Source organism: Lactuca virosa, chromosome 8 (genome assembly GCF_052849685.1).
Source record: "Lactuca virosa cultivar CGN04683 chromosome 8, Lactuca_virosa_CGN04683_v6, whole genome shotgun sequence".
In the NCBI taxonomy this organism is placed as follows: Eukaryota; Viridiplantae; Streptophyta; class Magnoliopsida; order Asterales; family Asteraceae; genus Lactuca; species Lactuca virosa.
In genome coordinates, this window is record NC_136433.1 from 145,678,677 (window position 1) to 145,750,765 (window position 72,089).

Below are 72,089 nucleotides of genomic sequence, written 5' to 3' on the forward strand. Positions count from 1 at the left end.
GCATACGAGCTCCGTTTTTGACGTTCTTTATATGCACGCGTAGGTAAAATTACGCTCTACAACTTTCGTTTAGACTTCGTCGGCTAATTTTTATTTTAATTTTTATATTATTATTTTTAATAGACCGGGACAGGAAATCCGTTAAAAATTCATAACTTCTTCATCCGACGTCCGTTTTCGTCAGACTTTTTACCGTTGTGCTACAAATGACGAGACATTCGATTCTCGTTTAGGTTGTGTCGGCTAAAAATCACTCGATCTAAAATTCGAGTTTTCAGCTGTCTACTGCTAAGTTGAAACTTCGAAAAATCATAACTTCCTCATACGAAGTCAGATTTGGGCGTTCTTTTTATACATACTCTCGGTTTAACGAGCACTACGAGTTTCGTTTAGATCACTAAGGCTAAAAAGTAGTTTATCAAAAACTCACTTTTTACGACATTCGGCACCGTGCCGGTTTATCGCGAAACTTCGACAGGTCATAAATTCTTCGTTATAACTCGGATTTCGGCATTCTTTATATATCCAGAAACCTTGAGACATATACTACAACTAGGTTAATATTAATCCTTCTAAATAATCTTCCATAAAAAAGTCATTTTTGATGCTTATCGTCTCTAAATTGACTAGCCCGGATCTACGGGCGTTACAGAATCATTCTAAGGTGGAGAGAATTGTAACGCCCGTGTTTCTGGGCTAGGCATTAATGTCGTTGTAATAGTATAGGTTAACCTTTGTAACCCATCTTGAAATAATAGAAATGTATTATTTGAGTATTATGTGTTTTATGCTTAATTGCTTAATTGTGTGGCTTAAATAAATTAAGAATAAAAAAATAAGCGTGAAAATGAAATGTTAGATAAACCCAATATCGATGCATGAAGACGTAGTGGTCGTGACAAGGTTTCCGAATATATAAAGAATGCTGAAATCCGAGTTATAACGAAGAAGTAAGACCTGTCGAAGTTTCGCGACAGAACCGGCGCGACACTACGTGACGTAAATAGTGAATTTACGATAAAGCGATATTTAGCCTTAGTGATCTAAACGAAAGTCGTAGAATACGTTAAACCGAGAGCGAGCATAAAAATAATGCCCAAATCTGACTTCGTATGAGGAAGTTATAATTTTTCTAAGTTTCAGCTTAGCAGTATGCAGCCCGAATACTCGAATTTGAGATCGAGTGGTTTCTAGCCGAAACTTTCTAAATGAGAATTGAAGATCTCATCGATAGTAGTCCAACGGTAAAAAGACAGACGAAAACGGACGTCGGATGAAGAAGTTATGATTTTATAACGGAGTTTTCCTGTCCCGGCCTACTAAAAATAATATAATAAAAATAAATTCAAAATTAGTCAACGAAGTCTAAATGAAAGTTGTAGAGCTTAGTCTCACCTACGCGTGGATATAAAGAACGTCGAAAACGGAGTTCGTATGAGGAAGATACGAATTTCGGAAGTTTTATAAATAATTAAAAATATATTAATTTTAATATTAATTCAGATATTATCCGAAGGAGGGGGGGGGAGTCATCGATCTGACCCGAACTACGCCCAGCGTACGAGATGGGTACGTGCAGCGTACTGCTGCTTTCCTCGGTCCAGAAGAGGCCACGTTCCTCCACCGAGACTTCGCCACGTGGAAGCCTTATCCGGAGTACGCCCATCGTAGGGCCTCGGTACGCCCAGCGTAGTCCGAGGTCTCGCTGCTATAAAAGGGCATGCGAGGCTGCCGACTTCTTTTGCCAAAATTCTTTCTTTCTCTCCCCAATTTTCCTCGTTTTGCGTGCAAGAAATACCCCGAAGCCCTGGTATTATTCCCGAGACCCGAGGCAAGTTCCGAAGCCCCGAAGATCCCGAGAAGTGAAGTTTCCAAGCCGAAACTCTGCCCGCAAGAAGCCCGGTTTTCAAGAAAAACATCCCGGTTTTTATCGGAAAAGATTATTTTAAGAGACGAGGTGTTGTCCGATCATCGTCTTATCAAGTGAGTGTATATTCGTTTTCTTCTAACACATAGATACGAAGTATTCTCTACAAAATACGTGTTATGTGTTTGTATATTATTTGCTTATTTGAATAATTTATTGAATGAATGATTTGTACAGGTTTTAAGTTGTATATAAATGTATATATATATTTATCTACTAATATGTTGGGTAGAACATGGGTAGACAGTTGTTGTGTGATGAAATAAAATGATGAGATGACTCGATGTGATTGTGATCTAGTCATTCAGCAGAATATGGATGACGACCACAAACTTTTCTAGACAGTTTTGTGGAATGCTGGCAGGCTCATAACCTGTAGGTATTGGTGAACTTGGGTGTTCATTTGTTGTATTTTATCCCCCTCATGGTTGCCTTAGGACATTCATTGTTGAGGAAACCCCTCTGCAGTAGTGTCCGTCCCGATGAAAATCCTAGATTAGGTCCCTTGTAATAGTTTTTGTCATATGGACGTAAAGTGAGGATAACGGGAATGGGTAATCGGGTTATTGTTGGTTGGTGAAATTAAATATAATTACTTATTGTGGGATGAAAACCCTATATGTTCACCAGGCTCCCAAGCCTGACCCACTCAGTTTCTTTGTATTACAGGTAGTGGCGCGAGAGCATAAGTTGGAGAATTTGTGAAGATGTTTTTGTTTATAGACCAGTAGTTTTATAAACTGTGTAAGGTCTATGTTTTATTGTTTATGCTTTTGTGTCTGTATCGGAACATGACATCCCGCGTTTTGATATATAATGAAAATACATTTCTTTAAGAAATGCTTTGATAAACCTTATTTTATCATGTATTGTTTTGGGGACAAATTCCGCAACTCTTTTAAATCAATGGATTTACTCTGAAATTATTTTAAAAGCATAAATGAAACCGGTCTTTTCTGGCCGTGATTTTGGGGATGTCACATTAGCTCTACGGGGTCTGTTGTACCATTTACACGGACCACAAGAGTTTGAGGTACCTCATGGATCAGCCGAATCTGAACATGAGGCAACGTCGGTGGTTAGATGTGGTAAAGAATTATGACTGTGAGATTCTTTACCACCCGGTCAAGGCCAATGTGGTAGCCGACGCTTTGAGCCGCAAGGCGGTAGCGGCTCCGATTAGAGATTTATGTTTGAGGATGACAGTGATCACTCCACTGTTGGATGTGTATCTTCCGTTAGCTGAATTTTCGTATAACAAGAGTTACCATGCTAGCATAGACCGACCTCCCTTCGAGATGCTTTACGGGAGGAAGTGTAGGACCCCAATTTGTTGGGGTGAGGTCAGTCAGAGAGTTATGGGGAGTAGCGAATTAGTACTCAAGACTACAGAGCGGATCCAGCAAGTTCGGAGCAAGCTTTAGACTGCTCAGAGTGGGCATAAGAGCTACACCGACAAGAGGTGTTCAAATTTAGAGTTTCAGGTGGGCGACATGGTCCTCTTGAAGGTGTCACCCTGGAAGGGTGTCATTCGGTTCCAGAAACGGGGCAAGTTAGGCCCCAGATACATCGGCCCGTTTAGGGTTTTGGCCCGGGTGGGTCGGGTTGCGTACTGGTTAGACCTCCCAGCAGAGCTCATCCATATCCACAGCACTTTCGATGTTTCTCAGTTACGGAAGTGCTTAGTGGATGATTCAGCAGTAGTACCCTTTGAGGATATTCAAGTTGATGACAGCCTAAACTACATTGAGCGACCTTTAGCTATCCTGGATAGGAAGTCGAAGAATTTGAGGAACAAGAGGGTGGAGTTGGTAAAGATGCAATGGTAGCACCGCAAGGGCTCGGAGTGGACTTAGGAACCCAAGGAGGAAATGAGGGAGTACTACCCCGAGTTGTTTTCAGATGCAGCAGACTTCGATGACGAAGTCTAAGACAAGTGGGAGAGAATTGTAACGCGTGGTTCCCTGGTACGCAATTAAGTTAGCTATTTATTTATTTTAAAGGAAGGACTCGACAAGTTGGTTGCCCTAACTCGTCGAGTGGAGGGCAGTGTATGCGCGGGGTTTGAGCTACCTACTCGACGAGTCGAAGTCCTGACTCGACGAGTAGGACAGTTTGGATGAAACCCTAATCTTCAGGGCTTGCACCCTATTTAAGCATCATATTTGGCCTCCACCCCATCCTCCATCACCTCCAAACCCTAATCTCGAAACCCTAATCAACCTTGAGTGATTTTGAGTTATTTCCTTGCCATTTTGTGATTTAAAGCTAGAAGAAGGAAGTAAAGACTTGAAGTTGCAAAAGGAAGGTTGAAGATCCAGAGCTAAGGACTCATTTCTGTATTGATAAAGGTATAAAGCTTATACCTTGGCTTTTATTCACTTAGATCTTCATTTGAGCTTGTATATTGTCACTTTTGGGCCATTTCCAAGGTTATTCCGAGATTTGAACTCTTTGGGATGAAAGGACTTCAGACCTGGGCACTCCTGAGCTTTAGAAGCTCAAAGTTGCCACCTTTATTCAGCCATGGCCCTATTCCATGACTTATACCTCCATTTTAGCTTGTAATGGGTGTTTTAGCTTCATGACACCATGCATGCACGTAAAGTTAGCAACTTTACGTGTAATGCTAGTCTAAGGAGTCCAGATCTACGAGTTGGAAGCATTGGAATGGATGACAATCGACTGAATGGATTTGTCATATAGAGGACTCAACGAGTTGTTCTTGGACTCGGCAATTCGGGTCGCGAACCCCTAACCCTTTTCTGGTTTTGAGTGAAACCATTGAGTCTAGGAGATGACTCAGTGAGTTGGGCAAGATTAGGACTCGGAAGCTGAAGAAATCGACGAGTCCAAGGAGGGACTCGACGAGTTAAAGTCGTTGTGTCCTGATTATATGACAGGAAGAACTCGACGAGTCTGGAAAGGGACTCGACGAGTTGACTCGGTTAACCACGAGTCTGAGTAGTACATGAACTCGCCGAGTTGGGAGATAACTCGATGAGTTGGGGTTGACTGGGAGTTGACCTTGACTTTGACCTGGATGTTGAATTTGACCAAGGGTAAAATGGTCATTGTACCCTGAGAAGGATTATCAAATTTCTGATTAAGTGTATTATGTAGTTGATAGTCGGGGAGTCACCGGAGCAGTAGTCAGAGATTCTTCACTCGAGTTTCAGCAGTCAGCCTTACGAGGTGAGTTTTCTCCTGTAGGAACGGGTCTACGGCCTTAATGACGGCCCGTTTAGATGTTAGTAGTTCCGTACTACGGTCCGATGTCGGGGCGGTCCCGAGAAGCGGTTATATATGTTTGATGTCTTTGTGATTCTTGCATGTTATGTGTTATGTGTTCCGGGCTTCGGTCCGATGTTGGGGCGAGCCCGATGTATGTTAGTGTATATGTTATTTGTTATGTGTTTCGGGCTTCGGTACGATGCCGGGGAAAGCCCGATGTATATTAGCTTATATGTTATGTGTTATGCGTGTCGGGATTCGGTCTGATGCCGGTGTAAGCCCGATGAATGTCTATATGCTTAAGTTATGTGTTATGATATATGATATGTTGTATGTATGTCGGGGCAAGCCCGATGTCGGACGGGGTACGATGCCAGACGCGGGCTAATGTTGGGCGGGGCCCGATGCCGGGTTCGTCCCGATGTAGCTGGGCGGAGTCCCAAAGTTATGTATATGTTATGTGTATGGTATGTGGTAGTTTGGGGAGCTCACTAAGCTTCGTGCTTACAGTTTTCAGTTTTGGTTTCAGGTATTTCAAATAGCAAGGGGAAGGGCTTGGGATGATCGCATGGCACACACCACAGTTTTTGCCTGGGATTGTTTAGACTGATATTTTTCTCATATGATTTTGATATAGCATTTGACAAGATGTTTTGAGATACATGATTTCTGATTTTCTTTATGATGATGGATGACTTATGGTTTTATTATAGGTTTTTAAAACGAAATTTTTGGACTGTATTTTTGGGATGTTTCACGTTTTCCATCAAATTTCAGGTTCAACAATGCTTTGTTGATTATCATTCTCAACTAACGGTTGTGTCTTTCGAATTTATTTGAGATCAATGGGGCTCCCACTTTCTTTATTCAAAATAAAGTCATTTTCAAGAAACACTACTTTCCAGAATATGAACACTTGGTTCTCTTCTTTTTGGAAGAAGTAATAGCCCATGGTTACTTTTGGGTATCCCACAAAGATACACTTTTGAGATCTTGGTTCAAGCTTGTTAGAAGTTTCTCTTATAACATATGTTTCACAAACTCAAATCTTTAAGTAAGACATTGATGGAATCATTCCATGCCATAACTCATAGGGAGTCTTACTAACCTTTTTAGTTGGGACCATGTTTACAATTCAGGTTATGGTATCATGGGCATATCCCCATAACGAATGAGGAACAGAAGGATGATTCATCATCTATCATAACTTATCAAGTAGATCATGATTTCTCCTTTTCGAAACACCATTATGGTGTTGTGTTCCCGGTGGAGTAAGTTGTAACACTATATCATAACTCTTAAGATGTTGATCAAAGTCACAGCTTAGATATTCACCACCACGATCTAATCGTATGGATTTAATCTTTTTACCTAGTTTATTTTGTACTTTATTTTGGAATACCTTGAAGATATCAAAACCTTCATGTTTGTACTTTATTTTGGCTCCAACTGATTGTACACATCGTATTATTTCTGTCAGTCTTTTTTAGAGTTAATTTTTGAACAAACATTTTTCAAATCCTTAGTTTGAGTCTGGAATCCAATAAGTGTCCATCCAATTCTCCCAAACCAGTGCTTTGATACCAACTTGTAACATCCCAAAAATCATAGTAAAAATTTTCATTTTCAAAACCATTTAATTATCCATAAACCATTCAAAACATTGTTTTCAAAAAAAACCAAATCATAAATCAGAGTATCCCAAAATCATCTATCAGGGCTCTGATGTACACAATCACGCCTTCGCCTTGCCCCGATCATCTGATGTACCAGAAACTATGAAATCAAATTCTAATCCAAAGCTTAGTGAGTTCCCCAAAAATACCCCATACAACAGAATATATACAAGCATGCATGTTGGGTCCACAGTAATCAGACTGGATTTCCCCCGAGCCCACAACATAAGTCTGGATTTCCGTCTCAGCCCCCAACTTATGTTTGGATTGCTCCCGAGCCCACAACATAAGTCTGGATTTCCCTTCGGGGCCTCAAATTATGTTTGGATTGCTCCCGAGTTTGTTGGCTTCCGCACAAAGTAGTATCGCATCAACCCAACCACACTATGTCGACATATGTAACAGATAAACATATAACCAGCAAGTACAAGTAATCATACAGATCTACCAATCTAACAGGTCACTACAACACAACAACATCATATATACGAGGATACATAACATAACCTAGTAGGCCGAGATTGGTGCCTTCAACCTATGAGTACAGTGAGGAAAACTCACCTCAAAGCCCAAAAGATAGCTGAACAGATCACTCCTACAAATACCTACTCTAAAGGTCACCTATACAACAAATAGGGACCAAGCCTCAATTTACTACTCAAATTACTCTATTTGACCTAAATTCAAACTTAGTCAACGGTCAAAGTCAACGATCAATGGTCAATGTTCAAAATTCACTCTCAAAGTCACTCAGCCACCCGTCACGTCGTGACCATCTAGTGGTCACGTCGTGACCTAGTAAAACAAAATAGCCGCGGATTATCATTCTCACGTCGTGACGACGTTCTGAACCAACTTGAGCTTTAAGCTCTTAATCCATTAAGCCTTGCAACCAAAACTTCCAGAAGTCCTTCTCTATCCTATAACACCATAAAAATCATAGCTTTTTGACATGCATGTCCAATGCATGTCCCAAACACAAGCTAGGGCAAAACAAGGAAGGAATAGGATTAGGAGTTCATGCAAGAGTCCCAAAACCAAAATATACTTCAGATCCAACACTTATCTCATCAAAAGGAAACTGGAGATCCATAAATTTGACAACTTTATGGACCCACGACACTACATCAAGCCTAGACATGAAAGATGGTGCATAAAAACCTAGATCTAAGCTTATAGACTCATAAAGCATTGAACTTGGAAACTCAAAAGGGTCCAGAAGGTGTGAGAATGGATGCTGGTGAAGCTTGAACGTTGAGTTAATGCACCAATATCTATATCTCATTCTTCTTGGCTAGAAAACACCCAAATGGAGCTCAAAATCAACTATGGAGGATTAGGGTTTCAAGGGGATGTGTTAGGAGGTTATGGAGGTTGAGGGTGGGATAGCCCTAGCCCTCACTTCCTTTAAATACGGGAAAATTCCCCGAGATCAGGGTTTGGCTCATAGCAGATTTCACGTCGTGACCCATAAGTGGTCACGTCGTGAGCCCTAAAGTCATGTCTGTTTTCAAGCGGTCACGTCATGATGTTACATGCAAGCTCTTATGTCATGACCTAGTTTTAAGCCCAAAATTAGTTTAATGAATTAACAAAATGATTAACTGAACCGGGTGTTACAATTCTCCCCCACTTGAACTAGATTTCGTCCTCGAAATCCTCAGGTGCAAATAGGTCCGGATAATGCTCACACATCTCTGACTTGGGATTTTATGTCTACTCGGAACCCTTCTTATGTTGCCACTGGACCTTGACCAAAGGTACCACCCTGTTGCACAAGGTATTTGTCTTCTTATCCAGAATAGCCACTAGTCTCTCCACTTAATTCAGGTGCCCATCAACCTGAATGTCATCCAAAGGCACCACTACTTAATCGTTAACCACACACTTCCGAAGCTGAGAAACATGGAAGGTGTTGTGAATCTAACTAAGCTCCTCAGGAAGATCCAATCGGTAGGCCACATTGCCTACCCTGGCTACTACTCAAAACGTTCTGATAAATCACGGACCCAACTTGCCCCTCTTCCTGAAGCGTATAACACCCTTCTGGGGTGATACCTTCAGTAACACCATGTCTCCGACCTGGAACTCCAACTCTAATTTTTTCCTATCAGCATAACTCTTTTGTCAACTCTGGGCCGTCTGTAATCTCTGTCTGATCTATTGGATGAGCTCCGTCATCTGGAGGACTACATCAGTCTTTGCCACGACCCTGTGGCCGACCTCTCCCCAACAAACTGGTGTATGACCCTTCCTTACATAGAGAAGCTCGGAAGGTGGTGCTCCAATACTAGAATAATAGTTGTTGTAAGAAAACTCAACTAGGGAAGGAAGGACTCCCAACTCCCACCGAAATTGATGACACAAGCCCTCAGTATATCCTTGAGTGTCTGAATGGTCCGCTCACTCTGTCCATCAGTCTGAGGGTGATAAGCAGTGTTGAAATGCAGTCTCGTACCTAGATCCTTATGATACTTCTGCAAAAATCAAGATGTAAACCGTACATCACAATCGAAGACGATAGAAACCAGTATACTGTGGCGAGCAACGATTTCTCATACATACATATCGGCCAATTTCTCGGCCGAAGAACTCTCTCGAATGGCGAGAAAATGGGCACTCTTGGTCAAACGATCGACAATGACCCAAATAGCATCGAATCCCTTTTCCATCCTTGGCAACTTGGTGATTTGTTCCTATTTCCACCTGGGAACCTCTAAGGGTTGCAAATGGCCATGCGGCCTCTGATACTCAACCTTGACCATTTGACAGGTCAAGCTTCTCTCCACATAGCATGCTATATCTTATTTCATGCATGGCCACCAATAACTAAGTCTCAAGTCTCGATACATCTTTGTGGCTCCATGGTCAATCGAGAACTTAGACTTATGTGCCTCCTCCACTACTATCTGTTGGACCCTTCCAGAAAATGGGACCCAAACCCGACTGCACCGGGTGAAAGTCCGCGACTATCGGTAGAAAATCTTGTGTGATTAAAGTGTCTAAGGTCCTAACTAAATTGATATAATGTTGATGAATAAAAGTAAAGTCCTTTTTGGGCTGCCCTCATAACCAATAAATTACTTAGATTGATTTTAGGAGAGAGATAAATGATTTATTAATATATTATATGACTAATATATTAATTAGAAACAGTTATAATTAATTTAGAACTAATTAGAATCAATTTAGATTTAATTATGGGTTAATTAGAATTAACTAAAAGTTGAAGGACTATAGTTGTAATTGTTCAAAAGTTGAGCAGATGACAGGTTCCAGAACCTTCATGTGATTGACGGTTTGGAGGCTCCTCTTGGAGCCTTCTGGAAGCCTTCATGAAGATAATTAAGGAACACGATAATTACCTTATTTGAAATAATATTATTTTATGTTCAAATTAGGGTTTCTATGTGTTTCCTAATCAACTATAAATAAGGCCTTGGACTTGGAATTTTCGGTCAATGCAATCAGACATACCATAGCCGAAAATTTGCCTATTCTCCCCTCTCTCGTAAATCTTCTAGGGTTCTTGTGTTGTGGGTGTGAACCATTAAAGGCTTGCACACAATTGAAGCTAGTTTTCAAGAGACTATTGGATTGATCTGGTTGGATCAAAGGGGTTGTTTACAATAACAAAGCAGAGGTATGTTATTCCTTTTGTGAATTTTGATTTTAATTAGGGTTTAAAAGTTTTGTTGTTTAATAGTATGTTGCTTCAATAGAGTTATGACCTAGATCAAATTAGGTTGCATGTACCCTTAAGATTTAAGGTATTTTCTACATTATTACATGTAAAACCCATCAGTGGTATCAGAGCATTATGTTATCTAACAATTGAATGTGCATAAATTGAACTTGAACAATTGAAGGATAGCATAATCGTCATTATGTTTCGTCGCCACGTCGTAGGGTCTTCTGCCATGTCGTGGCCAATGTATGATCCATGTATTTTTCTTCTTCTGCCATGATGTTGAGATTTATCTGCCACCTTGTGGGGGACCTCCTGTTCAGCGAAATTTTGAGATAATTAAGATTTTTTATTAGGATAATTACATTTATAGATATTGTCTTCATTGGATAAAATCTGAATATTTAAATTGGTAATTTGATATCCTAATATCTAGAATCTTTGAATTATCCTCATGATTTAACTAAATTTAAATATTTGATTAATTAAAAAGATTAATTTTGAAATCATTAATATAAATTTCTGAATTTTATTTTAAATGTTTAAAATACACCCTTATACTTATATATATATATATATATATATATATATATATATATATATATATATATATATATGTCACAACTAGCATTTTAGCTAGGAAATTCTATTCCTGTGTAACCATTCAACTATTGTAAATCACATGCTCTAGGTAAATCTCACTCAATGCTCATATAGATTCATCAATGATGTTCATCAAAGAGTCTGAAAACTCTAGGAATCCCGGTTTAAGTCCATATTGGACTAGAATTTTCTTATTGGGCCTAATGGACCAATAAGCACCCAATTCAACTTTATTGGACTTAGAAGCCCTAATTGGATCCTAATTGGACCCAATTCATAAATCTAAAACATTTTGGACCATTTGGGTCTAGAATGATTCATTCTAACCCTAATGTGCCTTATTGGGCCATAACTAATCCAATTAACCTTAGTGAGCCATAAGCCCATTCTTTTATTCTAATTGGGCCGTGAATGCTTCCAAGAGCCCAATGGGCCGAAAAATTTTATGTTTAGGATCCAAATATCCTAGCTAAAGTTAATGGGCCCAATCTACTCCACCCTTTCTTCTTGGCCCAAAATCTCGGCCCATGTATGAACAAAAAAAAGGGAATAGAGGAGAATTAAGGGGGTTAACTTTGGAGGTGCCACCTCCATAATATCCAACATGCATCAAAGTTTAAACCACCATGCAACCAAGCTAGTCACCTCACCCCTCTCTCTCCCCTCTCCTCTTCTACGCTCGGCCAAAGACAACAAACACACACACACATTACACCAATTCCTCTCCATTTCTCTCAAGAATCATCCATCTTCTTCCTCCAAAATTCTCAAGATTTTGCTTAGGTTTCAAGAGGATTTTCACAAGATAATCATCATTCTTGGTAAGCCTTTACACATTCAAGTTTTATAACTCCATCTTCATGATAGATCACTCTTTTAAACAAAGTTTTTGGTGATCATACTCCTAGAAATCTTCTTAAGTTCGAGATCTACTCAAGGGAGTTGCTAGGGCCGAAAATCACTTCATCTTTTCCACTTCTTCTTCAAAAACCGAAACATCAAGCAAAAGGTGAGTTCATACCCCCTTGTTTTCGGTTTTCATAAGATTTTTGGGGGAGAATGCAAGTAAAATGTGTAGATCTATGTGTTATATGCATGTTTTGTGTGAATTCTTAGTTTGTTTGGTAATAATGGGTTAGATCTTAGCAAATCTCGAAATTTTAAGTATTATTTAACAAAGATCTATGAACTATGACATGATATACATTACATTATTAAGCCAAAAGTGAATACATGTTTAAGATGCAAAAGAATTCAACAAAAACCTTATTAAAGGTCAAAATTGTCAAGAAAACAAAAGATAAGGGTAAAAAGTGAAAATTATGTTTTTAAAGGGGCCAAACAGGTCCTACATGTATAAAAAGGTATTTTTATGCTGAACATACTTTTAAAAGGGACAAAAATGCAAATTTTAGCTTAATGGGCCAAAACTTTTGGGCCTCACGGTTTTGGGCCCAATTTGCGAAAAAAATGAGTTTGGGGTTAAAAATGTTATTTGGCCAAAGTTTGAGTCATAAATGTAAATAAACCAAATTTAGAGGTGAAAATATCATTTATTTTCAAATTGGACCAAAAATGTAAAGTTTTCCAAAAATCGGGCCGAAAGTGTAAACTTTTACAAACAAGGGGCTGAAAATGTATTTTCTGCAAAACAGGGTTCTAAATGTGAAAATATAACATTTTGGGTTAAAATCGTAAATTTATAGACATTTGGGACAAAATTGCAAACTTTTATAAATTATGGACTAAAGTGTCATTTTTACAAAACTTTGGGCCTAATTTAAAATTTTGAGGATGATTGGCCAAAAACGTCGTTTTTACAAAAAATAGAGGACTTTTATCACCAATCTAATGAACTTCGAGCCAAAACAAACAACGGAATAAAACAAAGCGAACGAAATACAACAATAACTATTTATTGGGCCTAATATACACGTTACTTGGCCATTGGACCCTAAGGGCCCAATTAAGTGCATATTGAGTCCAATGTTTTTCCGTGACGTGTTTATTGGGTCTTATGACCCACTTACATGTTAATTTGGGCCTAAGTTATGGATTACATGTTTATTGGGCTTTTATGGTCCATTTACATGCCTATTGGGCCTAAATTACCCTCTTACATGTTATTGGGCCTTTGTGGTCTAACTACATGCTAATAGGGCTTGGAATGGAAATTTCACATGTTAATAGGCCGTAACTATACCTTTGCGAAATCATTAAATGTCGTATACTTATATATGTACCTTTTGAATACAAAAGCATACCACAAATATGTAAACGTTAAACAAAGTAAAAAGGGGTTAAGAATCTAGTGAGACATGTCGGTTGGCACCTCTGAGTGTACAATCATAGCTTGTAGTTATAATCAGAGTTTCCTGGTAGGAAAGCGGGAGTTTGTGTATAGATCTATACGGGGTGACCCCCCACGCCTTAGTTGTTCGCTACAGCTAGACTAGGCCAGTCTAGGGCGACAACATCCTTAGCAAGACCGACATTTGGAAAAATACCAAGACGGGCGACCTAGTCATTATCATGCATGGTTATAACGGCTTATATAGGGATTCAATACCAAAAGATAACCTTTTGAAGATAAATTCTTTAATTGTGTCAATGCGAAACGACTTATTTAACGATACAAGAATCTAAACGATGTTATAAAACAGAAAATATCAGATTTTCTGGGGAAATTATTCATATACAATTATCATTTATCCAAAATACAATGAACCTAAACTACACTCATCCAAGTTTTAACGATGAAATTCACACATGCATTTATACTCGATTTTCACATCATTTTCAAAACATTTTACAGAAAATATCGGATTTTCTGAGTTTTTATGAAAGATACAAAGACTTTTACTCAAATATACTTATGAACTCACCAACATTATATATGTTGACCGTTTTCAAAATAACTTGTATTCTCAGGTAATCGTTAAGCTGGAAGATATACAAGTGTGTATGGTTTTGTTTATGTAACATCACTTATCGTACTTTGAACAATTTGAACTTATGTATTTTAACAATGTACTTGATGTGAACAATGCTAGTTGTAATATGTAATGTTGGTGATGAATGCGTTATGTTTCATGTATATTCATTGTGATGATTATTCAATTGTTAGTCACACGAGCCCCCAGACGTTTCCGCCGTCTGGTGCGGGGGTGTGACAATATATATATGTATGTATGTATATTAAAAGTTTAATACTATAGTCAGTTGAATCGCTAGTATACCTTATTCATGAAGCCATGATATAAAGAGGGTATAAGGAAGCAGCCTAAAATAACCGTTGAATGGGTATCTATTCTCACCCATCTTTCTCCTGTATGGTGGAGGGTCGTTAGTAGAACGGGTTCAATAGGACAGAACCTCATTAAAAGCATAATGTTATAAAGTAGTAGAACCTTTTTTTTATTAAATTTCCCACTCTAGTTACTTTAAGAAAAATATGAAAGTGTATGCTAATCCAAGAAAACGCAGATCAATCTTTATGAGTCGTTAGTGGAGCGTGTGTGGTTAACCAACACACTAATTAGGGACTATGAAGTTGAAATGATGGCACAACTAAAAAATTATCATTAATTAATGGAGTGTGTGTGGTTTACCAACACGTTAATTCGAGATGATTAAAGACATTGAGGTTGTCAAGCGGGTTTGCATGATTATTCACATCTTGTTTGTGATCCTCGGCATCCCAGTCACAAATTGAAGAGCATAATCGAGATTTAACATGCCATTGGTAAGATTCAATGAATATAAAATGATCTAGGAATTTCATATATATTGAAATTGGTAAACTGCATTACCTACCTTAAATCAATTCGTGATTAGATTACGACATCCCTTTTTTAAATTTCGAATTGCATTGTTGAATCCTAGCCTTAAATATTAATTTGGGTTACCATATCAAGGATTGAGTAAACTAACTAAAATCTTGTCTTTATTTTCACAGAAATGTCTTCAAGTGGTGAACTTCCACATCCTCCTCCTCCTCCTTCATTGTAACATCTTGATTTCCAGGTATTTCCTTTTTGACCCTTGGTTGGTGATTGTATTGCAAAGTTGGTACCTATTGGCAAATTTGTAGGCATGGCTTGACGTGGCCAGTGTGTAAACCCTAAATTTTAGGGTTTGGACCACATTTAAGCATCATTATAGCCCCATACCCTTCCTTAACTCCAGCTTCCATTCCTCCTTGACCTCATTTTGAAAACCTAAAGTGTGTGAGTGTATTTTAAAGCTTGGAGAGTCATTTTGGTACTCTTAGTGGTGAAGGAAGAACCTAGAAGTGGTGGTGTTTCACTCAAGGCCTTAGAAAGTGATTGAACATCCAACTTTCTCAAGACTTTGAAACCCAACTCTCCCGGCTTGTCAATATGTGACTTCATCTCTAAGATGTGATCACACATAGACCTTGCTTGCCATTAGGGCTTGAGTGACCTTGAACTTGTGGGTTAGGGAGAATAATTGGAGGAGGTGGAGGAAGAGAAGTATGACTTCCATGAGCCAAACTCGGGAAGTCATATTCATTAGGAAAGCTTGGTTTGGGAAGATCATTGTTGTCTAAACCAGACATCAACAATGGGAGAAATTCACGTAAAGTTGATTTAAGTCCTTAATATAACACCCAATATAACATATTAAGGCTAGGACCCAACAAACTATTTTATAACTTGGAAGAGGGATGTCGTAATCCAAGCTATAAAATATTTGAAGGTAGGTGAATGACGATTCACCAATTTCCACCAAGATAAACAAAATGTATTATTAGGTTTTAATTGGTTTTGAAACTCCTAGATTCTTTTGAGATTCATTGAACTTTTCAATGGCATGTTTCAATCTCGTGTGTGCCCTTCAGGTTTTGTGACTGGGATGCCGACGATCACAAAACAAGGTGTGAAGTAACCATGCAAATATACTTGGTACCCTTAATATTTACCCCTCAATCGATGTGCCGGTTAACCACACACGCTCCAACGATACTATGATAAACATTAAGTTACCCTTTGCCTACCTTGTTAAGTCCAGGTTAGTGTGTCGGTTGACCACACACGCTCCACTAACAGCTTAAACAAAGTGCAAAGTGTAATTTCATGGATTAGCACCTATTCACATTTTCCTAAGTAACTAAGATTGGGAATTTATAAGTGTTTACTTACTTAGTATTTATCATTATACTTATAATGAAGGGAGAATTATAGTCCTTGTCCTACCTGTTCGGCTAACGACCCTCCACTGGTCAAGGAAGCGGTGATTTAATGTCCTACCTGTTCGGCTAAAGACATTAAATCATTTAATGATGACATTAAAAATAGTGACTCTTCTATTTTCATAACCTATGAGACTTAATGACACTTTAAAAAGAAAAACTCTTCACTTTCCATAACTTGAGGACAAGTTATGGAGTTCATCAAAACCATTAAGATCAAATATTCCAATTAACACAATAATCAAATAATTTTTCTATGATCTAGATTAAACTCATAAGTAAAGATAATTCACATCAACAATTTTCAAGAAATTAGATAATCATATAAACTAATACAAATCTTGAAACTTTGACAATTATCCTTTGAAGACTCTTGGAATTCATAACCTAAAGAGTTAATAAATGAGACATTTCACATTCATAACTTATGGAAGTTTCAAAACTCTTAAGATCATAACTTTAAAAAAAAACTTTTGAGTTCCAAAATTTTATGACAAAATTTGTAACTCCTTAAAACCATTTAGATCAAACTTTTAAAACAAATAAAATAGTCATATCATTCTATCTTTTAATAAATTGACCTAATTCAACTCTTGTAGTAAAGTGACTCAAATTTTATAAATAATTAGTTTTTCATAAAATCAAGTAATTATCATAAAATTTGACAAACTTCATGTTTTTTTTTTCTTTTTTTTCCTTCAACTTGAAAAAAATACATTTGCATCAATATAACAGAAAACAACCCATGTCTTTGATACCACTGTTGGGTTTTGAGCATTCTAACACTCCTATGGTGTACATGCAACCCTATAAACGTTGGATCTATGTTTTCTCTATTATACATGCAAATATTAACTATTCCAAGGTTTCATCCTAACTAGCATATTATGAAGCACCTATACTACAAAGTTCTAGTTAGATGACATACCTTTTGATGTAGCTTGATGTCTTCAAGCTTTAAGAGCTTAGCCCCAATAGTGTGGAAGCCTCAAATGGAATCACAAATCACCAAAACACCTTGGAAGAACTTGAGAGAATATGTATGCACACTAAAATCGATCCACTCTTATTTTCACACACTTGTGCCAATTTTGTGAGCCAATGACCCCTTTATATATTATGGAGGATTAGGGTTACATCCATGTAAACCCTAATACCCATGACCTTTCATTTACACAGGATCCATGGGTTAAAAGCTCCATGGACCATCCATGAAAGCTTAGCCCAACCTAAATGAACTTGGCCCATTCCATATATATAAGAGTCCATATTTAATTAGTTCTATTTGATCACTTAATTAATTCTAAATTAATTCTTGATCAATACTAATTAAATAATATGATTCCATATTAATATATTAGAACTTATAATATATTAATATAAATCATAAATATACTATTCTCAAAAGACTATCCATATAAATTGTGCCGGTGAAGTGCAACCCAAATGGACCATGCCGGGTCGGGTCAAGTACATACCAAATATAGTTATGGACTTAGACATTAATCCAACAGGGCCCATATATGTATATCGGGTTGGTTATACCCCAGGTTTAAGCCCAGTTGTATGTTTTGGTATGTGGTACTTTGGGGAACTCACTAAGCTTAGTGCTTACAATTTATGCTTATGGTTTCAAATACTTCTGATTCGAAAGGGAAGGTCCCGACGTGATGGCGCAACATCCTCCCCTCACGATTTCTGCATTTTGAATAATTTTACTCTGATTTTTTGGATATTATGATTTGGTGTTGGATTTTGAAACAATTAATGAATGAATTGATAATCGTTTAATGAAAAATTTTATCACTGTTTTTGGGTTGTTACAAGTTGGTATCAGAGCCTTGGCTTGAGAGATCCGGGCACACTTTCGGGTGTGTCAGAACTCAAACTGAGGAAATGATAATCTTTTTAGAGAAAAACGAAATTAAACTTCTAAAAAGATTTTTACTGAGTAAAAGAGGTGCAATGTGTGCAATAAGCCAAGCTCAAGTAAGTGGTTCCCAAGATTACCCATACCTATGTATTATGAGTAGTATGCTTGATATGAGTATTGAATGCTATATTAGGGCTAAGGATACCTCCAGGAATCATATGATAGAATTGCCTGATTTGTGTGATGCATTATAGCCTAGGAGGATTGGATGTTGTGTATTACTTGGGATTGATATCGGCTCAGTTAATTGCTAAGTGTATGCTTTCAAAATTATATACGATTAGCATTATATAGCCCTAAAATGATCGATTTTGCCACATTTCCTGTTCCTTGTTATTGGATTAATGTCTAAGTCCATAACTATATTTGGTATGTACTTGACCCGACCCGGCATGGTCCATTTGGGTTGCACTTCACCGACACAATTTATATGGATAGTCTTTTGAGAATAGTATATTTATGATTTATATTAATATATTATAAGTTCTAATATATTAATATGTAATCATATTATTTAATTAGTATTGATCAAGAATTAATTTATAATTAATTAAGTGATTAAAAGGAACTAATTAAATATGGACTCTTAGATATATGTGTGTAGTGGGCCAAGTTCATTTAGGTTGGGCTAAGTCTTCATGGATAGTCCATGGAGCTTTAACCCATGGATCCTAGGAAATGAAATGTCACGGGTATTAGGGTTTAACCCTAATCCTCCACACTATATAAAGGGTCTTATGGTTCATGAAATTAGGCTAGTGGCTAGTGTGGATACACTAAAGAGGACAATAACCGATTTCATAAGTGTGAGCCAAGTATCCATATTCTCTAAAGTCTTCCAAGGTGTTTTGGTGATTTGTGATTCCACTTGAGGCTTCCACACTATTGGGGCTAAGCTCTTAAAGTTTGAAGACATCAAGCTACATCAAAAGGTATGTCATCTATCTAGAACTTTGTAGTATAGGTGCTTCATTATATGCTAGTTAGGATTAAAGCCTTGGAAAGTTCTTATTTGCATGTATGATAGAGAAAACATAGATCCAAGGTTTATAGGGTTGCATGTACACCATAGGAGTGTTAGAATGCTCAAAAACCCAACAGTGGTATCAGAGCCATGGGTTGTTTTCTTTTATATTCATGCAAATGTTTGATTTTCAAAGTTGAAAAAAAAGGAAAAAAAAACATGAAGTTTGTCAAATTTTAAGATAATTACTTGTTTTGTGAAAAACTAATTATTTGTAAAATTTGAATCATTTGCTATATGAGTTGAATTAGGTCAAATTTAGTAAAAGATAAAATGATATGATTATTTTATTAGTTTTAAAAGTTTGATCTAAATGTTTTAAGGAGTTACAAATTTTGTCATAAAATTTTGGAGCTCAAAAGTTTTTTTTTTTAAGTTGTGATCTTAAGTGTTTTGAAACCTCCATAAGTTATCGATATGAAAAGGTTTTAAAAAAAATTGATTCAAAGTTTTTATGGAGTTACAAAATTTGGTGTTAATGTTTTAAAGAATTCCTTAACTTATTCTTAAGTTATGGAACATGAAAAGTTTCATCATAACACAGGAATTTAACTCCATAAGTTATGGATTACCAAAAGTTTTATGTTTCCTTGATTTATGAGTTAGTTTAGATTAATGGAAAAAAATTGTGTTTTAGTTGTTTTCAATCCTAATTAATCTAGAGGTAGTTCATAAAATGTGTTTTTGTAACTTGTCCTCAAGTTACATAAAAGGTCACATTTATGAATCTTAAAACTCATAAAAGTATCATAGGTTACATAAAAAAAATGAAGAGTCTTTTTCATTAAATAGTATTATGACTCCATAACTTGTCCTCAAGTTATGGATGTTTAAGAGTCACTTCTTTAAAAGTGTTATTAAACAATAAGAGGTTACATAAAAAATGAAGAGTCTTCATTTTAATGAACCATTAAACTCATAAGTTATGAAATGAAAAGTTTTGAATAGTTTCTAAAACTTGCCCTCAAGTTTTGGAATTTATAAAGTTTTCACTTATGAATACTTTAATTCCAAGTTAAGCCCTTAGAATTTTAAAAGTTAAAATTCAACCCTTATACTTTATAATATTATAAGTTAATAATATTTATATATATGTATAAGAGTAAAGTCGTCTTACCATTAGTAGGCCTCATTCACGAAGCCGGTCTATAAGGGGGGTATAAGGTTGCTGCCTATAAAATGGCAGTTTAATGGGTGTCCACTCTCACCCACCGCTTCCTTGATCGGTGGAGGGTCGTTAGCCGAACGGGTAGGACAAGGACTATAATTCTCCCTTCATTAAAAGTATTAATGATAAATACTAAGTAACTAAACTCTTAATAATACCCAATCTTAGTTACTTAGGAAAATGTGAATTTGGTGCTAACCCATGAAATTACACTTTGCACTTTGTTTAAACCGTTAGTGGAGCGTGTGTGGTTAACCGGCACACTAACCTGGATTTAACAAAGTAGGCAAAGGGTAACTTAATATTTATCATAGTATCGGTGAAGCTCGTGTGGTTAACCGGCACATCGATTGAGGGGTAAATATTAAGGGTACCAAGTATATTTGCATGGTTACTTCACACCTTGTTTTGTGATCCTCGGCATCCCATTCACAAAACCTGAAGGGCACACTCGAGATTGAAACATGCCATTGAAAAGTTCAATGAATCTCAAAGATCTAGGAGTTTCAAATCCAATTAAAACTTAATTATATTTCGTTTTTCATGGTGGGAATTGGTAAATCGTCATTTACCTACCTTCAACTATTTTATAACTCGGATTACGACATCCCTCTTCCAGTTATAAATAGGTTGTTGGATCCTAGCCTTAATATTTCATGTTGGGTGTTATATTAAGGACTTTAAATCAACTATCTTGAATATCTCCCAAAAGGTGTCTAGCTCAGACATCTATGATCTTCCCAAATCTCTTGGAACTTTACTTCCTCCACCTCCTCTAATTATTCTCCCTAACCCACAAGTTCAAAGGTCACTCAATCCCTATTGGCAAGCAAGGTCTACGTGTGATCGCATCTTGGAGATGAAGTCACATATTGACAAGCCGGGAGAGTTGGGTGTCAAAGTCTTAAGAAGGTTGGATGTTCAATCACTTTCTAAGTCACTTAGTGAGTTCCTTTTGGGACTACTATGAAACAGACTATGTCATGACCCTTAATGATCTTATCTATTTTCTTGGTCATCAATGATTTGAGGACTAGTAAAGCAAATTGATTAGGAGATCAACTTCCCAATGGACATTGACAATGGTAACATTGGATATCTAGAAAAGCCTTCTCATCCCAAAGAAAGGGTTTGACCATAGTCAACTAGGTTGACCAAATGGTAAAGAGAAAGGCTAAGTCTGCGATAGTCTCATGTACCATTCCCAGTGAGTCCATATGTTTCTCTTGCCAAAGGAAGGGGCATTGATTGCGAAGCTGCCTATTTACCTGAAAGATCATAAGGTTGATCAAGTCAAGAAGTTTGACTCTGCTTCAGGTAAAGTTCACTATCTAACTCTGTTAAGTTTCTATTCTGAGATTCTTATTACATGATGTGACTTGGTCACATGTTGATGTTTTAAGAATCAAAGAAAAGTGAAGAAACTTAAAGGAAGTATATGCTGATTCTGATCACGAAGATGGTTTTCGATCGCATGGTTCGGTGATCAAAATTTTGAGCTGTTGCTTAGGAGTTATGATATATTGCTTAGGAATAGATAACAACAAGTTTTTCATATGCATTTGCATTGTAAGGATAAGTTTTTCCGGAAGTTTTAAAATAAAAAAAAACGTTTTGATTTATTTATTTTAAGTATCCTTACAATGGCATTTGTGAAAAATTGTTGTTTACATGTTTCCATTGATAGCAATATTGGAAAATGGATTTGATTCTTTCATTTGTGGTAGTGTCTAAATTTACCAAATAAGGAAAGTTTCTCATCACCCAAGTTTCAATTGGACCGAAACTTGGAATCATGCAAGTTGTATAGTATGATGAATGAGAACTTTCAAGCATTGGAAAATTAAGACTAATTACTTGTTCACATGGATGTGTGAGTCAAGTAAAGGACTAAGGGATCGAGTACACATTCTTGTGCACTGATCAAGCCCACCACAAATAATCGTTAAGACTAATCTTCATGATTTACTAAAGTTTAGTAAATATGGTTATACTTACAGGCTTAAGTGTAATTCTGATACATTGGAAAATTTTTGATGTATAGCAGAACGAATGAGAAGAATCAAATTAGGCAGAAGGATAAAAGTTTCTCAAATCTGAAAAGATGGGAGAGTACTTTAGTATCATGTTATATGATCATCTTAATGATTAAGAGACCTTATCACAGTTCATCCTCTCAGTGCATTCTGATAGCTAAGAAGAGGAGTTATGAATTGTTGAAGTGGTCAAATCAAGAAGATGAGTCATCCTTCGTTCCAAAACAAGTCTTAGAGTCATACTCCAAGACTGTAAGTTGAGTGACATATCCTAAAGAAAGGTTTAAAACACTTGTAAAATGTAAGAGTAAAAGTGTCCTACTCTTGTACATTTGAAATTGGCAAGTTGTGATGTTTTGGATAAAACAAAGACCAACTTAGGCCAATTGGGTGAAGCGTTTGTCTTGATAAAGAATCCGCACTATCTCTTGAATATTTGACAAGATAGTCTTATATGTCAAGAGGACAGTGGGAGTCTTAAAGATCCTGAAAAGTATTTCAAGATCTAATCAAGAATAAAAAAACCTGTAGTTTAACACTAGCACACAACTTGAGGTTTGTAACCTATTGTGTTGACATATTCTTGTGATTAAGGTTATGACAAATTCACATGGATAAGAACACATACACCATAAAATCTAAGGGTCATAAGTTTTCTCTCTGATTCATGAAAATGATGGTGAGGAAACACTTCCACCAAGTAGATTTGAAGCAGATGGCAAAAGGTCTAAACAATTGAGACTATGATTACGACATCCCTTTTCATAGTTCTGAAATTGTTTAGACACACATGCATGCTATCTAAGGAAAGGTGTATGATTTTGATAAAGTTTTATCAAAGCATCTCGTATCAGAAATCTGAACTCTGGTAAGAAAGTTAATAAAGTATTGATTTCTAGAAGTCCAATTGATTTCTGAGTACATGTCAAAGCTAGTGGGAGCATAAGTGTTATGCTAATAATCATCATGTTAGTGGGAGCATGATAATTATTGTTAGTGTTGCAAGTTAGCAATGTTAATTATAGAAAACAAAAGTTTCAATTCGTGAGGCTGCGGGGATTGAAAAAGTTGTTTTGCTGAGGATATACTTCATTTCAGTTCTAAAGGCTTAGATTGAGACCTTAATCATCTTTAGTCAAGAATATATATATATATATATATATATATATATATATATATATATATATATATATATATATATGAATTTCATGTTGGATTGGTTCAAATTAAGGAAATTCTATATATTGCGTTCTTCTATATATTGCGTTCTCAAAATTCGATTATGATTACGGCATCCCTCTTCATAGTCAAATTTTGAAAACATGGCAAATAAAAATATTGTAGCAAAAGACTGGTCTAGAATCATGTCTTTATGTGAGACATCATGAATCGTGTACCATTTGCTTTGGGTACAGGATCGATTGCATGTGCTATAATATTTGTCATTTCTAAATTTTTCCAAATGCCCAGAGGCATTAAGAAGGGAAAAGGTCTAGAATTGGATATGACTAAAATGATTAAGCAATTGTCGAGGACAATCTAAGGTTTACCAAAGATTGGTTGCTCAAGGACAGTTGGAAGTATACTGTTAATATTGGAAGGACCATATTGACATAGTCTGAAAAGAGGCAACTCTTGTTCAGAAGTGGTAGTAAAAATGGGAATATAGAGTTGTCTTCATAGGTGGAAGCAATCTGTGTAAGGTTAAAGAAACTTAATGCAAAAAGCATGTTCAAAGCAATGCGCTTTGAATTTGAAACATCGGTTCCATGGAATTGCTCTCCATTGGAATACTCTGTAATGATTGTTGCCAAGTCTTTGTGGCTTTGTGCATAATCATTACAAGAGGAACAGTGCATATAAGTTTAAAATCTAAACAGATTTCGATAAATGATAGGAATTTGGAATTCTTACATTTAAAACAAGGATTTGGGAGTGTGAAAAGAGAATCATTGAAATTATGTTCAATTGATCTAGTTCAAAAAGAAAAGGATCATAGACAAACATAGAGTGCATACTTGGTGTATGGCAAAGCTATTGTTTAGAAAAACATAGTGTACATGCTTGGAGCATGGGACAACTAGTGTTTTTAATTCAGGTATAAAGTTGATAAAAACGAAACAATGAATAATGAGTAATCAGTATGGTGATAAATAAAAGTGGTCTATTTATATTCATAAGGTTTGATACCATATTTTATTCATTTATTCTTGTGTTTCATTTTGCATGTTTTGACTTCCAGAATAAACTAGGTCATTCTTCCTGAATGACTAAGTTATTCAAACTATCCACAGTCGGTCATATGTTGGAAGTAGATATGAATCAAGATTGTCATGGGTTGGCTTGTAGAGGTCTAAGATGTTGGACAAAGCGGTGCTACAACACTCATGAGTGCTCATAAGTCCTGAGTATTGGATTCAACCCACGCTCATTTGAATCACTTCATGGATTTTATCACGAGTGATCATGAGACGATAATATCTTACATTCTTAAAACCTAGAGATGTGAGTAGTTACTATGAGTTGGTTATACATTGATTGCACGAAAACGCATTGGTAACTCGATGTTATAAAACGTGCCTTTGTGTATGATTCAACAAGTAGTAGAACAAGCCATATGAGTCGATGTTTATCCATTCCTTTTACCTTCGGGATAAAAGCGATATCTGTGGGCCCCTCGATGATTTAGCGATGACACATGTGAGTGCTTGGCCAAGCCAGGACTGATTTGATTTGTTCAATCAGTCAGTCATCATAAATCAGAAATCGGGAAACAACAAATGGACAGAGAGAATGATTATAATCCATGTCTCAGTCCATATGATATCTAGAATGGAGGAATATATGATCCCTTATCTAATGGACAAGTCATTGACAAAGGTCAGAGTTCGTTGACAGGATCAGAGTTTGACAGCGCCTTTAAGAGCTACGATTGCCAGTTGGTTTTTGAAGTCATACTCAATAATAGTTTTAGACTTATCCAAGTGGGAGACTGTTGGATTAATGTCTAAGTCCATAACTATATTTGGTATGTACTTGACCCGACCCGGCATGGTCCATTTGGGTTGCACTTCACCGACACAATTTATATGGATAGTCTTTTGAGAATAGTATATTTATGATTTATATTAATATATTATAAGTTCTAATATATTAATATATAATCATATTATTTAATTAGTATTGATCAAGAATTAATTTATAATTAATTAAGTGATCAAAAGGAACTAATTAAATATGGACTCTTAGATATATGTGTGTAGTGGGCCAAGTTCATTTATGTTGGGCTAAGTCTTCATGGATAGTCCATGGAGCTTTAACCCATGGATCCTAGGAAATGAAAGGTCATGGGTATTAGGGTTTAACCCTAATCCTCCACACTATATAAAGGGTCTTATGGTTCATGAAATTAGGCTAGTGGCTAGTGTGGATACACTAAAGAGGGCAATAACCGATTTCATAAGTGTGAGCCAAGTATCCATATTCTCTAAAGTCTTCCAAGGTGTTTTGGTGATTTGTGATTCCACTTGAGGCTTCCACACTATTGGGGCTAAGCTCTTAATGTTTGAAGACATCAAGCTACATCAAAAGGTATGTCATCTATCTAGAAATTTGTAGTATAGGTGCTTCATAATATGCTAGTTAGGATTAAAGCCTTGGAAAGTTCTTATTTGAATGTATGATAGAGAAAACATAGATCCAAGTTTTATAGGGTTGCATGTACACCATAGGAGTGTTAGAATGCTCAAAAACCCAACACTTGTTTGGTTGTGGACTTAGGGTAGAATCATCATTTGACAGTCTATATGATCCTTTTTGCATATAATTTGCATGCATAAGGCAACCAACAGTGTTGGTTGAGGTTCTCGGTATTGCAAGATGTGGGATTTGAGAATTCACAGGAGATCCTAGGATATGTATGTTGTTTAGCATAGGCTTAGTATATGGTTTTAGTGTGGTGACTTAGAGGAATCAGTATGACTCTTGAGGAAGGTACATGTAGGTGTGAAAGGTATTGGGCCTGTACTACTTGAAGCATAAGATATGTACCTGAGACAAGAGAAGATCTGGAGACTCTAAGGAGGCATGTATAGTGCGGATTTCCTCGAGATATATATTGATTATTTATATGTTGTGTTTCAGTATGGCGATGACTACTCAAGGAGGTTATGTCTCTGGTTCTGGTTCAGGTTCTGGTCAGGCATAGAATCGATTGATGAGAGTCTATGCGAGTTCATTGCACCAAAGGTTACTCGCGGTATCTTGAATGCCACTCCTGTGATGTTCGGTACCATCGAGGAGGGGATTATGGAGCTGATGGATGAGAGGCTCAGGTCTTATTGAGCTGATATTTCTTCGGGTAAGATAGGAGCTCGAACTCCCTCATTTCGGTAGTTCAAGGCCTGTGGACCTCCTGAGTTATTTAGGGCTAAGGACCCCATCGCTAGCCGACGCTGGATCGTTGACATGGAGAATGCTCAACGGACGAGTTTTTGCCCTGAAGGGGCAAATGTAGGATTTGCATCCTGCCTGCTGAGGGACTATGCACGAGACTGGTGGGAGAAGGTTAGCTGAGCTGTAGGGTCAGCGACAACGGTAGTCATGACCTGGGAGGATTTTGTTTCAAGGTTCCAAAGGGAGTTTTCACCAGCTATCGAGGTGCAGTGGCTGGCGAGGGAGTACGAGGACCTTCGCCAGACTACTCAGCCTGTGGCGAAGATTGCCGCCAAATTCAGGGAGAGGGCTCTATTGGTTCTGCAGTACGTTGCGGATGAGAAGATGAAGAAGACGAGATATCAGGACATGTTGAGAGAGGATATCGGAGAGTTTGTAAGCTTTTCGGGGTGTAAGACCATGAATGATATGATTGAGAAGGCCCGTGAGCGGGAGATTAAGTTAGAGCTTTGGACGAAGCGGAAGCCGGAGCAGGTTCAAACAGCAGTGGGCCAGGCTAAGAGGCCCAATACTTCCGATTCACGCGTTAGAAGCTCGTTGGGCCTGAGCCGCTACGATAAGTACGACAAGCTGCATGGTGGGGTGTGTTGAGTGTCAGGTTCAATATGTTTTGGTTGTGGTCAGCCGGGCCACATGAGTAGGGACTTCCCTAAGAGTGCTCTGATTTGCTTTCATTGTAATCAGACCGGCCATAAAAAGGCCGATTGTCCGAGATTGTCTGGAGGAGCAGTGGAGGCGCCTGCGCCAACCACCTTGAGGATTATTGATGGCCGCCAGGGCAAGGCGGAGGCACCTGTTGTGAAGAGCGGGATATTTCAGCTAACCACCAATGAGGCCCGTGAAGCGCCGGATGTGGGTGCTGGTGTGTGAATTGTTTCTATCATTATTTTTCTTTCTTTGTTTATACTTATGATTGTATTTGATCTTGTATAGGGACCTTTTTTGTCAATGTTATGACTTATCATGTTCTGTTTGATTCGGGTGCTACCCGATCCTTTGTATCTCTTGCACTTAGCAAGAAGTTTTGTGATGCTCCCGGGACTCTGGATTTCCCACTGGAGGTTGAGATTGCGGGTGACCGTACTGTGAGTGCTTCGAGGATTCATCGTGGGTGTGTCGTAAATCTATTTAGTGAGAGATATTCTATTGATTGGTGACGATTCCTCTGCGAGGATCGAAGGTTATCATCAGGATGGATGGGTTGGGACCCAATGGGGCCATAATTGACTATGAGAGCCAATTATTGAGAGTTCGAACCCCAAGTGGGGGAGAACTGGTTATTCCTGGTGAGGGAGCTTTGCATGGGCCAACTTTATGTTTAGCTGCGAGGGCCATGAGATATCTTCAGCAGGGTTGTTCATGGGTTGAGACCCAATGGGGCCATAATTGACTGTGAGCGCCAATTAGTGAGAGTTTAAACCCCAAGTGGGGGAGAACTGGTTATTCCTGGTGATGGAGCTTTGCATGGGTCGGCTCTATGTTCAGCTGCGAGGGCCGGGAGATATCTTCAGCAGGGTTGTTCCGGATTTTTGGGTTATGTGACGGAGACTCGAGTTGAGGGGGCGTCGACGCTGAGTGAGGTGCCCATTGTTCAGGATTTCCCTGACGTGTTTCCTGAGAAGTTACCTGGAGTGCCCATCGAAAGGCAAGTCGAGTTCTGGATTGATTGGATTCCTGAAGCGCATCACATAGCCAAGGCACCGTATTTCCTGGAACCACTAGAGGTGCAGGAGTTGTCTATGTAGCTTCAGGAGCTGCTAGACAAGGGATTTACTCGACCGAGCAGTTCCCCGTGGGGAGCACTGATTCTATTCGTAAAGAAGAAGGTCGGTTTTTCACAGGACGTGTATTGATTATCGGGAATTGAATAAGCTAACGGTGAAGAACCGTTACCCGCTTCCGAGGATTGATGATCTATTTGACTAACTCCAGGGTGCATCTTGGTTTTCCAAGATTGATTGGCGGTCAGGGTACCATCAGTTGAGGGTCCGGGATGATGATGTGCAGAAGACAACTTTCAGGACTCGTTATGGTCATTACGAGTTCGTGGTGATGTCATTCGGACTTACCAATGCACCGGCAGCGTTCATGGATCTCATGAACTGGGTTTGCAGGCTGATGCTGGATCGATCGGTGATAATGTTCATAGATGATATCCTGGTCTAATCCAAGACCAAGAAGCAACATAAGGAGTACCTATGAGAGGTGTTGGAGATCTTAAGGAGGGAGAGGTTGTATGCCAAATTCTCCAAATGTGAGTTCTTGTCACGGGAGGAGCAGTTCTTGGGGCACATCGTCAATCAGAATGGTATATTGGTCGACCCGGCCAAGATTGGGGTCGTGATGCGATGGGATGTCCCAAGAACTCCATCTAAGATTCAAAGTTTCCCTGGGTCTTGCAGGGTGTTATCGGAGATTTATCCAAGATTTCTACAAGTTTGCAGTGCCTTTGACCTGCTTGACGAAGAAGAATATGACTTTTCGGTGGGGTCTGATCAGCAGTTGCCTTTTGAGACTCTGAGGCAGAGATTGTGCGAGGCCAAGATTCTCCCACTTCCCGAGGGTTTGGATGATTTCGTGATCTATTGTCACACCTCTATTTCGGTTTTGGGAGTTATCCTTATGCAGAGGGGTCATGTGATTGCTTACACTTCGAGGCAGTTGAAGCCTCATGAGGCGAATTACCCTACACACGATTTGGAGTTGGGGGCTATGGTTTTTGTTCTTAATATTTGGAGGCACTATCTGTATGGGGTTAGGTGTACTATTTACACTGGCCATAAGAGTTTGAGGTACTTGATGGATCAACCGAGTTTGAATATGCGGTAGAGGAGATGGTTGTATGTGGTAAAGGATTATGATTGTGAGATCCTGTACCACCCTGGGAAGTCTAATGTGGTGGTTGATGCTTTGAGTCGTAAGGCTGTGAGTTCTTCTATCAAGGATATTTGTTTGAGGATGGTTGTTACTTCGCCTTTGTTGGATTTGATAAAAAAAAGGCTTAGGTGGAGGGACTGAAAAAGAGAATTGAAAGGCTGAGCGAATCAGAGGGTAAATTCCTTTATTTGTCAGAGACAGTTGGGGGTTGTTGACTCAGTGTGGTAGAGTTTGGGTTCTGATAACTGGTGGGGTGAGACAGATAGTTCTGAAAGAAGCACAAGTTCTTGTCTGATTGTTCGCTCTCAGGTGGATCATCAGTTTAACTGTCTATCTGATCCATGACTACATATGACTTTATGAATTATATGGAAGACCGGTATCTGGCCCCTGACATTTGTATGGAAGACCAAGATGTAGCTCCTGCCTGTGGAGGTTGGGATGGGCCCGTTATGTATGGTTGGGCGGGGCCAGTTATGTATGTTTGGACGTGCCATGTTATATGATTTGGGTTGGCCCGTATATTCTTGGGTTGGGCCCGAAGTGTGGATAGGAGATTTGGTTTCTCGACGCTAGAGTCGAGGATTGTATGTGGATGTGTTGTATGTATGGTGGAATATATGGTAGAGAATGCACTAAGCTTTATGCTTACAATTGAGGATTAAACATTTTGCAGGTCGTTCGTGAGAAGAACTTAGTGGGACTGTACACACGCATCGAAGATATTCGTTTTCGCGGTTTCTAAACTTAACTATGATAACTAGCAGGAATTACCCGCGCCGTTGGCGTCGGGTTGGATCGGGTTTGGTCAAATGTTGATAAATTTTTATTTTTGTGTACAATTCAATGAATTTTTTTTCTTTGTAAGCACAAAATAAACAACATAAGTCATGCTCGAGTTATAAAACATGTGTTGTTAAGAAGCAAACTAATTACATGATTGAACGGGAGTCGTTAGAGCAGATGATGGAATGGAATGTGTCATCAATGGAGTTGGGATTGAGGTGTATGGTCCAGTGAGGGGGAAGATGCAACACGGGAATATGATCAAATTGATGTAGACGTATGGTATAGTGGAATGGAATTGACTGAGTTCGATGATCGATGGTCCTAGATTCATAGCAGCCTGCAAAATAAAAATTAGTTAATAACTTTTAAAAAAAAGGGGAAATTACACAAAAACCGCTATATTTTGGGCAAATTTGTGGTTTAACTTTTTATACTTTATGTTTTTTTCCAAACAAACTATAAAAGTTTCAAACAGTTTTCCTTTTTAACCTTTTTTATTATATCATAAGGATATAAATTTCATGGATAAAGGCAACAAAAGCGGTCAAGTAACTAAGAACAGACCGTGCTCTAATTCAGGTCCAAGAAACAATCATATACAAACTAAGCCAAATCCTTTCCCAGAAAGTGAATATCAAACCATGTGATATAAGATCATTGAAGCAATTAAGTATAAAACACAGAAATTGTCATTTACTCTCCTTCACAAGATTTGACCAGTTTAAGAAAGAAACAAACTTTATGTATATAAGAGTTTAATCGGACATACATCATTATTCATTCAGCTAAACCATTATACTTTTATTTTTTACCATTTTGGAAAATAAATAAGTCAAAGGACCAACTTACCCTCCATCTATACTTATATACGAGATATGCTCTACCTCCAGCCGTTGCTAACCTCAAGAAAATAATCCACATGGCAGCCCATGAAGATTTACCTTTGCCAACTGTCTTACCTGCCATCATTTATAATAAATAAATAGTCAAATAAAAAAATAAGAAATAGAAAACATATTAATGCAAGTATCATGGTATCTCATATAAGGAAGATCACCAGTACAACTACACTCATACCTTCCTCATGTATGCTTCCAACTGCATTCTAGACATTTACATGCTTTCTTCTCTTTACATTCATTAACATCTGTGTTCAATAACTCATCTTATTTACCAAATTACCTTTCTAAAACCCTTCCATCATTTTAAAAAATTTATTTACCTTCACGATTTTTAACACCATCAGCTTTAAATCCCGAAGGACAGGCACATTTTCCATTTTCATTATCATCTTATAAACCCTACATTAGAATGAAATTACCAAAATGCCTATGAATAAATTGCAAGAGAGAACAAAACCAGACAAGGTGAGAGTGAACTACAATCTCGGCTTTCATGCCAACATCCTCCATTATTGATCTTACAATGCCTGGGGCCACTTGCTACAAAAATACTTAATTACCAAAATACCCTTCGAAAACTAATTTATGTTCTTGACTAAAATGAATGAAAGTATACCTACACATGAGGTGTACCCATCTTCTTCGAATTGTACTCCATCAAACTCTCGTATGAAATGTATCTTGTGTAAAAACTGTAAAAGTATACGGAAAATTTTATAAATTTGTGAGCTTGAGATATAAAAATAAAAAAGGATACAGATGTATATAAAATCAGATCAAAAATACATATATATATATATATATATATATATATATATATATATATATATATATATATATATATATATACAACACAATAAATTAATTAACCCGCACTTTGACAACTGTACCCAATTATAGCATTAATTGTTTTAAAAAATCTTATTATAACAGTAAATATGGTTTGTATTTGGATCATATTCCTATAAATTGGTACATTTTTTCAAAGTATATTGCTATTTTGCTCCATTAAAACCTAAAAATCCAAGTAACCTCTTGTTTGTATAATTTTTCAACCTTTGTTGAAACTGTTTGTATCGAGGGAATGTACTTGGGTTTGTTCTCAGTATGCTATTCGTAAATTTTCCCAAACCTGCCAAAAGATCACATGTTTTATTTCCATTTGAAAAGTCAATTTACAAAAAATAAAGAAAATGGATGGAAGTTTTATAAAATGTGTCGATTTAAAAAGCACGAACCTTTGTGGGTCCCAACGCAGTACTGTTGTACATGTGGTTTTTTCTTTTTCATCTTTTGACTTTTCATCACCTGTAATAAAACATAAATTAATATAATATTACAATTGCAAATCTTTTAAATTAATATAATTTTCATAAATATATGTATACCATATTTTCATAAATATAATTTTTTCTTTTTCATCTTTTGACTTTTCTCTCAACAGATACATGACGAAGGTGTTGTAATTGAGGAATTCCTTCTTCAAAAGCTTGATTAGTCAAATAGTAGGTTCTATAACATGTACAACAGAGTTAACATAAAGTACAACTGGCCAGCAGTTAAAATATTGTAGCAAAGTAATTCAACCAACAATAGATCATTTAAATTGGTAAAAAATAATTCCAACAAAGCAACAATATATACTGTCAAGGTTAATCCAAAATTCTATGTTAAAATATAAAAAAATGCCAAATTAGGCCAAAATGATGAAGTTGTTGACTACATGCGGTTGTGATCGATTCCTAATTGTGTATAAGAAGATGACAAAGTCTTGGAAGGTTGGACCCCCTCAAGTCTTTTAGGTACACGGTAAGTCATGTTTTTCTGTCAGGTCACACTTTACCTTGTTTTACCTGAAAACCTCAGCCACTTGCACAAAAAAATGTTAAATTGATGAGTTTAGTATCGTGTTGATTCAACAGCTTCTTCTTGGCAGTGAGAACATCATTCGCATCCCCTGTTTTCATTAGTATTGAAAAACAACCCAGAGTGAGACAATAAAGTTGAAAGAAATGCTTTAATTGGAAACCCAATCACGTGAGCTTAAGAGTTACTCGAATCATAGCAATCATATTCTGTTCTAACTCAAACAATTGAGGTAATTCCAAATCGCGGAAGAAAAGTAAGTCGAAAATTTAAGGCTTATATACCTGGTTGAGGTGTACCATCGCCACCGAAGGTGATGAAGCCCTATCCATCGCTGCAATTCCAGTTAGAAGACCTGTAACGGAAAGAGGGCAGCAAGTAAAAAAAATTCAGATGGAAAAGTAATACATATCAGTGAAGTGTAAAATTAGGGCTCAGATTGGTCATGATTTCCGCCAAAAATTAGGACTCAGATTTGGTTATGGTTAGAAATTCAGAGAAAGCTAAGAAAATAGAAAAAGGCCGAGCAGCGACGTCGCTAAAGGAGACTTTATCGGTCTGTTCGGTTCTCCACAAAGGCAACCGCCGGCACCGATATTACTTCTCCGTCCTTCAGCGTCTCGAAAGTGATGTCTGGTTGGATTCTTCTCCAATATCCCTTCTGTATGGTTGGATGTAGAAGAAACGGGCCTTGAAAAGGAGAATGGATTTAATCATGGGATAAAGATAAGAAATGGTAATGGTAAGTGATTGGATGCGAGAGACGGTGGCGGTAGCAACACATTATTGGATGGGAGAGGCGGTGGGTGAGTGACGAAGCCTCAATCTGTGAAAGAATATGTTAAGGGACGTAAGTGTAAAGGTCCTAAATTAGCGTGACAATCGTCTTAAACAGGCAGAAATCTGTGGTGAAATTCGAATTTGCAAAACATTCTTGTTCACCAACCGGATGAGAATTAATATGTATATAATGTATGTGGAATCGAAGATTATCATTTAAAAAAAAAAGTCTTTTCATAAGAAAAACTTCAACACATATAACGGCATTAACGCCCATGTCACACGGATGTATCATATAACAAGATTAACAATATTGCTAAAAATAAATTTGGATCAAAGGTATATGATTTGTTGGCATAACTAACAACTAGTCAACCCAATGTTTTAAAAACCGGTTGGACCGGGAACCGGGAGAGGGAGCGGTTCGACTATCACCGATTTTATATTGATTTCTGAACCGGATTGAACCGGCCGGTTTTTAGAAAAATCCGGTTGAACCGGTCAAAATAACCGGTTGAACCGGTTAAACCTAATAAAACCACATGAAAAAGAACCATTTACATAATAAACTTTGGTGATTTTTTTCAAATCTATTTAGTTTTCTCTAAATAAAAACATATGATAAACTTTATAATTTTTTTTGATATGTTTGTATTCATCTAAAACTATATTTTGTTTCGGTATTATACTTTATTTTCATTTTGACGTATATGAATTGATGTAAAACACTAAACTTATGGTTTTGTGGTATTTTAATGTATTTGGATTCATCTACAACTTATTTTTATGTGTATTTTTAATGTTTGAACTTTTAAACATCAAATTCATAATTTATATATGTATGTATGTGTAGGAAAATAGACAAAAAAACATGAAAAGTATAGAAACCGGTTCACCCAGCAGTCGAACCGGTTAAACCGGAAACCGGTCACCATACCGGTTCAACTAAAAAACCGATTTTTAAAACATTGAGTCAACCATATCTTGGGGTGATAGAAAACATTTTTTCAAAGAAAACAGCTTATTAAATATAATAAAATAATTCCCTTACTAAAAATAATAAATTGTTTTGAATAAAACAATTATCTACGATAAAATTATATCTTAGACAATCTCGGACTACCCGTTTTAATTTATATAAAATGTTAATTTTACGTATTTCATGTATTATATCCGGCTCAATCCATTTATAAGTAAAATGGATTACTTAATTGATATGACAATTTAACTTTGATATCAAATAGAAGACGATCACTATACACCAGCAATTAATTATGTTTATCAAATAGAAGACAATCACTATAAACCATCAATTAAGGTTGTTTTTTCTAACATTAACTATTTTATTATTTCGTTTCAAAAAAAACTATTTTATTATTTAGTTTATTGTAGTTTAATATTTTTATGAGAGTATAAAATTAGTTTATAAACTAAATTATAAATTAAACTTTTGATTAATAAAAATTATTTGAAACAACAAATCTAATATGTTCTTAAATTAATCTTGATTTCATCTAAGTCGCAGATGTAACTTGAACCCTTGATTTCAAGGAAGGATGACAACACTTGATATTATTTGGCTAAATCCATTTGGTAGCTGAAAAGTTAATAATTAACTTTTCAGTTAGCACGGCAAATACAACCTAAATCAATTATATATATATATATATATATATATATATATATATATATATATATAACCAGATTAATCAAAAGTAGGATGATCCATAAGAAAATTTTTTCTCAAAAAACACATTTATTATTCATTTTTAAGTGATCAAGAAAAAAAAAATCATTTTTATGATAATTTTTCTGAATAAAAAAAATCATCGTAAAAATAAATCATCGAAATGCTTTTTCGGGATTTTTTTGTGAATCGTGTTATTTTTTATTCATATAGGAATTCATTTGTTTTGTTCGCCAATAAAAATATACAGAAAAAAAATATTACCTTCCTACAAAAAAAAATCTTACTGAATCTCTCTCTCTCTCTCTCTCTCTCTCTCTCTCTCTATATATATATATATATATATATATATATATATATATATATATATATATATATATATATATATATATATATATATATATATTCTACGATCATCGAGATCTTTATGGTAAGATCCTACGATTCTACCTATGAAAACATTGTCGGATCGCAATAGGATTCTTTTATATGTAAGATCGTAGACAGGAACAGGATCATAAGATTGGGATCCAATCCGATCCTGCCATTTAATGAAAATTACCAAACTTTAATCTGATTTTTTTTTATCTTTACTCATTTACTGATTGACCTAGTCTCCTTACCCAATGAGCAATCGGTAATAACCCCTTTCTTGTACTGTTTTTTGAACCGTAAATGACCAAAATCCTAGAATTCTTTTTTCCCTTTTACACTTTACCCTCGTCGATGATAGAATTTGAGATTTGAGTTTTGGATTGTTATTAATTTCTTTCTTAAAGAGTTCAAGCTTATCAATAAAAGTGAGTCTTTTTTCAAGATTCATTTCTTATATTGTTCAAGCCATTTTCCTTAAGAGCTTGAAAAATTACGATTTTTAATTGAGTTTCAAAAGATGAAATTGTTATCGATTTCTTCCTTATAGTTAAATAACATGAAAGTTGTGAAATGTTACTGATAAATTATTAGTATTAATACTATTTTTAGCTATTTAACCATGCATTGACCACTACAAGATCAATTATCTTTTTGAGTTATTTAACAATGATATACTTTAAAAAAGTTTATATATGACCAGTTACGTTTTTATGTCATTTTTTGGGATGTTAGGATCCCGATTGTGATCTTTCGATTTCGATTTTACAAACCTGAAAACGATTATATGTATGATCCCGATCTTAACAAAACATTTGCTTCTAACATCAACAAAATGATAAAAAAAATATATTAATAACAATTAAAGTGCGGGGAAAAAAAATCTAAACCGCCCTTTGCCTTCAATAGATACTTGACTTGTATGTTACGAACTTGTCAAGATTTTGATTTCAACAATTTGAAACCATTAAACTGAATATAAAAATAATAACTAAATTGAAGGCACCCAAGAAAAAGACTAATAAATATCCAAAAGTCAAACACCACATGTAGATCTAGGGTCCCCGTAGATCTATGGCCAACCAAGTCCCAACTGCCATCATCAACTTTTGATATGAGAAATTGAATATGTACATTTATTATAAATCTCGGGCATAGTTTAAAAATTGATATTTTAGGCTTCTATTTTTATTTTTTCGAATATCTTAGTCCCTAGAGTTGTATTTCCATGTGCAACACCTCGGAATTTCTATATATATATATATATATATATATATATATATATATATATATATATATATATATATATATATATATATATATATATATATATATATATATATATATATTAATAAAAGTAGTTTTTTTTTTCCTAAAACCGTAAAGTCATACAAAAATTAAAAAAAAACATCAATGGGAAGCAAAAGTAGAAGCACAAAGCTGGTCGATATACATCAAATAACAAAAAATAATACACAGATCAACACCAAATATCAATGAAGGAAAGCTATTATAGTGGACTCAAGTGAACTTGATTGCTTCGTGTCAACTACAAACTGGTCAAGAGAAATGGACGTGCTTGTTAATGCCAGAAGACGGGAGATACACTATGGAAGCAATCAGAGGAAAAATGGACCTAACTGCACAACACTCCTCTAACCTTCCACTGATGTGTTGGTGTAAGATTATCCCAATAAAGGTGTTGTGCTTTGTCTGGAGGGATGCACAAGGACGCATCCCATTTGCTACAACATTACAACTTTGTGGCACGAATATCAACTCGACAAAATGTGGATCCTGTATTGGAGAAGTTGAATGTGCATCCTCATTAGGTGTTCATACGCAAAGCTTATAAATGACAAGATCTTCGAGTGGTATGAAATAGAATTCAATAATGTTGGTGAACTACTAAATTTTGCAGCCTCGTGGGGACGATGACCTAAAAAGCGCATTAAACTATTATGTATGTGTTATGGTTTGCTATGGAGCCTTTGGAAGATCAGGCATGAGAGATTATTTCGAGGAGTATTTACCATAACATCCATGGGTATTGATAACATCAAATCGTTGGCATACTTATGGCTCAAATGCATGGGTAATGGTATTGTTGATAATTGGATAGATTGGAATTCCTCCCTCTTTTCCTTATGTAATAACTTTAAAACTGTATTTTTTTCTCTTTTGCTCTTGCCTAGTTACTTGCTAAGATTTTGAATCTTTTAATATCTTTTGGCCGTTTCTAAAAAAAAAAAAAAAAGCGAACTTGAGCCCTCGCTATACTACTCCCATAATTTCCTATTATCTTTACAATTTTAAATCAATAACAAGCTCGATCTAACACTTTCTTACTTTGTTCTTTATTAATAACTAGTAAAAATTGTCATGCTTCGCTGCTGCTGAAAATCGGAAATACATAAACACTTCTATAGAAAAAATGTTGTTTTGAAAAGTTTAAATTTATTGAATTTTTATGGATGTTGGAAGTTGGTATCAGAGCCTTGGTTTGAGTGAATTTGAGGAACACTCGTGTGAATCCAGTCTCAAACTAAGGAAAAAGATTTTCAAAATGATTTTCAAAATACTTAAGGAGGATGTGATGTGTACGATCGCCAGTAAGTAGACCCCAAAATACCATACTGTTTTTTGATATTGTGATATGTTAGAACAACATGCTAGTGATAGACTAGGGATCTCCAGGAATTGCATGATAGAATTGTTTGATTATGTGATGCCTTAGTTCCAGGGCCGGTCCTATGATATTTGATGCCCAGGGCAAAACAAAAAAAAGGCCCCCTTCAAATTACCAAAATTTATACAATAATTAAATCTAACTTAATTTTTTTCGCAGAATCTTGGTGATAGACAAATTAAGGATGATAAATAAAAATGTTTAGTGATTTATTACAAAAGATTGTTATTATACATAATTATATGTAAATAACTTCAAATGAATTTTAAATAAAACAATTAAAAAAATTCTAAATCAATACTAATACATAACATTCTAATAAAATCAAACATATAAACCATCTAGCCTACTATGTTTTATTATCTTTTTATTGTTTATTGGACTTTAATATACATTATAAAAGAATGCAAAGTAAAAATAGAAAAAAAAACATTTGAAAAAAAGGATAATTGAACATATTTAAAAAAAAAAGAATCAATTAAGTGGTAAAAAAACACTACTACTCCTAAGAATCGAACTAGGGTGCCACATCAAATGTGAAAATCATCCTACCAAGTCTGCTGAAGCCTATTTCACTTCATATGCTAACAGAATTTATTATTACTAAATACCTAATGATATAAAATTGGGGCCCCCAAGTTCATATGGGCCCTGGGCAGTGGCCCAGCTTGCCCCCCTCTTAAACCGGGCCTGCTTAGTTCCTATATAGCTCCTTTATTTGGCTGTTGTATGACTCTTTCGCGTGTGAACTGACTATTGAGTGGATATGCTAAGTCACATGCTATATGGTTTAAAGAATATTAGGCTGAGGGGTTTGGTCCTGCTGCGCAGATCTTGTCTGATTCCAACCGTTGTAGGATTGAATCTTTTAGCCTAAGATTGTTTAAATTGTAGGGCATTTAATTGTATTCATGCGATAGTCACCTGGCACCAATGGAGAGTCGTGTGGCAATTAGTGGTATGGTGAGTCGTATGAGGTCAGTCGGCCAGTCGTGTTATTGGATGAGGTAGCGGTGGTTTCCATGGATTGGGCGCGGTTCATAGCGAGTCGGTGTGAGGAAGGATTAGCCACTCTTGAGAGAGTGAGGGCAGGGCGAAGGTGCATTCGAGATGCTGGGAGTCGGAGATCGAGGATTTCATAGGAGGATCTGTCAGATTTTATTACATTTTAGTGTCAGTCGGCTCCTCTGCACGAATGTTTCTTGATTTGTGCTTTGTGGAAGTCATGAGTGATGTGACTTAGCCATTAAGTTTATATTTCAAGTCACATGTGAAAAAGGTTGGATAATCTTAGAGTGACGGATTTGACCCTGTTGCGCAACTCTTGTCTGAGTCCAACCGTTGTAGGGATGAGTCTGTTACTCGAAGGATTATCTGAGCTTTGTTGCATGTGATTGTATTCATGGAATGGCTAATTGACATTGTGAGGAGTTCTTCAACAGCTGATGGGAGAGAAGTGTGGAACCCTAGGATAGCCTAGGGAGTAATTTAGTGCAATTGTTTCGCTGTTGAGCAGGTTTCAGGTATATTTTGTGACTAGGTCGTAGAGGACCCGAGATAATTCTTGAGGAAAGTATGGATAGGTGTGGAAGGTAGTATTGGGCCCGTACTACTGGAAGTACAGGATCCATACTCGATTCAAGGAAGGTTTTGGGGATTCTAAGAACTGTTCAGGAAAGATAGCATGGTAGGATACCATGGTTCGAGGCAGTGGTTCAGTATTTGTCGATCTTTTGGCTTGGGCTACTCAGGCGAGGATAGGTTTTGTGGTTGTTCAGGCCCCTATGGTGATATTGATATGGGTCGAGTGGTTCAGACCCAGATGAGTATGTCGGTTGGAAGTCTCGAGGGTTTTTTTAGAGATGGTGTCATAGGCCTCGAGACACGGGGAAGAAGTGGTCGATATGATTAGCTTGGAAATTGCATCTGGGATTTAACTGGTAGATTGTCGGATTAGATTGTCGTTATCTGTGGCAAGGATCTTGCCCTTCAGTTTTTCTGAGCTAGAAGGAGTGGGCAGAGTTGTGACCTCCCGAGTTAGGTTGGATTATCAGCTTGGGGTATGTTGGTCGCAGTGGTTGGCGACAGTATGGCAGCACCGGTGTGCGCAAATTGATTGATGTGGTATGAGTACCTTAGCGATGCGAGCAAGGGCCCGTATTCTTGGGAGATGGGAAAGCCCAGTGTCAGATTGTCGTTTGGGATTGCAAGCATGGGGGTGTATGTTTGGATCGTTAATATGTAGTTGCATGTGCTTTGTAAGTGGTTATAAATGGAAATGCAGAGGTCTTCAGCTGAAATTCAGGTTCTCTTGGAATTCGGTGATCAGTATCCGGAGGACCATTTTGCGTATGTTATTCATTCCATGGTCAGGTATGGTTGTACCTGTTTGAGCCGGTTGGGTTATGTTTTGGTTTCACCACCAGTGGGTAGTGGTTCGAGTTCTAAGTGGGGGAGAGCTGGGATTCTCAGGTTGAGCGTCAGTCATGGAGGTTTTGTCAGTTCGCTGTTCGGATTGTTGCTTTCAGATTTGTTGGACGGATGGTGATCAGTGAACCCTATCCAGAAGCGGGTATGTTCAGCTCCAGGTGAGTTTGTGGTTCTTTGGTTTAGGTGTCAAGGTGTCCTAGATCATTGATCGTCGAGCTCGTTTTTCAGCGGGAGTTCTCTGAAGGATTCAGGTGGCAACAGTTTAAGAGCAGGGAATGCGTCACCTCTGGTAATTCTTCTCCCTTTGGATGAGATTATGTGTGCCCTAAGGATGTGCATGGTGGTTTTTCATGAGAGATGGGCAAGATAGCTTTGGAGCCCTTGGTTTAAATTATTATGCATGGTTCTTTTAGGCTTATAGCCTTCGAATTAGACCAAGATTGCAGTCGTTATCCGATTCTCGGGTCATGTGCGACCACGTTTTCGAAAGGTTTTGCTTTGGTGGCAGCATTTTTGTGCTCATTGGTCGATTGTGAGGGATGTTGATGAGATGGGTATCTTCAGGCCCGTAGTGTTGGGCGAATGATGCGATGACAACAAGGTCGGTGTGATATCGGGAGCATTCCAGACATGGGTTGCGGGCCAGGGAGGGCATTTCAAACTCATGTTGTGGGATTGGAGGCAATCTAGACCTATGTTGAGGACCTTTCAAAGGTATTCCAGTCATAGGTTGTGGGCATAGTAAACATGATTGTTCATTTCTTCTGCTCGTGGTACTTTCGGTATTAACGCGTTGATGGGGATCGGAAGACCCATAAATCAGTTGGTTTGGATAGGGAGCGGTTAAGGGTTGTTGGGAGTATCAGTCAGGTATCATAAAGTCTTTGTGGAAGGCATGCATTATAATTTCGGTCGTTCGCAAGTTGTTGCTAGGGTTTTGGGTTTCAAGTTGGGAATTGGTTGGAAAGTTACAAGTCATAAAGTCCTTTATGAATGTCTCGAGTGGATGCTCAGGTGGGGGTACACCTGGACCGATAAGGGGTTGGATGAAATGCGGAAATTCTTGGTTTGATCATCTTTTCTCATCAGGTCGGAGGTTGGTAATGGCATGGCAGAGAGTCAAAGGTTATTTTAAGGTTTTGGTACATCATATGGATTTGTATTGGGAGAGGTTCGCTATCGAATTGTTTTTAAGGATCTGTTCTGCATGATTGTGGTGACTCCAGTCAGGGACTGGGGGTGGATTCATGGACGGATGCTCATCAACCTTAGGGAAGAACTTATGAGAAATTGTACGGATGGCCATTTCGAGATGGCTTATGGTGGGAAATCGCGTTGAGAATCGTGAGTGCATCTGTGAAAGGATTGTAAATCAGGGAGACGTGACTTAAGAAATTGGTATATCAAAGGTATCAGCTAGAAGGTCAGGACTTAGTTCATGTGTTTGTGCTCTGGGTTGGTTCTATCGGTGAAGGTCGGGCAGATCATGGGGTTTTCAGAATTATAGCAGCCGCGTATCGTTCCGACAATTAACGAAATTCATGTCCTGTATCTCATTGTGTTCATGGAACTGTTATCATCGGGAGTTGAATAGATAGTTTGATGGATAAGTGTCATGGATTTAGCATTTGTTCAGTAAAGGTGGTCTGTCAGGGAGTCGGACCCATTTCGAGCCTTGAGTTTCAGATAAGGTAGGGTTGGTTTGCTGCATGGGATTATGGATTCGTCTTCTTCGGGTTGAAAAGATTTCTTTTAGGTTTAGTCGCCTTTGGAAGTTTGTTGTATGTTCATGGTCGTGGTTGTCCCCCTCAGGATATCGGGCTTGCCAGGGATGGTAAGGAATGATTTCGAGGACGAAATTGAATTTAAGTGGGGGAGAGTTGTAACACCCCATCTTTCAAGTAACTTCAAATTCATCCCTTGGGTTTTAATTATGTCATTTTGGTCCTTGGATTTGGTAAGAAGTGGTCATGGGAAGCCCTAGTGGCAAAATGGTAATTTGGGAGCATAAGAAGTACGTTGGGCGTACATGTGAGTACGCTGGGCGTACACATATGTACGCTGGGCGTACTAGTGTTTGGATGAAACACTAATTTTTAGGGTTTTAAGGGTATTTAATCACCTTTATGAACCATTTAGCCCCACTCTCTTAGCCTCCAAGTTCTTGAGCCATTCTTAGCAAACCCTAACCCCATATGAAAGTGTTTTGGGCTTAAAGTGTGTTATTAGTGTGCTTAAAGGAGAAGGAAGTGCATCAAGGAGCCAAGGAAGGAAGCAAGCTTGTAGATCTTGAATCATCATCTCCATTGGAAGCTCCAGAAGGTAAAAAGCTACCACCTTTATGCTTGGTTTGCTTAGATCTCATCTTGGTAGCTTTATGGCATTCTTTTGTCCCCAAAAGTCCCATTTTGTGCATGCTTTGTTTTGGAAGATTTGAGTTGTCCTTTCAGACCCTAGGAAGGGTCCTTAGTCATAAAAATGAGGTCCCAATGGCCAGAAGTGTATCATGCATTTGGTAGAAGGGACTTAATGGATTAAGTCCTTGTATTAAGAACTTTTGGACGTGTAAAGTCATAAAGTTGGAGAATTTATAACTCTAGGGTTCATTTGGGCCATGGATATGTAATTTGGGCTTAAGTGCTTAAGTCATTAAGCATATTTTGGACTTTTTGATCTGCGAGGGTACGCCCCGCGTACTTGGTCAGCCTCCTCGTAACTTGGTCAATGCGAGGTCTCGTGTACGCTGAGCGTACCTCCGGCGTACGCCCCGCGTACGCGACTGTTTTGGGCTCCTTTGCTTTGGGTTTAGGGTATTGGGCCATCTGTTGGGCTTTGATACTTGGGCCCTAATAGACTATCTGGATAAGTGTGTTTTGGGCTAATTAGAGGATCAGACCTTTGGATAAGGCCCAATAAGAAGTTGGGTCCAATTTGGAAAATTGGGCCAAGTGTGGGCCTTGAAGTAATTTGGGCCTTTTTGGATCAAGATTCGGGTTTGGTTTGCATTGGGCTGTGTTGGGCCGTCTGGGATTTTTCAGTTTCGGTTTTTGGTTTGCTGGATCTTCTTGAGTGAAGGCCATGAAATGAATTAGGCCCAATTTGGAAAATTGGGCCATAATTGGACTTAAGGAGTTTATTTTGATTTTGGGCCTTTTGTCATCTAGTTTGGGCCTTGGCCTTGGCCTAAGCTTGAGGAAGGGTAGAAAGGTCTTTTACCCTGAATTGGACTCATAATATAAGTCAGTGACTAGATCTTGATGGATTGTCATTTTGGTATCTGTTAGCGCGCGTGTGATAGCGGATCTACAGTCAGAGCTTATTCATGGAATCAGCTTTTGACGGGGTGTTGTCTTGATGTTGGCAGTTTGGGGATCTGGCAGCCAGCAGCCAGGGATCGTCTGTGTGTTTCGGAAGTACGAGGTGAGTTTTCCTCACTGTACTTTCGGGTCGAAGGCACCAGGGCCGGCCCTTTGGTTGATAGCCTGATATTGTTGATATGTCGAGTATAAATAGATATGCATGCTAGTCTTGTTAAGATGGTCTTGATATGCTAGTCTGGTAAATTTGTAGGATTACCTGTGATATTGTCTGTTTATCTGTATATGATATTATCTGTTATATGTCGACATGTTATGTGGGTTGGGTTGAGATTGTACTGCTTTGTGTTGTAGCCAACAAACCCTGGAGTATGTCATATATGAGCTGAGGGCCAGGGAGGGCATGCCAGACTCATAATGAGGACTCATTAGCATTCCAGATACGAGCTGAGGGCCAGGGAGGGCATGCCAGAATCATATTGAGCGCTCATTAGCATTCCAAATATGAGCTGGGGACCGGGTGGTATGCCAGACTCGTACTGAGGGCTACTCATCGGTATTCCAATCCTCCCGGGCCCAAGGGCAATCCAGACTTATGCTATGGGCTCGAGAGCAAGCCAGATATGAGCTGTGGGCCTGATAGGCAAGCCAGACTCATACTGTGGGCTCAAGGGGTAATCCAGTCTTTTACATGTGGACTGCATACATGTTGTTATTTGTATATTCTATCTGTTTTGGTGTTGGTATTTTGGAGGAAACTCACTAAGCTTCGTGCTTACAGTTTTGGTTTATGGTTTCAGGTTCTTCAGTGGATCGTGGCAAGGTGAAGGTGTGACCGTACACATCCTCGTGTTTTGGACTTATGATTTCTGGGAAACTCTGATAATGTAAATGTTTTGAAAACTATGTTGAAAGAGATTCTGATTTTTAAATAATGTTTTGGGAGCAACGGTTTTTGTAAACGTTTCTATAGAAAAAGGGTTGTTTTGAAAAGTTTAAATTTATTGAATTTTTATGGATGTTACACAATGTCATTAACTATTAGTAATATTTCTAATAATAACAAGGTCCTTTTAGGTTGCCCTCAAGACCCAAATTGAGTAGAATAAATAAAGAAAAAATTGGTTTATTAATTATTATGATTAATAATTAATAAGAAACTAATTGGAAATGTATTTGGAGAAATAATTAACAGTTTAATTAGTTAAAGGGTTGAATATTCAATTAATCAATAGTTGGTTGATCCGGAATATTCCAGAACCCTTATGGAATTAGGGTTGGACAAAAATCACTCCATCCCACATGGAAAAATGAGTGAATTTAGTTCTAGGCATTTCATCCCACATGGGAAGGAATACAAAACTAGGAATGGATTCAAGGCTATAGATAAGACTTTAGGGATTTCATTCTTAAATTTTATGAGACTATTGAAAGATATAAAACAAAAAATATATGTACGTTTTTAACATAATAAATTAATTAAAACTTGTTCAAATGCTATTGAAAATGGAGTGGTGTTAACAATCCAATTAAATTGTTTCGATGCCTACCCATTATAACTTTGTAACTACAAATAATATCTATAAAATCACCATTTAATTATAATAAAAAATAATCTAACGAATAGATAATGAGGCTAGTCATAATAATTACATTTTACTTTCTCACTTTAATATATCTTTTAATAACATAAAAGAAAGACAAAACTTCAAAAATGGTCCATGTGGTTTTCAAAAATCTGAAGTTTAGTCCCTAATTTTTAAAAACCTCACAGATAGTCTTTATGGTTTCAAAACTTTTAACAAATGGTCCTTTTCGCTAACTCTGTTAGCTTTTAGCCGTTAAGTGAAGGGCATTTTTGTCTTTTCACTACCACAGAGACCATTTATGAAGTTTTGCCCTTATTAAAAAAAAATTATTATTTAATATTAAAGGTCCCACACTCACTCACTCACTCACTCACTCACTCACACACACACACACTCTCTCTCTCTCTCTCTCTCTCTCTCTCTCTCTCTCTCTCGAAGGGTATATGCGCTTTACCCTTTTCTGAATCACCAACATTACCTGCTATTATTGATCAAAGAAATCGCCACAACCCCTCCTTTAGTTCGTTCAGTTGTCATAAGTATTGGTTACCACCCATTGACCAATACCCAGTACCTCAAGACATAAAAATCACCGCTCAATCGATCCTTCTCCGGACAGACCAGATCTCTACTCCGACTGAATGTATCGCAGAAAGATCCTTCAATTTGGTATCAGGTAAAGTCGATCATGGAATAATTGGCAAATTATCAAAGACGATCATGGGTTACTAGACATGGCACCAATACCTTCCTATAATTTCACCCTAGTTAGTCTTCATCTTACGATTAATTTTCGGGTTGTTATGTCCAATTTACATTTATGAATTTGCAATTCTTGCTTTGATTGGCGATGGGATATTTGGGAATTACAAGTCAATATTCTGTTTAGTCGGAGTCAGAGATGACACCAAATTTAAATGCCTGCCCAAATTCAAAAATATTGTTCTACTTCATCTTTTCCGTGTTCTTGTTCGGTATTTATGTTTCAGTTTATTTATAATCGGAGATGGTTGTTGTATCGGAGATAGGGGTACTTGTAATTATACTTGTGTTTTCTTTTCAAATTCAGGTTCTAGTGATTTCACAGAATGTGGCATGCAATTCCGATGACCTGGGAGGATTAAGGGGTTTCATAGCATATTGGAATCGCCACTTACTTTATCCTCTTTCAATTGCTGCAACTAGGCAGGCATCACTTCTAATTCCTCTTCTAGTAGGATTATTACAGTAAAACTCCAAAAGAAAAGATTAATTGGTAGGCCTTGTTAGCATTGGCGTAGTCGTCGACTCGAAAGACAAGGTTTCCCGTGGTGTCGAAGACGGTGAATCCGTCGCAACTGAAGAGCAGGGATGTGGTTTTCGGTGGGTTTGATTTGCAGGTGGAGAGAGAGAGAGAGAGACCTTTAATATTAAATAATAATTTTTTTTAATAAGGGCAAAACTTCATAAATGGTCCCTGTGGTAGTGAAAAGACAAAAATGCCCTTCACTTAACGACCAAAATTTAACGGAGTTAGCGAAAATGACAATTTGTTAAAAGTTTTGAAACCATAGGGACTATCTGTGAGGTTTTAAAAATTAGGGACTAAACTTCAGATTTTTGAAAACCACAGGGACCATTTTTGAAGTTTTGTCTAAAAGAAAAATGTAAATACCATTTATTCATATATTAATAAAAAAATATATAATCATAATCTAATTATTAAAATTAATAATAATTAGTAAAAAGTATGTCATCATCGCTTAATTATTAAAAATTAATGATTAGGAATACCATTAAGTATACATAGGGGTATGAATAAAGGAAAAATATCGGCTATAGATATTTTTGGGGTTGAATTCCAAAATATAGACACAAAAAATTGAATTGACGGATATAGACATGGATTCCGCAGAGGTAAGCTCTGAGGGCTCCGCGGAATCCACTGTTAGGGATGGAAATTTCACCGGACCCGGTGGGGATCCCGGTTGACCTGCCCCAATCTGGGACGGGTATTCCCCGCTAAAACGGGTTCTGGTACGGGGCCGGGGATCCCCATTATGCTAAAACTGGGGATGGGGTCGGGGCCGGGTATAACAATCCCCAACCCGCCCCGCCCCCGCTTTGATGACTATATATATATATATATATATATATATATATATATATATATATATATATATATATATATATATATATATATATATATATATATATATATATATCATTTATTGAATTTGAATTAAGTCCACTAAAATGAATTGATCTATATTAGACCGTCAGAGAAAGAGCCCGTATATCAAATTATGTTCCCTATTCAAAGAGTTCGTCAATCGTCACTTCGTTCGACGATCTGTATACCAAATCATCATTTTTCGTTTTGATGCTTGTTAAACTTTGTGATTGATGTAAGCAGAATCTGATTATGGCATCTGGTTTTGATCGCTTGTTAAACTTGATTTTTTTTGTGTAAGTTAGAGTTTATTATGTTGATAGACTGGGGATAGGTTGGGGATGGGCCGGGGATGAGCTGGGGAAAAGCCCAAAATACAAAGGGTAGGGTGATTCTCCGCATCCGTTGGGGGTGGGGATGAGGATGAGGACGAGGTTAGACACTCGGGAATGAGGACAGGGATGGTCAACCCCGCCCCAAACTTGCCCCATTTCCATCCCTATCCACTGTAGCTCTGCGGAATGACAAAATCGTAACTAAATCTGGGTATTAACTCAAAAAAAAAAAAAAAAAACTCGATGAACAGTTCCGCGGAGGTGCCTCCGCGGACCTCGTTAGCAGCTCCACGGAACTGTTCATCGAGGTTTTTTTTATTTTTTTTATTTGTGTTAATACCTCCAATTAATCGTATAAGGTATAATTATTACAATCCCCTTCATTATACCAAAAAAGAGAATAATCTTATTATAATCTTCCGATATCAATAAGCGATAAACCTCCTCATTATATTAATCAGTTTTATAATTATTACAAATAAAAAAATAATAATAAGATATGTTGACTTAGTGGGACCAAAACAGGAAATAATCTTCCGATCTTAATAAGATATCTCATTGTAATCCTCCGATCTTAATCTGGTATTTATGAAAAAAAATACTCGATAAACAGTTCCGCAGAGGTGCCTCCGCGGACCTCGTTAGCAGCTCCGCGGAACTGATCATCGAGTTTTTTTTTTTTTTGCGTTAGTACCTCTGATTTAATTACAATTTTGTCATTCCGTGGAGCCCTCAAAGTTTACCTCCATAGAATCAATGTCTATATTCAGAAATCTAATTTTTTTTTATCTATATTTTAGAATTCAACCCAAAAAAATATATAGCCAATATTTGCCGATGAATAAATGATGTCATTTCTAAATAATCACACATTAACATACAGCCACTTCCCTTGAATGTCATTCGTGATTTGGGAAAGATGGAAAAAGTAGGGCACGTGGGGAGGGTTGAGTTGAGTTAGTTTTTTGTGTCGAAGAATAATATATAAATCCAAAAATAATAAAAGTCCACACTCCACATCAACATTTTAGAATTACTCTTATACATTTTTGATGCAACTCCTCTTTTTCGCTAGTTATTTGTTAGCGTTTTTTATTTTTTTTACACATATTCTGTCGTTCAAAAACGTGTTGCAAAATTAGACATATGAGTGCATCAATAATAGTAGAAATGTACATGTCGGTTTTATAGTTTTTTTAGATAAGTAGTTAAAAACTAAAACCAGAAACGAATAGCTTTTTAAATAGTTGTTCTTTTGTAAAAACATTTTAATATTTTATATGTTTCATCGTGTTAACCATTATTTATATGTTTATAATGTAAACAACAAACAAAGACCTTCTAAAATGACACTGAAGAGTGAACAACGATTGCCGGCTATCTAAGATGTGGACAGGGTCGGTCAGCGGTGGCCACTGGCCACTCCTCAATTATTTATTGTTTGTTATTAAAATAACTGCAGCAATATAAATAAAAAGTGTAATTACTAGTTAACTACTTCACTTTAATTTTTAACAAAAATAAAATCCAATGAAAGTTTTGGACCAATAACTAGTTTTATCAGTATAATTTTTTTTTAATATATAGGGCTGGGAATCTACTTTTATTTTTATAACATACATATCGAATTACATAAAAGATACGGTATCAAAAGCAACTTAACTAATGATATATGTATATAAATAATTTATATCTGGAAAGATATAAAACAAATGTAAATTAACAATAATTGTTGTATAAAGTTATTCAGAAAGCAATTTAACTAATACTCCCCAATCCCCACGTATAATAATGTTTATAATCTTTTTCTTTTTCATATTAAACATGCATTAATTTTATATGTGCCTGCGTCAATTGTTTTTGAAGGAAAAAATATATTGTTAAATATTTAACAACTTAAACAGATGAATTGTTTTTTTTATATGAATATAACGTAGCATGTATCAAGACGAATTCTAACTATATATCGGATAATAAAGATATGTTATTTATAAACTTAACTCCAAAATATATTATAGCGCTTATTTTTCACATATTTCTTGAAAACAAACCAAAAGAATGATTGAGTGATTAATTATTGTTGTGATACTAGCCAATTTTGATAACCAAAAAGAGTCATTATTTAAATGGAAAAACAATAGACATCCAATACTTTTTGCCGTTGTAATTGACTGAAACGGATTTATGCCAATCTTGACATTACTGACTTTAACCATTGACTTCATGCCAATTTCGACCTTACTTACTGAAGTCCGTATTTGACCAAAATGCACGACCATACATTCCGACTCCTATTACTCGGCCATATTTTCACGACCTTAATATTGTTGTTAAGTGATATTTATTCAACATAAATAATTAATAAATGATTGTCATTATCAACATTCTTTAGATGGATTTGATTATAAGTTATAAGTACTTGCCTAATGTGGTGAAGAAGAAACTTGATGCATGTGAATAACAAATTGTATAACGTTTGAGAGTAATTTTGATTATCTCTCAAATTTGATTGAAATACCATCTCTCTTCTCTTCTACTCCACAAATGTCATGGCCGACCCCTCTCATCACCGATCAAAAACAGTACTACAATATTACTAGTATTAAAGCTTATGTGCCCTCTCATCACCCATCTAAATGAATTGAACTACGATGTTTTGCTAAAGTTGTTTGAGACTCATTGCATCGGTTTTGGTGTCATCGGTCACCTTGATGATATATCCTCCCTCATGGGGCCGGAAGACATTGAATATCACATACTCAACTCTGTTGTCAAGATGTGGATTTACGATACTATAACCCAATCCCTCGTTACCTTGATCCTCAAAAAAGGTTTCATTGTCTTGTCCGTTTTGGCAAGTATGAAGAACTTTTTCATGACAACAAAGATGTATGGCAATTGAGTTGGACAACAAGCTTCACACCATGGTTCTTGGTGAACGTACGATCTCCCAATATTGTCAAAAAAAATGAAGCTTCTTTCTGATCTCTTAGCCAAAATCTACATGCTCATGCGCATGAAGACCTGTGTCACCTATTTCATCGATGATTTATCCTTGAATTTCGAGAACATTGCCATTGTTATCAATAAAAAAAGGTTTCATTGTCTTGTCCGTTTTGACAAGTCTGAAGAACTTTTTCATGACAACAAAGATGTATGGCAATTGAGTTGGACAATAAGCTTCACACTATGGTTCTTGGTGAACGTATGATCTCCCAATATTATAAAAAAATGAAGCTTCTTTCTGATCTCTTAGCCAAAATCTACATGCTCATGCCCATGACGACCTTTGTCACCTATTTCATCGATGATTTATCCTTGAATTTCGAAAACATTGCCATTGTTATCCATCACCGTGCACTTCTCCCGACATTCGTGCAAGCGTGATTCATGCTCTTACTCAAGGAACAACACATGTCACGTTCTCGGCCTCCTCAACCAATCCACTATGACTATTCCTCTTCCCCATGGTTAAAAACACCTTTTGTATGACAATTTGAAATAAACTTCAAAATAACAATTTAAAGTATTTTGAAAAAAACAATAATTCTAAAAAAAATATAAATAAATAAATAAAATAAAATAAATATATAAATAAAACATATTTTGGAATTGGGCCTAAAACGATCAAGTATTTTAACATTTAAAAAAATTTAAGGTATTTAAGGGTGTAACAAAATAATCAGAGATAAAATAAAGCAAACAACTTATGAACATATACATTAAAATTACAAAGTCTTCTAAGCAAACAACTTACGAACATATACATTAAAATTACAAAGTCTTCTAATACTATGTTTGACACAAAGCTTTTGAGAGCTTTTGGAAAATTTTAAGAAAAAACTACAAAAAAAATGTTCTTTAGTAGAACTTTCAGCTTTTATTTTAAACAAAAAACTTATAATTAAAAAACTATAGCTTTTAGTTTTTGGTTTTGATTAATTCCACATATTTAAAAGCGGAAATATCCATTAAAGTCTCATTATTTTACTATAAATTACAAACAAGTCTTATACTAAAATTTGTTTACGAAAAAAGCATGAATCACCGGTTAAAATGACGATTTGGCCATTTTTTCTCAGTTTACCGGTTGCATTGCTGACGTGGACACCTATTCATTAAATGAGTTAGGGAAATCTTCATTAAAGTCTCATTATTTTACCATAATTTATAAATAAGTTTCAAACTAATTTTTTATGACAAATATTAATTTTCGGTAAAAATGATGATTTAACCATTTTATCCCTATAACATAGATTTTTCCGGTTTTATTGTTGACATTGACGTCTAGTCATTAAATGAGTTGATGAGATGAATATGATGGGTTATATAATGATATGTTATCGTAAAACCTAATATCCATTTTATCAACTAATTTAATGACTAGGCGTCTATGTCAACAATGAAACATGTAAACATGTGTTATCGGGAGAAAATGGCAGGAAATGAGCTTGTGAGATGGATATGTTGAGTTATATAAAATTAGGTAGACATTTTGAAATTTATTATAAATGATGGGATGTCAATTCCACCAAGAAAATTACACAATATTGCTTACAAGTAAAAACGTAATATAATAGTAAAAAAGGGGATCCATCCACAAGGAAATGGTTGTATTTAATCACCAATAGAACAAGTGTAATAAAACTAACTAACTATAATTAAATTAAAGGGGGGGGGGTGATTGTTTGAAAACTAAAAAACTTGAAATACTAAAATACTTGCAACTAAGCAAGATGGTGAGATTCTCAATTATTGGAGAGAGTTGGTCAACTAAGCCAATTGGACAAAATGAACATTTGTGTGTTTATCATTAGGATTCAATATGTAAGCTTATCATTCATCCCAAATTGGTTATAGCAATCATGAAGCATGATATGACAAAATTTCTCAAATGTAGTATGGAGGTTAGGGAAGCCCACAACACACTTTATTAATAAAAATCAATGATTCAATTGAAGCAATTAAACCCAAGAAAAATGATCAGCATTAAGAATGAAAGAATTCCTAATTCATAGAGGATGTTAATGCTTACACATCCATAAAGGAGTCATGATCCATAAGCTAGAGATGATTTCTACAATCATAAAGCCTTTATTCCAAGCAAATTAAATGATTCATTGCTAAATCAAAGAAAGAAACCAACAATTGCTCATTCAATACCAAGCTCAAGATCAAAGTATCAAACAAGCATAACAATTATGAACTAAGGATCAATAACATGAGATAAATGACAATCAAACATGAATCCTTCAAAACCCACAAATATCCAAGGGTTTTAGCCAAGTCAACAAAAATAAATAAGTTAGCCGCTCATGGCAACAAGACAATAATCATAAAAGTGTTTTAACATCAAGAAATTAGCAATTACTAGAAGAACGAGAATATGATAGCTCTCGCTTTCCAAAAAGGCCTCCAAGATGCCCCAATGGTGGAAAATTTGAAGTCATGGCTGCCAAACCTAACCCCCAAGGTAAATGATAAGCCAAATGACCAAAATGCCCCTGGAAGGGTAGTTGCGTGGGTAGCCGCACAAACTTGCGCGGGTAAGACCCCACTCTCACAAATGATGTTGAAATACTATTGGCGCCTTTTTCCACTACTCCATCCCACTATCTTCGATTCCTTTGGTCCTCCCCCCCCCACACCTCATATGATTCAAATTTGACCAGTCATCTTCAAGCTTCAATATGGATAGTCCAAGCCCATCTTCAAGATTCCATGAACCGTCTTCATAAGCCCATTTCATCCAAGTCTTCAACATGCCAAGCCTAATTATCCCAAAATGGATCCACAAATGTAACGTCCCGAAAATTACAAAGAAAATTTTCAATTTTAAAACATGATAATCAATTAAAACCATTGTTTCAAAAACTATCAAGTAATACTCATTGGATTAAAACTACACAATATCATAGTTAAGTTTACAAAATTGCATAAACGAACATTTTCGATGCGTGTGTACAGTCCCGCCGAGCTCTTCTCACGAACGACCTGCACAATGTTTAATCCAAATGTAAGCATAAAGCTTAGTGAGTTCCCCATTATACCACATATTCCATCATACTCACAAGGATGGACCAAGGGACCATATTAAGCTCAAAACAAGCCCTAAACTAGATCTAACACTTAAAGTCATCAAGATAAGAGCTTTATACCTTCAAATGCTAGTAAAGTTGATGAAGACTCTGGAACTTTAAGCTCTAATCCAACCAAAGCTTCACCACCAATATCTTCTTTCTTCAAAGAGTACCAAAATGCCAAAAGATTACCACCAGGGCTTAAAAACACACAAATACAAGCTAGGGTTTCATGGGGAGTCTTTAGAGGGATAGAGGATGATGAGAAGTGTAAGGTCACACCTTATGATATGATGATTCGAACACATAACATGCCGATTCATCAGCGTCAGCATCTACGAGTCGACAGCGCCAGCGCCAGCTTAACAAGTTCAAAAGCATCAACTTATAGTTGTTCTACTGCAATATTTTGTATATTAGGAAGTTATTATTATTATTATTATTATTATTATTATTATATATATATATATATATATATATATATATATATATATGAAAGATCAGATCTCGTATCTTTATGATAAGATCGGTTCTTAACATAGATTAGATACAATCACGTCAATCAAGGGATATGCATGTATAGATTAGTATATATACTACATTAGGGCAAAACCTAATGTAGAGAGGTCGAGTGCTAGTTCGTCGCTTTGTGTCAATTGTCTTTGTGGAAAACCCCGTCTTCTTGGTGAAGACAAAACCTCTTTTCTTGGTGAATGGTGTTGGATTAGATGTCTAAGCCCATAACTATTATTGGTATGTACTTGACCCGAGAGTAGCATGGTCCATTTGGGTTGCATGGCATCGGAACAATTTGGATAGACTTTTGTGAGAATAGGATATTTATGATTTATTAATATATTATAAGTTCTAATATATTAATATGAAATCATATTTTTTAATTAGTATTGATCAAGAATTAGTTTGGAATAAATTTTGTGATCAAAAGAGACTAATTAAATAAATGGGGATTGATTTGGTAAATCATTCATTCTTATAAAGTGGGCTTATGATCCATAGTTCCTCATGTTGGGCTAAACCCATGTGGTGACCCATGGATACTCCATGGAGGTTAAAACCCATGGATCATGAGGAATGTGGAAAGTCATGAATTACATGGTGTAACCCTAATGTGCACACTATATAAGAAGCCTCATAGCTCATGAAATGGCACCCTTTTTAAGGGACAAGAAGTGAGGGCTAGCCGATTTGTGAAGCAAGTGTTCTTCTCTCAAGTTATTCCAATTGTTGGTGGTGTTGTGTGATTCCATTTGAGGTGCAACACTTGGGGCACTAAGTTCTTAAAGGTCCAAGGCTTCCAACTACAACAAAAGGTATGTTTTCTAACTTGTTTTATTACCCAAGTATCAAAGTTTTGTATGCTAGTTAGGGTAATACCTTGGAAAGTTCAAGTTTGCATGTATAATAGAGAAAACATAGATCCAAGGTATTTAGGGTTGCATGCACACCTTAGGAGTGTTAGAATGCTCAAAACCCAACAGTGGTATCAGAGCCTAGGGTTGTTTTCAATTATACTTGATGCTACTTGTTTGAAAATGCTTTAAAAATCAATTTTCTGCTGTTCTGGACAGTGGACTCGCCGAGTCCACCAGGGGACTCGCCGAGTCCAAGCCCAAAACAGCCCAACTCGCCGAGTTTGTTCATACACTCGACGAGTCGTAGCCCCCGAGTGCAGATTTTCGAGTTTTAAAGCTGGAATTGGACTAGGATCATTACCCTAAACTGTTTTTGACCTTATAAACCCGTTTTTGATGTGGTAATGATCATGCTTATCCAGTTTAAAAGATAATTTTCAAAGTTTCATGTTTTGTATTAGTTTATATGGTTAGACTAATTACATGAAATTTGTTTGATATAAATTGTCTAGTTCTTATGAGTTTAATTTATATCATAGACAAACCTTTTGATTTTCTTGTTAGAATTAGTTGATCTAAATGTGTTTTGATGAATTCCATAACTTGTCCTCAAGTTATGAAAATGAATATTTTTTCTTTTAAAGAGATCATTAAACTTATAGGTTATGAACTTGAAGAGTGTTTGTCCTATAAATGGTTTTATGAACTCCATAACTTGTCCCCAAGTTATGGAATGTCAAAAGTCTTTTCATTAAACCTATTTTAAACTCATAAGTTATGGATTCCAAAAGTTTTTTGAATAGTTCAAAACTTGCCCTCAAGTTTTGGAATTTGTAAAGTTTCACCTTTTGAATACTTTAGTTCCAAACCCTGAATTTTAAAAGTTTAAAATTTAACCCTTATACTATTATAATATTATAGGTTTTATATATATATATATATATATATATATATATATATATATATATATATATATATATATATATATATATATATATATATATGTGTGTGTGTGTGTGTGTGTGTGTGTGTAAGAGTAAAGTCAGTCTTACCGTTAGTAGGCCTCATTCACGAAGCCGGTCTATAAGGGGGTATAAGGTTACTGCCTATAAAATGGCAGTTTAATGGGTGTCCACTCTCACCCACCGCTTCCTTGACTGGTGGAGGGTCGTTAGCCGAACGGGTAGGGTAGGACTCTAATTCTCCCTTGATTAAAAGTATAATGATAAATATAAGGTAACTAAACACTTATAAATTCCCAAATCTTAGTTACTTAGGAAAATGTGAATATGGTGCTAACCCATGAAATTGCACTTTGCATGTAACACCGTAATTTTTCAAACAAAATTTTCATTTTAAAATCGCATACTTTTCGTAACATATTGTATAGAAATCTCGTTTATTCAAATTACAAAACACAACTCCATTAATAAGCCCGTATCCTCAAAACGTGACTCTTTCTCTGGTGTGTACAATCAAGCCGGTGCCTTCCCGTGATCCTCTGAGATACCTAAAACACATAACACATAACACGGTAAGCACGAAGCTTAGTGAGTTCCCCAAAATACCACATATAACACATATTAGCCACTCGAGGCTATAACTCTGTGGGCCCACTGGCCCTAACTCTGTGGACCCTCTGGTCCTAACTCTGTGGACCTTCCGGTCCTAACTCTGTAAACTCTGGAATACACACAACATAAATCACATAGAAATAATGCAGTGCTACACATCACATACATAGCATACAAGATACTCTGTCACATAACTCTTCTTACCACTCAAGGTAAGGTATAGTGAGAAGACTCACCTAACCAGCAGCAAGTAAAGACCCCGCTCCCGGATCTTGAACTAGCCTCCACCTAACACAAGGGATGAATATCTCTAAGTGATACTCTAATCACAAATCTAATGACCGAAGGCTATTCTTCCTCTCTTTAACTCTTTAAAGTGGATAAAAGACCATTTTACCCCTCCACGGTCTCTACTACTTATGTTGATCAAAGCCCCAAAGTCAACAGAAGTCAAACTCGAGTTAACAGTCCATGTTTGACCCGACTCGCCGAGTGCACCCTTGCGACTCGTCGAGTCCACTTATTTTCCTCAGAAATCTCGTGACAGTCCAACTCAGCTCGTCGAGTTGACCCCCAACTCGTCGAGTTATCGCCTGATTCGGTTCCTCGGGACAAACCCTAACCAACTCGTCGAGTCGGCTCATCGACTCGGCGAGTTCATTCAGACCAAATGTTCATTCAGACGATTTAAGGCAGATCCATCACCCCAAACACTAGATCTACCATCCTGAGGGTCGATTGTCACGTAAAGTTGCAAGCTTTACGTTTAAACATGGCATATAAAGCTCATAATGCCAATATAACTCTAACAAGGATGATTAACCACAATAACTCTTCTATGGTTAACTAAAGCTATAATCTTTTGACTCTCTGGACCTCACAAGGTCCATATCTGAAGTCTAGGCCTCATGAGAGACCTTATGCATACAAAGTCCCAACAATGGTGGAAGAAACCCTAATCTTCCATATCTACAAGATCTAACCAAAATAACAAGAAAGGTGCAAGCTTTTACCTCTTACTCAAGCCCTTGCACGAAGTTACACCAGATCCCTTGATGGGTGATCTCCTCTTCTCCTCAAGAGATGCGCTAGATTACTCCAAGTTTTAGCTTCTAAGACTCTCATGGCTCTCCATACATGTTTAGGGTTTGCTATCAAGGAAGGGTAGCCGCAAATGAGGCTATAAGTTCCTTTAAATAGGTCTCAAACCCGGGAAATTAGGGTTTCTCTGCCCAACACCTACTCGGCGAGTCCCTCCTCTGACTCGTCGAGTCCATTCATTAAATTCACGTGATCAACTCGACTCGACTCGGCGAGTTGGTCCCTCAACTCGTCGAGTCCCTCCTTAAATCTCAAGATTAACATACACGATAATGTCCCTGGAAATCCGGATGTTACATTGCACCTTGTTAAGTCGTTAGTGGAGCGTGTGTGGTTAACCGACACACTTATCTGGGACTGACAGTGCGTGGCAAAGGGTAGCTTGATATTAATCATAGATCAATGGAGCGTGTGTGGTTAACCGGAACATTGATCAGGTGGTTGTAACATTGGGTGTACCAAGCTAATTTTCATGGTTATTCACACATTGTTTGTGATCCTCGGCATCCCAGTCACAAACTTGAAGGGCACAATCGAAATTTAAACATGTCATTGAATTGTTCAATGAATCTCAAAGGATCTAGGAGTTTCAATCCATTTAAAACTTAATTCTCCTTTTCGTTTTTCGTGGTGGAAATTGGTAAATCGTCATTTACCTACCTTCAAATATTTTGCAATTGGATTACGACATCCCTCTTCCAAATTGTAAAATATTGTGTTGGTTCCTAGCCTTAATATTTCATTTGGGTGTTATATTAAGGACTTAAATCAACTAACTTGAATTTCTCCCATTGTAGATGTCTAGTTCAGACAAATATGGTCTTCCCAAATATTTTGGAACAAGCTTTCCTCTTGAAGATGATGTCCCGCGGTTGGATTGTGGAAGTCATACTTCACTTCCTCCACCTCCTCCAATAATTCTCCTTAACCCACAAGTTTAAAGACTTAAAAAATTCAAGGTCACTCAAGCCCTACTTGCAATAAAACATCAAGATGGAAGGCCTGTGTGTACTCACGTCCTGGAGATGAAGTCACAAATTAACAGGCTGAGAGTATTGGGTGTCGTTGTCTCGAGGAAGTTGGCTGTTGACTGGGTTCTTCAATCACTTCCCGAGTCATATAGTGAGTTCATTAAGGACTACTATGTGACAGACCATGACATGACCCTTATTGATCTTACCTATTTGCTTGTTGCTGCTGAATCAACAATGATTTGGCGCACTGGAAAAGCAAATTTGATTGGAAGATCTACTCCCCAAACTTCCATGGACATTGACAATAGAAACATTGGAAGTCCAGAAAAGATTTCTCTTTCCAAGGGAAAGAGAAAGGCTAAGTCTGAGATTGTCCCGTGTACCATTCCCAAAGAGTCTATATGTTTCTATTGCCAAGAGAAGGGGCATTGGTTGCGAAGCTGCCCTGACTACCTGAAAGATCTGAGAAAAGGTAGAATCGAAAAGTTTGACTCGGCTTTAGGTAAGTCTACTATCTAACTCTATTAAGTTCATAATTGTTTATTCTTAATACATGATGTGACAAGGTTGCATTTTGATGTTTTGTAGGATCATGCAAAGGGAAGGAAGCTTAAAGGAAGAGTATGTTGAATCTGATCGCGAAGATGGATTTCAATCGCATGGTTCGAAGATCGGATTTTTGAGCTGCTGCTTAGGAGTTATGATAGATTGCTAGGAAATATGTAATAACATAGTTTTCATTTGTAATTGCATTGTAAGGAAAAAAAAATCCGAATTTTATAAGTAAATAAAATTTTGCTTTTTATATATCCTTGCAATGGCATTTGTGAAAATTGGTGTTTTTATGTTTCTAAATTTAGCAATATGGATTTCATTCTTTCGTTTGTGGTAGTGTCGCGTATTTGCCAAATAGGGAAAGATTCTCATCACCCAAGTTTCAATTGGACAGAAACTTGGAATCATGCAAGTTGTAGTGTATGATGAATGAGAATTTTCATCTTTGGTAAATTAAGACTAATTCCTTGTTCACATGTATATGTGAGTCAAGTGAAGGACTAAGGGATCGGGTAAACTGGGTGTGCGTTGGTCAAGATCCACCTCAAAGATCGATAAGACTATTCGTCATTATTTACTAAAGTTTAGTAAACATGGTTATGCTTACAAGTTTAAGTATAATTCTGAAACATTGGAAAAAGGTTCAATGTATGTCAGAACGAATGAGAAGAATCAAATTAGGCAGAAAGATAAAAGTTTCTCCAGTCTGAAAAGATGGGAGAGTACTTTAGTATCGTGTTTTATGATCATCTTAACGTTTATGGAAAAACATATCTCAATTGATCCTCTAAAGACATCTTAGTGCATTTGTATGGCTAAGAAGAGGAATCGTGAATTGTGGAAATAGTTTAAATCAAGAAGATGAGTCATACTTCGTTCCCAAAACAAGTCTTAGAGTCATACTCCAAGATTGTAACCTTGAGTGACATAATCTTAAGAAATGTTTAAAACACTAGAGTAAAATGTTTTCTACTCTTGTACATTTGAAATTGGTAAGTTGTGATGTTTTGGATAAAACAAAGACCAACTAAGGCCAATTGTGTGAAAATTTTGTCTTGATAAGAATCCGCAGTAACTCTTGAGTATTTGATTGTCAAGGAATGGTTCTTGCCAAGAGAGTCTTATATGTCAAGAGGTCAGTGTGAGTCTTAAAGATCTTGACAAGTTTCAAGAACTAATCAAGAATAAAACCTATTGTTTATCATTAGCACATGACTTGAGGTTTATAACCTATCGTGTTGACATATTCTTGTTTTTGTGCCCATTCCAGTAAAGTTGACTATGCATGTGAGTTCTATAAGTTCTAGTTGTTTGCATAACTACCTAGGAAGCAATGGTAGGCCCTTGTGCTTCCAGGTGGTAAGAAATTGACATTGAACAAGTTCAGTCCATATGAGTTTGGCTTTGTTACTAACCATGTCTTGTGATTATGGTCATGACAAATTCACATGGATAGGAACACATACACCATAAAATCTAAGTGTCATAAGGTTTCTCTCCAATTCATGAAAATGATTGTGAGGAAACGCTTTCACTAAGTAGATTTTAAGGAGATATAATTGTGATTATTGCATTCTCCAATTCAATTATGATTATGGCATACCTCTTCATAATTTGAATTGTGAGAAATGGCAAAGGGTCTAAACATTTCAGACTTATGGCTATAAGTTCTAAAATTGTTAAGACACGCATGTGAGCTATCAGAGGAAAGGTGTATGATTTTGAGAAGCCTAGATAAAGTCTTATCAAAGCATCTCGTATCAGAAATCTGAACTTTGGTAATGAAAGTCAATAAGTATTGATTTCTATAAGTCCAAATGAATTCTGAATACATGTCAAAGCTAGTGGAAGCATAAGTGTTATGCTAATAATAATTTTTATGCTAGTGGGAGCATAATTATTATGGTAAGTGTTGCAAGTTAGCAATGTTAATTATAGAAAACAAAAGTTTCAATTCGCAAAGTTGCAGGGTTTGAAAAGTTGTTTTGCTCTAATTAAGGGAGAGGAATTTATACTTCATTTCACTTCTAAAAGCTTAGATTGAGATTTTAATCACATTTAGTCAATTATATATATGAATGTTATGTTGGAATGGTTCAACATAAGGAAATTCTGTATATTGAAATGTTAATTGCATTCTCAAAATTTGATTATGATTACGGCATCCCTCTTCATAATCAAAGTTATGAGAACATGGCAAATAGAAATATTTTTAGCGAAAGACGGATCAAGTATCATGTCTTTATGTTAGACATTATGAATCGCATCCCATATGCTTTAGGTATAGGATTGATTGCATATGCTATAATATTCTCATGTTTTAATTTTCCGAATGCCTAGGGCGTTTAGAGGGAAAAAGGAATAGAACCGGATATGACTAAAGTGGTTAAACAACTGTTAAGGACAATCTAAGGTTCGCCAAGGATTGGTCGCTTAAGGACAGTTGGAAGTATAGTAATGGAAGGACCATATTGATATTATTGTAAATAGACAGGAATCTATTAATAATGAGTTGTCGTATGGAAAATATGGAATGTTTCCATATTGAGAGTTGAAGAATAGATGAAAAAGTTAGAAACTTTTATGCAAGAAGGATGTTCAAAGGAATGTACTTTGAATTTGAGACTTCATTTCCATGGAATTGTCTTGTAACAATCTCCATAGGAATATTTTGTAATATCATTGGTCAAGTCTCTCTGTGACTTTTGGCACCTAGACATTACAAAAGAATATTTGCATGATTGTTTAGAATCTAACACTTTGTAGCAGTGACAAGAATTTGGATTTCTTACACTTGCAATAAGGATTTGGAATTTTGAAATGAGCATCATTGAAATGTTTTTTAATTGATCTATTTCACAAATTAAGGACGATAGACAAACATAGTGTGCATGCTTGGTGCATGGCATAACTATCGTTTAGAAAACATAGTGTTCATGCTTGGAGCATGGGACAACTATTGTTTTAATTCAAGTATTAAGTTGATTATTTGAAACATTATACAATGAATAATGAGTAATCAATATGACTCAAAAGGTTTTGGGCCATATAGGATTAGTATTATTCTTGTGTTTCACTTTGCATGTTTTGACTTCCCGAATAACTAGGTTATTCAAACCATCCACACTCGATCATACTTTGGAAGTAGGTATTGAGGCAAGACTATCACGAATGAGTCTGTAGTTTGTCTGGGACAAGGTGGTTGCAGTGTTCATGAGTGCTCCTGGAATAAGATTCTAGTATTGGATTCAACCCACACTCATTTGAATCACTTCATGGATTTTATCACGAGTGATCATGAGACGATAATAACTTGTATTCTTTAAACGGAGACATGTGAGTTGTAGTTGCGAGTAGGTTGCACATTGACATATGTAAACCCACCAGTAACCTGGATGTTATAAAACATATCGTTGTGTGTAATTTGATGAGTAAGTACAAGCGAGTATTTGGGTCAAAGTTTATTTGTTCCTTTTACCCCATGTGGATAAAAGCGATATTTGTGGGCCCCTCGATGATTTAGTGATGACATCAGGCCTGGACTGATTTGATTTGTTCAATTAGTCGGTCGTCATAAATCGGAAATCGGAAACAACAGATGGACAGAGAGAATTATTATAATCCATGTCTCAGTCCATATGATATGTAGAATGGAGGAATATATGATCCCTTATCTAATGGACACGTCATTGACTAGGTCAGAGTTCGACAACGGCTTTTAAGAGCTACGATTGCTAGTCAGGTTGCAGAGTCATACTTGCAATAATAGTTATTAGACTTATCCAAGTGGGAGACTGTTGGATTAGTGTCTAAGTCCATAATTATAATTTGTATGTACTTGACCCGATTTGGCATGGTCCATTTGGGTTGCATGGCATCAGAACAATTTGGAAAGACTTTTGTGAGAAAAGGATATTTATGATTTATTAATATATTATAAATTCTAATATATTAATATGAAATCATATTGTTTAATTAGTATTGATCAAAAATTAGTTTGGAATTAATTTTGTGATCAAAAGAGACTAATTAAATAAATGGGGATTGATTTGGTAAATCATTCATTCTTATAAAGTGGGCTTATGATCCATAGTTCCTCATGTTGGGCTAAACCCATGTGGTGACCCATGGATACTCCATGGAGGTTAAAACCCATGGATCATGAGGAATGTGGAAAGTCATGAGTTACATGGTGTAACCCTAATGTGCACACTATATAAGAAGCCTCATAGCTCATGAAATGGCACCCTTTTTAAGGGACAAGAAGTGAGGGCTAGCCGATTTGTGAAGCAAGTGTTCTTCTCTCAAGTTATTCCAATTGTTGGTGGTGTTGTGTGATTCCATTTGAGGTGCAACACTTGGGGCACTAAGTTCTTAAAGGTCCAAGGCTTCCAACTACAACAAAAGGTATGTTTTCTAACTTGTTTTATTACCCAAGTATCAAAGTTTTGTATGCTAGTTAGGGTAATACCTTGGAAAGTTCAAGTTTGCATGTATAATAGAGAAAACATAGATCCAAGGTATTTAGGGTTGCATGCACACCTTAGGAGTGTTAGAATGCTCAAAACCCATCAAATGGGACATTTGGAGTAATTCTTGTGTCATTTATTTTTTGTTTCATTCATACTTGAAGTGTATCCGATCATAATACAAACCTTCGATTGGTATCAGAGCAGGTTTGTGATACACTCAAGTAATCATGTCGTCTTCCTTAGTTCCCAAGTCATCTGTTTGTAACAAAATCCTTCCATTTGATCAATACAACTTCTCTGATTGGAAATCAAAGGCCATGAATGTTCTAGAGTTCATGGACTTTGATATGCTCGACGTCGTCAACAAAGGTCCTATAGCCGCTTTACATCAACCATCAAACAATGGTGCATCTGGAAGTAAGCTGAAAGGGAAGCCTATTTCATGTTACAACAAGGAAGAGAAAAGAATGCTAAGCCTTGACGTGAAAGCTAGAATTGCTATTGGAAACTCACTTCCTTTTTCTGTTTATCGTTTGGTACAAAACTGCTCAACCTCTCAAGAAATGATGATCACTCTATCATCTGCTTTTGAAAAAGAAATCTCTTCAGAAGATTAATTTAAGAGTCTTATGGCTCAAACTGTTGAATATCACGTTGACGCTTCACATGATAGCATTGGGATTCTTGATGTTGATTCTTCTACAGCTGATAATCTCAATCCAGAAAGGGAAGATGCATCAGCGTATCAGGTAAAAGATCATGTTAATTCTTCTTCTATTTATAATCTCGAAAAAGATGACACGATCGATCTCTTACGTTTTAATTTATTGATCTCAAATAAAGAAAAATCCTCTCTTAGTCTTGAGCTAAAGACTTTCAAAGAAAAACTTTTCTCTCTAGAAAAATCTCTTTCTGCTTTAAAAAAGGAAAACACTTGTATATTGTTTACCAATAATTTTCTTCACACTAAAAAAGAAAAGATTGTTGATCATGCTAATCACATTCAACTTATCTCAAATTTCTGGGCATCCTCTCATTTTAATGTTACACAAATCATTAATGCTCATATTCCAGATTAGTGTAAGAAAATCCTTGGAGGTGATATAGAATGTGTTGTATCACTTACCAAAGTCATAACTAAAGAAACCTTTTATAAATATAATAGTTTAAAAGATGACTTTAAAAGTAGATTTGTGAGCTCTCACTTTATAAATCAAACCCTTATCGATTCTCATTGCTCTACTGATTATAATGGCATTAATAAGTGTGTTGCTAAATTGTCTGTTCTTGATCCTTCTCTACAACCTTCACATCGCGAGTATGTTCTTCCTTTTGGATTAGGTGTCTAAGCCCATAACTATAATTGGTATGTACTTGACCCGAGAGTAGCATGGTCCATTTTGGGTTGCATTCACCAGAGCAATTTGATAGGAAGGATATTTGAGAAAGAGGTTATTTGTGATTTATTAATATATTATAATAATAATATATTAATTGAGAAATCATATTATTTAATTGGTATTGATCAAGAATTAATTTGAAATTAATTTAGTGATCAAAATAGACTGATTAAATTAACGGGGACTGATTAAGTAAATCAGTGATACATATAGTTTGGGCTAATGATCCATGTTGATTAGAGATGGACTAAATCTATGTGAGAGTCCATTAAGAGTTAGTCCATTAGGCTAATGAGTTATTGGATCAAAAGCCTAAGTGACTGGATTAGAGTTTACAAGTGACACTTGGAATTCTACACTATATATGTAACCCCTTCAACCCTAAAATCGTGACTTGTGCTCCTTTGTGTAACCCTAGCCGATTTTGGTGGTTCCTAGACTCTCTCATTGTCCTTCAATTGTTGGTGGTGTTTTGTGAACCATTTGAGGCATCACATTTGAGGTGTTAAGCTCTTGAAAGGCCAAGTTCTACAAGCTACATAAAAAAGGTATTCATCTAACTAGTTTTTATGTTGTATATCTCCAATTGCATGCTAGCTAGGGTATATGCTTTGGATAATATGAAATTGCATGTATAATTAGAGAAAACTTAGATCCAAGACATTAGGGTTGTATGTGCACCATAGGAGTGTTATTGTACCTAAAACCCAACAGTGGTATCAGAGCCAGGTTGTTTTCTGTTATATTGATGCATTGGTTAATTGTTCAAAGTTGAAAACTGAAAAATTGTTGTTTGAACAGTGGAATCGACGAGTCCCATGAGTGGACTCGACGAGTTGGGTCATTTGGTGATGAAATCGACGAGTCCAGTATCCGACTCGACGAGTTGGATCATCTGTTTGCAGTTTTTCGGGTTTTTTTTTGCCAGAATTGGATTAGGATCATTGCCTTAAACTGTTTTGTATCGTTAAATCTGATTTTTCTGATATGGTGATGATTATCCTCATCAAATTAAAAGATAAATTGTCAAATTATAAAATAATTACTAGATTATATCATAAACTAATTATTTGTATTATTTGATTTGAATTGTCTTGTTATATCACAATATATATATATATATATATATATATATATATATATATATATATATATATATATATATATATATATAGAGAGAGAGAGAGAGAGAGAGAGATCAAATTGGTAAATGATAAAAATATATTATTATTTTATTAGTTTAAAATTTGATCTAAATGGTTTTAAAGGGAGTACAAAAATTGTCATCAAGTTTTAGAATCCAAGAGTTTTTTTTTTGAAGAGTTTCAAAATTTGCCCTCAAGTTTTGGAATTTGAAAAGTCTCATTAAATTCTAGAACTTAGTAATTGAAAGTTGTCAAAAGGTGCAACTCTTGGTTTCGTAACTTAAAAATTAATTGAATAGTTTTAATTTTGAATTTTATATTTAGAACATTGATGTTTTTTGAATAGTTCAAATTACACTTGATGGAGTTTATTAAATTAATTAAATGCTTAATTAAAAGAGAGAATTAATAAATCCATAATGATATGGTTTAAGTTATTAAATTAAAAGTCTAATTTATTAATAAATTAAACCACTTAGTATTTTAAAAGTTTAAAATACACCCTTATACTATATAAAATTAAAAGTTTAATATATTATATATGTATAAGTAAAAGGTCAGTCTTACCGTTAGTAGGCCTTATTCACAAAGCTAGTCTATAATGGGTGTTTAAGGAAGTGACCTGTAAAATGACCGCCATTGGGTATACACTCTTACCCACCGCACTCTTGACTAGTGGATGGTCGTTAGTCGAACGGGTAGGATGGGACATTCTCATTAAAAGTATAATGAATATTTTAAGTAACTAAATGTCTTATAAATTCTCAATCTTAGTTACTTTAGGTAAAATGTGAATTTGATTGTAACTCATGAAATTGCACATTGCACCTTATTGGTCGTTAGTGGAGCGTGTGTGGTTAACCGGCACACTAATCTGGGACTAATGTAGGATGGCAATGGGTAGCTCGGAGATTATCATAGATCAATGGAGCGTGTGTGGTTAACCGACACATTGATTAGGTGATAAATGTCTTCGAGAGTACCAAGTTAATTTGCATGGTTATTCACACCTTGTAAGTGATCCTCGGTATCCCGGTCACAAACTTGAAGGGCATAATTGATATTAAACATGTCATTGAAAAGTTCAGTGAGTCTCAAAGAATCTACGAATTTCAATTCATTTAAAACCTAATGTTCACTTTCGTTTTTCATGGTGGAAATTGGTAAATCGTCATTTACCTACCATCATATATTTTGCAATTGGATTACGACATCCGTCTTCCGAATTGTAAAATATTGTGTTGGGTCCTAGCCTTAATATTTCATTTGGGTGTTATATTAAGGACTTAAATCAATTAACTTGAATTTCTCCCTTGTAGATGTCTAATTCTGACAACTATGGTCTTCCCGGATCTTTTGAAAATAGCTTCCCTTATGAATATGATGTTCCACGCTTCGATCATGAAAATGGAAATCATTCTTCACTTCCTCCAACTCCTCCAATTATTCTCCCTGACCCACATGTTCGTCGACTTGAAAAGTTCAAGATCACTCAAGTCCTATTGGCACGCAAACATGAAGATGAAAAGTATGTATGTGCTCACGTCTTGGACATAAAGCTGCATATTGACAGGATGGGAATGTTGGGTGTCGTGTTCCCAAGGAAGTTGGTTGTTGACTTGGTTTTTTATTCACTTCCTAAGTCATATAGTGAGTTTGTTAAAGACTACTATGTGATAGACCACGACATGACCTTTATCGATCTTACTTATTTGCTTATTGCTGCTGAATCAACAATGATTTGGCGAACTGGTAAAGCAAACTTGATTGGAAGATCTACTTGTTGGGTTTTGAGCATTCTAACACTCCTATGGTGTACATGCAACCCTATAAACCTTGGATCTATGTTTTCTCTATTATACATGCAAATATTCAATATTCCAAGGTTTCATCCTAACTAGCATAATATGAAGTATATATAATACAAGAATCTAGTAGAATGACATACGTATTTGTTGTAGTTTGATTCCATGGAGCTTAAGAGCCTAGTGCCCCAAGTGTTACACCTCAAATGGCTCACACAACACCACCAACAACGTGGAATAACTTGAGAGAAAAGTTCTTATGCTCAAAATCGGCTAGCCCTCTCATATGAATCCTTAGGGCCGAATTCTTGAGCTATGGGGTCTTTATATATTGTGGCTATTAGGGTTACACCATGTAACTCATGACTTTTCATATTCCTCATGATCCATGGGTTTTAACCTCCATGGAGTATCCATGTGTTACCCCATGGGTTTAGCCCAACATGAAGAACTATGGATCATAAGCCCACATATATAAGAATGAATGATTTACATAATCAATCCCCATATATTTAGTTAGTCTCTTTTGATCACATAATTAATTCCAAATTAATTCTTGATCAATACTAATTAAATAATATGATTTCATATTAATATATTAGAACTTATAATATATTAATAAATCATAAATATCCTTTTCTCACAAAAGTCTATCCAAATTGTTCTGATGCCATGCAACCCAAATAGACCATGCCAAATCGGGTCAAGTACATACAAATTATAATTATGGACTTAGACACTAATCCAACAGTCTCCCACTTGGATAAGTCTAATAACTATTATTGCAAGTATGACTCTGCAACCTGACTAGCAATCGTAGCTCTTAAAAGCCGTTGTCGAACTTTGAACAAATCAATGACGCGTCCATTAGATAAGGGATCATATATTCCTCCATTCTACAATATATCATATGGACTGAGACATGGATTATAATCATTCTCTCTGTCCATCTGTTGTTTCCCGATTTCTGATTTATGACGACCGACTAATTGAACAAATCAAATCAGTCCAGGCCCGGTCGAGCACTTACGTTTGTCATCACTAAATCATCGAGGGGCCCACGGATATCGCTTTTATCCCTCCAAGGGTAAAAGGAATGGATAAACTTCGACTCATATGCTTGCTCTATTTACTCATCAAATCACACACAACAATGTGTTTTATAACACTAAGTTACTGGTGCGTTTTCACATTATCAATGTGTAACCAACTTGTAGACTGCAACTCATATCTCTCAGTTTGAAGAATATACGATATTATCGTCTCATGATCACTGGTGATAAAATCCACGAAGTGATTCAAATGAGCGTGGGTTTAATCCAATACTCGAATCTTATTCCAGGAGCACTCATGAATACTGCAGCTATGTCTAGGCCACCTAGACAAACTACAAACCCATTCATGACAGTCTTGCCTCAATACCTACTTCCAAAGTATAATCAACTATGGACAGTTTGAATAACCTAGTTATTCAGGAAGTGAAAACATGCAAAGTGAAACACAAGAATAATACTAATCCTATATGGCCCCGAACCTTTTGAGCCATATTGATTACTCACTATAATGTTTCGAATAATCAACTTAATACTTGAATTGAAACAATAGTCATGCCATGCTCCAAGCATGCACACTATGTTTTTCTAAACAATAGCTATGCCATACTCTAAGTATGCACACTATGTTTGTCTATGATCCTTACTTTGTGGAATAGATCAATTGAACATAATTCCAATGATTCTCATTTCACAATCCCAGATCCTTATTGTAAATGTAAGAATACCAAATTCTTGTCATTTACTGTAACCTGTTAGATTTTAAACTCATATGCATTGGTCCTCTTGAAATGACTATGCACAAAGTCACAAAGACTTGACAACAGACATTACAAAGTATTCCAATGGAAATCAATTCCATGGAAACGAAGTCTCACATTCAAAGTACATTCCTTTGAACATCCTTCTTGCATTAAGTTTTCTAATCTTACACAGATTAAATAACTTCCATCTATGGAAACATTTCCACATTCCCATCTTGACTATCACTTTTGAACGAGATTTGCCTCTTTTCAGAATATGTCAATATGATCCTTCCAAAATTAACACTATACTTCCAACTGTCCATGAGCAACTAATCTTTGGTAAACCTCAGATTGTCCTCGACAATTACTTAATCATTTTAGTCATATCCAGTTCTAGTCCTTTTTCCCTCTTAATGCCCTAGGCATTTGGAAAATTTAGAACGGATAAGTATTATAGCACATGAATCGATCCTATATCTGAAGCATACAAGACACGATTCATGATGTCTCACATAGGGACATGATACTTGACCAGTCTTTTGCTACAATATTTCTTATAATTTTCCATGTTCTCATAATTCAAATTATGAAGAGGGATGTCGTAATCATAATCGAATTTTAGAACGGAAATAATGTAATTATGACTAAATTTGAGTAAAATCTCACAATCTAAGCTTTTAGATTTGAAATGAAGTATAATTTCCTCTCCCTTAATTATAGCAAAATAACTATTTCAAACCCTCCAAAGTACATTTTGCAAATTGAAACTTTTGTTTTCTATAATTAACATTGCTAACTTGCAACACCTAACATAATAATCATGCTCCCACTAACATGATAATTATTAGCATAACACTTATGCTCCCACTAGCTCTGACATGTATCCAGAAATCAGTTGGACTTCTAGAAATCAATACTTATTGACTTTCTTACCAAAGTTCAGATTTCTGATACGAGATGCTTCGATAAGACTTTATCTAAGCTTCCTAAAATCATACGCCTTTCCTTAGATAGCTCACATGTGTGTCTAAACAATTTTAGAATTATGAAAAGGGATGCCGTAATCAT

General features: G+C 36.4%; 1 long non-coding RNA gene across 9 annotated transcripts; it reads right to left on the reverse strand.

The window, feature by feature from the left end:
* Nucleotides 1–30,639: 30,639 nt before the first annotated feature.
* Nucleotides 30,640–34,331, reverse strand: LOC145132509 (uncharacterized). Of its 9 annotated transcripts, none has more exons than XR_013718108.1 (11): nucleotides 33,678–34,323; nucleotides 33,381–33,484; nucleotides 32,916–33,039; nucleotides 32,766–32,835; nucleotides 32,584–32,659; nucleotides 32,144–32,219; nucleotides 32,008–32,067; nucleotides 31,848–31,926; nucleotides 31,703–31,772; nucleotides 31,475–31,584; nucleotides 30,640–30,962 (listed from the first exon to the last, which is right to left on the reverse strand). It is a non-coding gene; the product is annotated as an uncharacterized LOC145132509 (long non-coding RNA). The 9 variants fall into 9 exon arrangements; XR_013718106.1 differs by having other exon boundaries at nucleotides 33,371–33,484; nucleotides 33,678–34,322; XR_013718113.1 differs by having other exon boundaries at nucleotides 32,008–32,063; nucleotides 32,560–32,659; nucleotides 32,916–33,484; nucleotides 33,678–34,331.
* Between the last annotated feature and the right edge of the window lie 37,758 nt (nucleotides 34,332–72,089).